We start from the raw sequence: 72,089 nt of genomic DNA, 5'->3' as shown, positions 1-72,089 counted from the left end.
ACACTCCGCCCGTGACGGTCACGTGACCTGGCACTTGTCCAAATTTGGTTAGAGCTATTTCCCTACGAGAAATAGCTTTTCAAAAAATACCCTCTGACGTCACTTTTTTTGATCCGGTGGGGACTAGACGTATCTATTTTCTCGTCACGTGACGTATTTTGGCGAATCGCGACACGGAATGAGCATGTGGCGTGTTATAAATACGTCTAATCCCCATCGAATCGACAAAAGTGACGTCAGAGGGTATTTTTTGAAAAGCTATTTCCCTAGGGAAATTGTCCTGACCAAATGTGGAAAAGTGTCTGGTCACGTGGCCGTTGTGTCGTCTGCAGCTTTGCAACAATGGAGGGTGACTGGAACGTGATGTGCGTCCAGGATACGTGACGACACATTCTCTAAAACAGATTTTCCAACATTTTCCAACATTCCAACAGCGTAGGAACTTGAACAGCTCATCGACGGAAAAGATTAAAGTGCAACTAAGGATGTCGCTAGGTATGCTTAGAATATTTTTTGAAAGAAAGTGGTACTACCACGTACAACTGAAACCGCTGTGGAAACATCGCCCAGTAAACTTGTTACAATGGATTGTTGTGGTGCAAAATATCAAAACACATTAAAAACTATATAACAATACAACATGAGCATGTGGTGTGTTATAAAACACCTATAGCCTGGTCTTTATTCGGGCTATAGCACCCGTCTATTACCCCTCGTGGCCGTGTGTTACCAGAAACACATCGCTATACCCCTCGGCCTACGGCCTGGGGGAATACGATGTGTTACTGGTAACACACGGCCCCTCGGGGTAATAGACGGGCGCTATAGCCCTCATGACCAGGCAATAGGTGTTTACTATGGTAGGCCTAACGCGTTGACGGATGACATCGCCGGCCGCATAGTCATCATTTGACTGAAAGTGAACCAGAATTTTATTATCAATTCGAGAACCTTTTGATTTGAAGATGATCAAATTACATGCTTTACAGTAGAAGTCCAGTTTTAATCACGCATAAGAAAATTTATAAACAGCATAACAGCGATTTACATATATCAAAGCGTCGTTTGATGATGAAAATCGTTTTATTTTAAATAGATTTTCATATGATAAAGCATATGGTTATCGTTTGCAAATAAACCAAAAAGATAGGAATTAAGCTATGTAAGAAAGGGATTCAATAAAATATAATCCCGAAAACAAAGGACTATGTACCCTCGAGGCAGGAGGCCATATGCTTCGAGTTCGAATTCGAATTCAGTGTTTATTACTCTCAATTATTCTCAATTATGGTAAGTTCTACACATCAGAAAATTATGCGTGTACAATAAAGTGAGAGGCAAGAGTAGATGGGAGACGGAAAAATAGCAAAAGCTAGTCTGGTCAGTTTCCCCAGCCATTTGAATTGTAAGCTACAAAGAAATAAGATACAAAACATTGAGGGCAATATGTAAAGAAGACAACTGATCTTATCAGTAATAGTTACATGTGTAAATCAGGTAGAGATATATAATATATGTAAATACTATTGAAATATATGCATATCTGAAGAACTGCTGCATACAATCTAATCGTACATTAGCAAGTTGGTGAGGGGGTGCCGAAAGGATTTTCTGGTGGGTTTAGCTTTGATTTGCTGTGGTAAGGTATTCCAGTAAGTAGAACCAGTGTACGATATAGTGAATTTACCCACAGATGTATTGACACGTGGTATATTGAATTTGCCTTCATTTTTATGACGTGTACTGTATTGATGCATAGGTAATTGGCAATAATTCGTTACATTATGTGGTAAATTATCATTAGTTAAATCATACATAAAGCAACCTATGTGAAGTTTGTGTAGCTTATAAATGTCAAGAATGTGTAATTCATTGAATAGAGGATTCGTGTGGTCTGCGATATTACTAAAGGTCATTGTTCTAACTGCCATTTTCTGAGACAAAAATATACTTTTGAGGTGTGACTGATAAGTAGATCCCGAAACTTCAAGTCCATATGTAATATGTGGTTGAATAAAAGTTTTATATAGTAAAACGAGAATATTTATCGGTAAAGTTTGTCTGAGTTTGAATAAAATGCCAATTTTTTTTTCGAAGTGGAATTTACAGTTGAAATGTGTGTTGTCCAGTTTAAGTGTTTATCTAGGAAAACACCAACAAAAGATGTACTTTCAACTTCATAGATAACCTTATTATCGATATGGAGTGCACAGATTACAGAAATCTTTCTTTTATGACTTCTGAACAAAATATAATTTGTTTTAAGATTGTTTATGGTAAGTTTATTTGCACCACACCATTCAACTACATTTTTCAATTGCATGTCCACAGCATCAAGATTGATACTGATCTGATTTGCGTAGAATGTGTGGAATAGATTTGTATCGTCGGCGAATAGATAAAATTTAAAAAAAGTAGAGGAAAGAGCTATGTCGTTTATAAATAGCAAAAACAGGATGAGTCCCAGGACAGACCCCTGTGGCACTCCACATGTGATATTAAGATTCGGAGAATTTGTTCTCCACATAGTTCCATGTCACATAGTTCCATTTTTGGGCTTATATATATAATGTTTACTAATCACATACCCAATATGACATTTACCGTAAAGTGCCTGCGTAACTATTTTACCATGCACATTAAACATATAATCAGCGTTGCTGTCTTCCCGACCCTCACACTTTGTACTTGCACCACACTTGCAAAGTAACCAAACAAAATAGCCACTGCTCTTCGCCTTCAATGTTGCCAATACAAACATTCGAAGAGCTTTAAAGAACACGCATATTTTCATTTTCATGCCTAAACACTGTGATATTATGTCAACATGTATGTTATTTCGCTGTGCCAGTATAAGTTCTAGTAAAATTTTGCAAGTGCAGAAAATCAACTATGTGCTTAAAGTGGTAGCGAGCGCGTGGCATGACGATATAACGCTCTGCATCAAATGTTAACATAGCGATCCAACAAACCGGCTACCACTTTCCTCTTCCCATTGATATCTGTACTTGGTTTCACCGCAATGTAAAAGAAAATTGTGCACAATTATGTTAGACTCTATGGCCATTTCGTATAGTTTTAATTCTTCACGTTGCGTATATCATATATTTCCGTCTTAACGTGCGTGTCTATCAGTGTCTATCAGCTTTTATGTCATCCATGCTGCTTTATAGACATGACTGCCTCCATACATGAAGTTCCACACATTCAGGTGAACATCATACTTTAGATTTGAATGATATCAAACTTATATAGGGCCTACACTGACATCGACTGTAGCAACAAAATGCTTCGTTCTTTCCGCAAAGCCAAATAATAAGAAAACACTTACTAAATATAGCCCCGGTGAGGTATAGTATGGTGAACATCCATGACAATGTTACAGTACTTTCGTCGAAAGTTTTTAGAAATTCCACCATATAGAGGCCATTTGCACTCATGCTGCCAGCACAAATGAACTGAATGTAGACACAGCTTGCAAGTACAAACCATCTCCGTCGGCTGATGTTTTGTGCTCCGCTTTTTGTCATGGCTACCAGCGATGTAGATTAGGTTGTTATGCGATGACAACGTGGGTTACGCTTGCAGTGACTGGCAGCAGAAGGTAACTAGTCTGGTAAAACAAAACACTGTAGATAAGACTTGTATCAAGATTAAATACACGTAAAACATAAATTGTGTCAATGCTAGTATGTTTGACAAATGATTCACGAACAGGTACGTACTGAACCCGAAATTTAAAAAGATAGACTCTGAGGCAATTTAAGAATGCACCTCTGACTCTCAAACTTTTACAATTGTTTTCTGGTATACCATTCGTGGGTGCTTTTTTAAAGCTCTCGGCATAACAAAAATTTTCACCGTCTTAGTTTTTCGAAAATCGAAAACTGTATTTTTGTCCGCAGAGTTAAGAAGGGATGGTGGCCATTCTGAATATTAAATATAGGTAAATCGTGGGTAGTTTGTTTCTCTAGTGCCAAAATTTTTACGGTGACACTGAAATTTTATTCTTGGTTTTGAATGAGAATAGTTGAAGACTCTTTGAGGAAAATTCGAGCAAAAATTTTAGGTCTTTCATTTTCGAGGCGCATAGTATCTTAAAGGTAAACAGTCACCTGTAATCTAAATATGCCCGTATATAATCAAAGTGGCGTTCCTTGATATTCGAAATGCGCATGTGATGGCACTGTTTTTAATAGGCGGCCACTCGCTCAAAAAACTGTGATTGGTTAGACTTTCTCTTTCGATGGTAATTGTGGCAAAATTGGAACAGGTGACAGTATACTTTTTAAACAACTCCGAAAAATACTGTAGGCCGATCGTGAACCTGAATTACATTGCCATGTCCCGTCCATCGCATTTTGATTGGTCGAGCTGATCCAGGTGACTGACCATAACTACACCGTAATGCTTTGTTTATATGCCCGTGAATATGAATAATAATATTAACATCTTAACTTTACAGTTAAACCGATAATTGTGATTTGCACAATGATCATAATCAATCACAAAACAAAATGAAGCATTTGTTGGCCAAGTTTAGACACTTTTTTCCAAGAAGATCTCCAGATTTGCAAATTTTTTACAGCGCGCATGACAGTGCTTCGCGTATCGCCCAAGTTCTGGGGCCGCGTTGTCTTTCAAATTTTGACGGTTTTCTTGAGTTCGATGACAAAATAATGAAAATAACAGACTCCGCCCTGATCATTGACGTTTATTTATGGGCTTGGGCGAGAGGAAAGCCAAAATGAAGAGGCTCGGCGCAAGTCTCGCCTGTTAATTTTGGTTTTCCTCTCGCCATTGCCCACAAATAAACGTTAATGGTCAAGGCGTCGCCCGTTATTTGTATATTATTTTTACTTTGATATTTTACAGTGACAAAAGGAAAGCAACTAGTGGTCAATGCGTACAATAACGTCAATCAGGAACGGAAAAAGTATAAAATATTTTATTTGGTCTGACATGGATTTAAAGATTTGATGATGTCATTGCTTTGCACAGGAAACACAATTTTCAAAACAATAGACGGTCGTTGTGGAAATATTTATTTACGTCCAAACACTCCTGAAATAATCGTCGGTTGTTTAAATCTATCTGTACATGAGATTGTAATGCTTGCGTGATTAATTGACACGAAAACATGAAACTAGCAAGTTTGCAAACAAATATTATTTTATGGCCTTTATTGAAGCAATATACTTTGTTGCTTAGTAATTAGTAAGAAGTGTTATTGAATTAGACATGTTCTGTGTGTTTCCTCTAAATAGTGTTGTCATTATTGTGCAAATTGGTGGCTCCCCATAGTTACAACGACCTATGAGGTGGGCATTTCTGGAAACATTTTTCCTAGTAAGCTTATTTAGAAGCGCCTGGGGTGCATAGCAGCCATTTGCTGATAAGTAGCATTCTGTTTTTCATTAAATATCGCGTTTCTGTGATTACACATAGGCTGGGAACATTCAACTATATGGTAATATGTTAAACAACTGCGGTATACAGTGCCTTTAACTTCATGCTTTCACTAAATAAGGGTAGTGTACACCTCGAAAGCGAAAGACTTAAACTTTTGCTCAAATTTTCGTCAATGAATTATTCTCATGCCAAATCAAGTATAAAAACCAGGGGTTACAATGCACAGTTTGTTACTGGAGGAGTAGATTATGTAACGTTTTTCGATATTTTAATTCAAAATGGCCGTCCCTGTCTTAACTGTGAGGAGAAAATTAATTTTTGATTTCCGAACTGACGCGTTGATGATTGTTACCCCTTGAAGAGCTTTAAAATGAGACCTAACAACCGATCGACCAGAAAAGTATTGAAAAAATTGCCAGTCCGCATATCTGTCCCAAGGCTACGCCGGGTATCTTGATGATTATTTGACATATTGGATAAAAAATGGATGACTTCATTTTCTTTGGGAACTACTATTGTTACACCACATTAGGATTAAGGGCGCTATACCAAGGTGCGTTTCTCGACAAAAGCTCTAGTTTCATTATGATGCCACAGCCTACGTCAACAAGATGTTTCCGTCGGCGCCATTTCTTGCAAATACTTTCAAACTGTTTACCACTATAGCCATTGTTTGTTCCTTGAATTAAAATGTATGAATGGACTTTGGTAATTTTTTTTCTCTGTTTCTGATACAAAGAAGTATGTGGAAAGGGAATTACTGGCTTGAAATTGAAAACATTTGGAACCTCTCTTGGTTAAGTACATATTCGTAGTTCGGTCCCCTTGGCACTCTGTAATTTGTCGTGTCTCTTCAACAGTGTCATACCAGACCCGCCCCATCCTGCCATACATTCTGGTCTTTTCTTTACGTTTCTTTTCTTACGGCGTACTTATGAAACAGGTGCTCAAAACCGCTTCGACGTACATCGCGCACTTATAGATACAAAAGTACGAGGCGTGCAGTCACATATCTGTCTTGTGACGGACTTTCGGTATTGGAAATGCTCACTGAACGTTCTACCGTTCTATTGATCAATCAGAAATCTGTCCATCCCCCGAGAACTCCAACTGGACAACTTTTGGCCGTCCGACAGAAAATGCCATCACGCTCGTGAGATCTCTGTTCAAAATCTACCCAAAATTAAACGCTCCAGCCTCTGCTACCTGCATCTCTGTTGCTTAGCGATATCTAACGAGAAATAATTTTTCAAGCACTTTAAAATAGAATATTCATTTTCCATATTATGACAGTCTACTCTGTCGTAAGGTATTTATTTGCCTAAAATTGGTTTAACGTATTTCAACAGTGAGTAGTTATCAAAGCATACCAATTCAAAAGTCACTTACGACAAAGGTTTCAATCTTAAAACCAAGTCAAATTCGACACTTTCATGGTCAACCACCGACATTGGTGGATGATCATACCTAATCAGGTCGTTCAAAAAGGTTCTTGAAGAATATTGTTGAACTTTGAACTGCTGCAGTATAACAAGTTGAAAACAAGACCCTTGAGGTGCATTGTTCAATCCTGTCAATAACCGCTACGCTTTTTACATTCCGTGAGTACCAAGGGGAGAGTGGTTAATTTATAACTTTTTATCAAAGTTTGCCTGTGATTAGGCCAACATTGCGACCGCCATATGCTTTGTAAATATTAACGGCACTATAACATTATCATCGTAATATCATAGGTTATCTCAAAAGCCAACCCATACCTTGCGGTGACAAAGATCTAAATATTTCATGATGTCATTGAATGTTACTGAGAGTAGAAAAATGGAGCAAACCTAAGGTGGTTGTATGAATTAATGAGTTTGTTGGATAAATGCAATTCAATAGTTACCTGCATGGACTTTAGAATCGACGTAGACAGCAAAGGATGACACTGTTGTAGCACTCCCTTTGTACCATAAAATTGATATGCAAGTTAATATTTACCTAATATAACGAAGTAGTTATGATTGAAATATATTAATACCATATTTAGACGCTTGAGCAACAGAACGACAGAACGTTCGGCTTGGACTGTGTTGCACCGGCTTTAATATTGCAAAGACAACGCATAACGACACTAAAGAACAAGAAAATGGTATAAACTGTTAGGCTTTTAACATGCTTACCGAAATTCAGACTGAGCATTTACGTACTCTGGAAACGCCGATGCTCGGGGTTGGTGACGGCCGTCATAATCGTACAGTACAGGCCTGTGACGGTTGAAATGCGGTCCCAAAGGCATTGACCCTCGGTACAATCTTGTTCAACCACTGAGGGCGCAGGGTATAGGTTAGAAGAGCCAGAAATAGTACGCCACGTTTTCTTGTTAATCATGAGTTACGGCTTTTACATGGAATTTCATTTTCAGTGTTTTAGGTACTTTACTTTATCAATAGGTAGGCCTAAACAAACACTCTGAACAAAGGGAAAGAGAAAGGCCAACTGTCAAATGCAACGTTTTTCATTTCGTTTAACAAGAGTACTGACTCAGAGATATTAAAAAATGAGCGCAAAAATCAACATGTCCTATTTTCGCATTTGATCAGTTTAATCAACATATATGGTAACATAGACAGCAGCACAAAAACAAACGATTATGAAACATCATAAATATGCAACGTCGGTACTTCTCTCTTGTTGCTAGTCAGTGTCATATATCTGCTTCTAGATCTACTGTTACAAGAAGAAATGGGTCGAATATCTGTTCTTTTGGACTGCCCTTGTGGCACTTTGATACAAAACAGGGCAAATTATAATACGGGAGTTGTTTAAAGAACTCTTCCACGTGATAGTCGGCGCTTAGTATAGACACAGTCCATCCCCGTATATGGGATACGCAATAAGTGATAATAATAATAATAATAAAGTACATTTGTAGTGCGCCTAATCTCTGAACAGAGCTCTAGGCGCAATAGTGACAATACAATATAACAGAGGAAATGTTGAACCATCGGGACTGGAGACTACGTAAACGAAAAAGGTTAAATTACTGTTTAGTAGTAGATAGAGAAGTACCGACGTTGCATATTTATGATGTTTCATAATCGTTTGTTTTTGTGCTGCTGTCTATGTTACCATATATGTTGATTAATATATATTAATATATGTTGATAGGCGTGGTTTTGATTGCATTTCTGTATGAAATTGGCATTCATCATATAACCGTTTGTTGAAAGATAGAATGTACGGACATGGGCGTAAATATCAAGTAAGATGGCAATAAGTACTGCAATAAATGTTTGTATTATACTTAAGTCACACTGTATGGAAGCTCTCTTTATGTCTTAGAGTATATACTCATGTGGTCATAATGTTTTATTACATTCCAAAGGGGAATTAGTGGCATTGCTTTTAAATGATTTGGTTGATTCGTTTTGTCTGCACAACGATTTCAATGTTTCGGACCACCCAAACATTAATGGCTGAATGAGCACAAAGTAAGATATAGGGTGGTCTTCGGAAACACTTGAACGGAACAGAGACCAACATTTATGAACACTTGGCATTATTTCGATTTGGAAAAGATCTTACTTACCTAAACAATAAGGCAAACAAAATTGGTGTTTAAAAAGTAGGAGAGCGTATTAATTAATCTTTTCTGTATCAACGACAGATATCAATAATAATGTAAAAAATCCGTGTAGCTCTGATCGAAAACAGTCTCGCAAAGGTCATATGAAAGTAGAATGGGACACTTCGACGAATATTCTTTTGCCCCAGAACATAATGTATCAATTTTATACTGGCATGAATACCTGAATGTTGTATATTTTCTAATTCGATCCAATTCGATTTCAACGTCAACGGATGGCAAAGACATAAAATTTAGCCTGAGCAAGGTACAGTGACCATCCCTGTGCCCAACAGCGGTGTCTTGCATTGACAGCAGGTATATATACTTAATATGATTTATAACGAGGTGATCAGCGACCCGGACTTTGTAGCGCTGAATGAACAGTCTCTTACACTCCAACACACCTTGTAATCACTGATCTTCACTGATGTGCCACATAGAGAATGGCAAAATCAACTCAAGGACCAACGCGTAATCAAACGCTAGCTACGACAGCTAAATAGGCCGGGCAGCGACGATAGACTTAAAATCAGGGCGTGAGCTCAACGGCTGCCCAGCAAAGCCAAGACGGGGCTGCGAGAATCTGGATATGCGAGCTCACTGAGCAGAGATACACCTGCTACACGAAGTTTAAAATCAAAGCAAGAGTGGGCCACAAAGCGTAGCCAACGAGGGGCTGTGAAATCGATAGAGTGTCAACAGTTGCTGCAATATGATACATGTGGAGCCGCCTAAACTAGTCCTGAAAGGATCATTTCCACACACAATTTTACATCGTTTTGAAAACGTTAGTTCTGACTCTTATCATCTACCTCATCTTATAGGCCGTGGGCTAGAGGGGGTCTACGTGCACCCCCACAGGATAACAAACCTGTATTTTTCAGAAGCCTTGTAATCCCTAGAATACGAAATGGAATTTTAACAGAAAAATATAGGGACGCAATAGCTGTTATGGTCATGTTTTGAAGGTTACCGCAAAATCACGATTTTCCAACCCAAATGCATTTTCGTCAAATCTGTCTTGTTGTAAGTCAATCAATCAATCAATCAATCAATCAATCAATCAGCAAGAGTTTATATAGCGCCAAAATCCAAAACAGAAGTTTTGCTCTGTGACGCTCAATGGTTAAGCCACACTGTATGCTCTGGTGAACATGTGAGTTTTCAGCTTTCTTTTGAAAGTTTCTAGGTTTGTAGATTCTCTGATGTCAAGTGGTAGTGCATTCCACAGTTAAGGGCCAGCGTGAGAGAAGGCACGGCCACCATAGGTTATGTTTTTGTAGGTTGTGCAAGTTAAAAGTTTCTTGGCAGAGGAGCGCAGTGTGCGTTTGGGAATATAAGGCTGGAGTAGATCACTGATGTATGCAGGCGTTTGGTTGTGGATAGCTTTGAACGTTAACAACAAAATCTTGTAGTCAATCCTGAGACGAACTGGTAACCAATGGAGACGGGCCAGAACAGGAGTGATTGGTGTGGAAGTCATGTGCTGAGCTTATTTTTTAACGTAACCTCATTTGTTTGGTATCATTAGAAAGGGAATTTATTCCTCTTAAGATGACATATTGTACTATGCAATATCTTCTACAGTTTTTGTGAAATATGACAAAAACTTACCCCATACCCAAAAATTTCACATTGCAAATTACAGTAAATCTCAAATTCTACCAACTTTTTAGCTACGCATAATAAAAAATGCAATGCTTTGTATGAAATCTGTTTTATTTTATACAAGGACATGTCAGAAATATGAAATAGACTTTTAACAGAAAAAAATATTGGGACTCTACAGCTGTAACAGTCATATTTTGAAGGGTACCGCAAAATCACACTGTTGCAGATTTGCATGCATTTTTGTTAAACCTGTCTTCCTATAAGTCATCTGCTGAGCTTGTTATTGAATATAACCTCACTTGTTTGGTATCATTAGAAAGATAATGTACTAATCTTTAAACTGACATATTGGAACATGCAATATCTTGCATCGTTTTCATGACACATGACCAAACCTTACCCCATACCCCAAAGTTTACATTGAAAATTGCAGTCATAGCTAAAATCAAATTCTACCAGTTGTTTACCTAGACATATAAAATCTGGCCGTTTTTGCTATTAATTCTGTTTTATGTGGTACAGAGATATGTAAAAAATATGAAATAGACATTCAACAGAAAAAATATTGGGACTCTACAGCTGTAACAGTTATATTTTGAAGGGTACTGAAAAACCACAGTTTTGCAGATTTGCATGCATTTTGTTAAACCTGTCTTCCTATAAGTCATCTGCTGAGCTTGTTTTTGAATATAACCTCACTTGTTTGGTATCATTATAAAGATAATGTACTAATCTTTAAAATGACATATTGTAACATACAATATCTTGTATAGTATACATTAAATATGACCGAAACTTACCCCATACCCCAAAGTTTACATTGGAAATTGCAGTCATAGCTAAAATCAAATTCTACCAATTTTTTTACCTAGACATATAACATCTGGCCGTTTTTGCTATTAAATCTGTTTTAAATAGTACAGGGACATGTCAAAAATATGAAAAAGACTTTTAACAGAAAAAATATTGGGACTATATGGCTGTAACAGTTATTTTTTGCGGGGTACTGCAAAATCACAGCTGTGCAGAGTCATATGCGTTTTTGTTAATTTTGTCCCATTGTAGGCCATCGGCTGAGCTTATTTTATTACATAACCATGTTTATTTGGTACCATTGAGAAGGTAATTTAATAGTTTATAATATGACATATTGTTATATGCCATATCTTATATAGTTTTCATGGAATATGACGAAAACTTACCCCATACCACAAAGTTTATATCGAAAATTCCTTTCGTAGCTATCGTCAAATTCTACCAATTTTCTAGCTAGACATAACAAATAAGGCAATGCTTTATATGAAATCTTTTTAGTTGGTACTGGGGAATGTCAGAAATATGAAAAAGACTTTTAACAGAAAATATATTGGGACTCTACAGCTGTAACAGTCATATTTTGAAGGGTCTCGCAAAATCACATTATTGCCATCTCGCATGTTTTTTTGTTAAATCTGTCTTCTTATAAGTCATCTGCTGAGCTTGATTTTTGACATAACCTGGCTTGTTAGGTATCAATAGAAAGGTTATTTAATAATCTTTAAAATAACATATTGTAATATGCAATATCTTGTTTAGGTTTCATGAAATAGGACCAAAGCTTACCCTATACCCCAAGGTTTACACAGCAAATTACTGCAAATCTGAAACTCTACCATTTTTACAATTTATTAACTTTATATACAAAAGGTAATGCTTGTATGCAATCTATGAAATCTGTATTTTTTTTAAAAAAGTATGTCACAATTATGAAATTAACTTTTAACAGGAATATAATATGATTTTGTGGCCTTTTGGATCATATTTGGAAGGGTACCCAGGTATCACATGGCAAATTTGCCGAAACATGTACATTTGCCATATATGGGTTCCTCCTCCAAAATGATGCACATGGCTACTAAATTGTATCATCTTCCCGTTAAAAATTATTTTATACTTGTGACATACTTTTGTAACAAATAAATCAGATTTCATACAAGAATTGCCTTTTGTATTATGTGTAGCAAAAATGGTAGAATTTAAGATAAGCCGTAATTTGCGATTTGAACTTTTGACCATATTTCAGGAAAACTATGAAGGACATTGCATATTACAATATGTCATCCTACAGAAGAATAAATTGTCCTACTAATGATACCTAACAAGCCAGGTTGTGTTACAAAATAAGCTCAGCAGATGACTTACAAGAAGAAGAATTTAACAAAAAAGGTGCCAGTCTGCGGTACTGCGATTTTGCATTTCCCTTCAAAATATGGCTGTTTCAACTATACAATCCAAATATTTTTCTGTTAAAAGTCTATTTCACATTTCTGACATAACCCAGTACCAAATACAACAGATTTGATCCAAAATAGAGCTCTTCTTATCATGTCTAGCTAAAAATTCGCGGAATTTGATCACGATTTCTATGACAGTTCTTTCTATATAAACCTTGGAGTATGGGGTAAGTTTTGGTCATATTCCATGAAAAGTGTACAATATATTGCCTGTTACAATATGTCATCGAAAAGACTAGTTAATTGTCTTTATAATGATACTACCCAAGCCAGGTTATAATCAATAACAAGCTCAGCAGACGACTTATAAGAAGACACATTTAACAAAAACGCATGCGAATCAGGAATACTGAGATTTTGCTGTACCCTTCAAAATACAGCTGTTACAGCTATGGAATCCCAATATTTTTCTGTTAAAAGTCTTTTTCATATTCTAAACATGTGTCAGTACCAAATAAAACAGATTTCATACAAAACATTGCCCCATTTTTTATGTCTTGGTGAAAAATTGGTAGAATTCGACATTAGCTATGACAGTAATGTTAATGTAAACTTAGGGGTATGGGGTATGTTTTGGTCATATTTCATGAAACCTAAAGAGGATATTGCATAAAGCAATATGTCACTTTAAAGACTAATAAATTATATTTCTAATAATTCCTGACAAGTTAGGTTATATTTAATAACAAGCTCAGCAGATGACTTATAAGAAGATATATTTAACAAAAACGCATGCGAGTCATGAATACTGAGATTTTGCGGTACCCCTCAGAATACGACTATTACAGCTATAGAATCCCAATATTTTTTCCGTTAAAAGTTCATTTCATATTTCTGATATGGCCAAGTACAAAATAAAACAGATTTCATACAAAGAATTGCCCAATTTTTTTATGTCAGCGTTAAAAATTGGTAGAATTTGACACTAGCTATGACAGTAGTTTTCGTTGTAAACTTTGGGGTATGGGGTAACTTTTTGTCATATTTCATGAAAATTATGCAAGATATTGTATGTTACAATATGTCATTTTGAAGACTAGTTAATTATCTTACTAATGATACCTAACAACTTACCTTATATTATATAAAAAGCTCAGCAGATGACTTATAAAAGGATAGATTCAACAAAAATGCATGCAAATCTGCAACACTGTGATTTTACGGTACTCTTCAAAATATGACTGTTACAGCTGTAGAGTCCCAATATTTTTTCTGTTAAAAGTCTATTTCATATTTCTGACATGTCCCTGTACCAAATTAAAGAGATTTAATAGCAAAAACTGCCAGATTTTTGTGTCTAGCTAAAAAATTGGTAGAATTTGATTTCAGCTATGACTGCAATTTTCAATGTAAACTTTGGGGTACGGGGTAAGCTTTGGTCATATATCATGAAAACTAACACTGCATGAAAACCCAATAATACTTTTTTTATTAACATGGATTAATGCCTTTATTTTAGCTAAATAGTGCATATACAGATGAATACAGTCAATAATCCATTGGTTGTATTCAGCAAGCATTTATTCATGTGGATTCACATGAATTCACGTATTATTATTCTATAATACAGTCAACTTATTAGTATGAATTTATCCGTATTATTGCGTTTTGATGCAGTGTAAACAAGATATGGCATGTTACAATATGTCAGTTTAAAGATTAGTACATTATCTTTCTAATGATACCAAACAAGTGAGGTTATATTCAATAACAAGCTCAGCAGATGACTTATAGGAAGACAGGTTTAACAAAAATGCATGTAAATCTGCAACACTGTTATTTTGCGAGACCCTTCAAAATATGACTGTTACAGCTGTAGAGTCCCAATATTTTTTCTGTTAAAAGTCTATTTCATATTTCTGACATGTCCCTGTATCACATAAAACAGATTTCATACATATCATTGGATTTTTTATTATGCCTGGCTAAAAATTTGGTAAAATTTGAGATTTACTGTAACTTGCAATGTGAAATTTTTGGGTATGGGGTAAGTTTTTGTCATATTTCACAAAAACTGTAGAAGATATTGCATAGTATAATATGTCATCTTAAGAGGAATAAATTCCCTTTCTAATGATACCAAACAAATGAGGTTACGTTAAAAAATAAGCTCAGCACATGACTTACAACAAGACAGATTTGACGAAAATGCATTTGGGTTGGAAAATCGTGATTTTGCGGTTACCTTCAAAACATGACCATATTGCATCCCTATATTTTTTTCTGTTAAGATTCCATTTTGTTTTCTTGGGATCCCAAGGCTTCTGAAAAATACAAGTTTGTTATCCTGCGGGGGGGGGGGTGCACGTAGACCCCCTCTAGCCCACGGATTATTTATCTATGCCATCATAATGATTAAACTGATTTAAAACATGTAAGATTGGACAGGTGAGCAATCCCTGTCGACATTATTTCGAAAAAAGGGCTAACGACATAAATATTTGTAGATTCTTAGTCCACATTCACACTGACCAATAAATGATTGCGCTCAGTGATCGACTGTGATCGCTGCCGCCTCCAATTCTTCCTGGCGAATTGAAAGTGAAGACGATATCGACACTTGCATGAAGTTTGCTAGCTAGGCACCTAAGTGTGTTCGATAATTTGTGAAACGTAGAGAAGAGTTTGCGCGACAGCGGCGTATAACAAAACGGCTGCAGAAGAGAATGGGCGTGGATATCAGAAAAAAACTAATATGGTGAATTAAAATATAGCGCGGTAGTGAGGAAATGTACCCATTGAAACGTCAATATAGCTTAGGAATATTCGTTTTTACCGGGGGATGGGGGGGGGGGTGATGGAACTTACAGTACAAAGGAAATGTCAAACGCGACCCCCTAAAAATTATCTTTCTATACCAAATGACCCCCAATTAATCAATAGTAAAATGTGACACCCCCGCCAAAAACATTATTCATTCCATCTTATAGCGATATACAAGCCACAGTCCCCATGGCAATGCCAGCGCTTTAACTGCATCTAAAGCTAAATTACTTGTTGTGATTAAACGTTTTCTTTTCTACTTGTCATGACCTGTTCAGACAGAATAAAACCATCTTCACATTCTGTTTTATATACTTTTAGGTCAATGTGTTGTTTCTTACTATAATTCAATACAAATCTTTTGTAAAATTTGACCCCTCCAAACCATTGATTGTAAAATTCGACACCCCCTCAAAAACTGTTTTTAAAAGTCGAACCCCCCGATTTTCGAATTTCACAGACCCGTTCCCCGTAAAAAACGAATGCTAACCGGTCTATAATAGTCTGTGACCTTCTGTAGCAGACCCCGCGGACAAGCATAAGATTAATATCATTTGGTGACAAAATGACCTTAGGTCTTCCAAGTTCTTTGCGCTGGACAGCATAGGCATTTACTGCCGAGTCCACGCTGAATTAAACCTACTAAGCGTCACCTGAGGAATGTAATGTTGATGTTGAGTCTCATAAACGAGCCAAACGAGATTAACGCGAAGAATCGCGTGATGAGCTGTGGTACGTTACTTTTCTGCCTGCAATAATAATATTATCAGACCAAAGCACACTAATGTTCAGGACTTTTAAATTCTTTGGTTATAGACCGAATCGCAGACGACCCAGAGGTCGTGGCAGGGCGGCTTTGAAATTAGGTGCACCATGCAGTATGGTGTCGTTTGGGTTGAAGAGCCTGAAACAAAATGGTGGACAGATCGAGTATGTCATCTTATGTTCAAAAATCTTTCAAATTTATTGCTACAGTATGAGAAGATTTAAACATAACATACGGGGTGGCTCAGGCAGCGATACAGTCATTTCTTCCCTTTATTGTACCATTCAAGTTTGCCGTCCTTGACACACTTAACTTGATTTGATCAGGATACATATCAGATGACTTTCCGAGTAGGGACAGTTTTACGGTGTTGTTTACTTACTTTTAAGGACTAAATGAATGAAACTAGTCTTTGGTGTCCTTAAGCGTCGAGCGAATATCGATGGGAATGGTCTTTTTCATTGAAATTACAGATTCATAGGTGTTGTAAATCTGACTCAAGTAAGCCTTGTCGTTACGTCAGCAGATTGGTAATTCAACGGAATCGTTACATTAAATCCTGAAATTAAACTTCTTTAAGAGATGCTAAAGAGTTTTCACGACATAAGAAAGCTGAGCCAAAACAGTTTTTTTTTCTCATTTATATAGGTAGCGAAACTATTGGCATCCATCCATCAACATTGCGATACCAAAGCCCATCAAAACATTGCGGTGAAAACTTCATCCACTCTACAAGATTCAAAATGAGCTCTGCACACACCCAACCCTTATGTTCATATCATCGCATTTGACAAAAGGCTACATTAATTCCTGTCGCAAAAGCTGGTGACCTGAAAGGGTCAACAGTTCATTATAGGAAATGTTAAAGAACACAATTGAAGGTTGTGGTGGATTTCATGAACACACTCGGTACGCGAAAAAAAGATGATGTGTGATGTACTTATCACAAACTCTGGCCGGAGACCCTTATGATGGGTCGTACTTGCTAGTTAAATATCAACCCATTATAAGTTTTCGTGACAGAATTATAATACATTTTTTACTTTAATACTGAGCAACCAAATGACTGTGATAGGTCGGACAACGTTTTGCCAAACAGCGTCGGAAAGAAGACTGCAATAAGTATAAACTATCAGATATTAAGGATACTTACGATGTTCAGGCCTTGCATTCAGGTACTTTTACATGCAAGTAAGAGGCTAGGTCGCAACTTATTCAGAGTTCCATTTGGTGCGAAGACAATGGTTATAGCCATAAAATAATGCCAAACGCAACGCATGATTATGTCTAATAAAAGGTTCAAATATCGGTGAACGGATCGTTTGTAAAACTGATTCCCAATCAGATGAGCCACGCGTGTTTGAATGAGGCAATCATTATCACTGCCATCTAGCCTTGCTATGGAGCGCTGTCCCTCTCACTGGATTATATCAGCAAGTTTTCTCTCAGGTTATCAGTTTTATTTGTTTGATTTAAAAATATTCGTGAGTGAGCGACCCTATCTTGGGTTTTTTTAGCGGATATCACAACAACTGAAGCGACTCTGATGTGACTCTACTTGTGAAATTATGTTTATGGTGGAAAGACATCTTCACGCTGAGACAAGATCAAATGAAAACATTTTAGTTTGCAAGCTTCATCATCTGAAATGGCCAAGATCATTACCTACCTCATCAAATGGAACTTCCCCTCCTCAGTATCGGTTTACATATGAGAATGAGGCAGTCGAATGAAACATAAGAACTATTGATGAAAGCTAGAGTAGTGGTTTCAGAGATAACTTTTAAGTTGGAAAATTGGCTCACCAATAATTGTGTTTAAAATTCAGTAACATTCGACTCACAGTGTCGAAATTTTTAGGGACCTTTTGAACGAGAGCTTTCAGACAACATGTTCAGGAAATGAGTAAGAACAATGTGATCACAAAAATAATGAAAATACTCTCTATGTCCAAGCTATCAACATTTTAAAATTTAAATTTAGCCATAAGTTGTTGGTTTTTAAAGATGTAAATGGAAGATCCAAACATTTCTTTTCATGGTTATCTGTATTACCTAATTTTGAAGGTAGTAGAGATTGTCGATTTTGTCATTAACTATCGCGTAGAATGGCGAGGTCAAAAATACAATCCAAAGCTTATTTAAGCTCACACTTTTGGCGTCACGGGATATCTAGATATTTGCCGTAAAATAGTACCGTCTTGGTCAACATTATACGCATCATTACTGAGACATCGTGCAGGGTGATGTGAAACAAGTTGAAATTCTGAAGAAACAAGTCCTAAAGCAAACAGTTCTGAAGCATAGGCCCTTATCAAGGTTATTACTTTTATAATCGTTCACCCGTCTTTAAAAGGAGAAATGGAAAAGTTTGTGGACTGACCGGGAACAAAATGCATCTACGCTATTTGTTTAAACTGTTAAAGGCGCCACTTTTCTTCGTCTCAAAATGAAATTGGGTCACTCTGGTCTCTGCTTGTCTTCGATTCATGATAGCTGTGTCGTAACGTACCTAACACTGATTTGAACTCGTTCACTTTCCCTGCTATAGAAAGACAACATCAACCTTATTATTACATATGTTTTACAGTTTACTTGCATCGAAGCGCGCGCGTACTACCGGTATTTGAACTGCAGTGCAATACCAAAAACAGTATGCCATACCTTTATGTTAATGAGTATTTACCAACTTTGACCCGGAACTATTTTTGTTTGTAAACACAAAAAATGCCGTCTACAAGATTTCATTTCACTTTTGTTCGATGCTCGTTATAGTAAAATGCATGACATTACAGATTAAAAACTACGACAAAGAAAATTGCATGTACTTGTTATAGTGTGAGGATGATTTTTAGTATCCGGAAGAGCAGTTCGTTTGTCAGCGAAGCAAAAACATTGACAACGGGCGACGTCCGTTTCTAGCTCCATGAATGCACGGTGGCCGCCGTATCACGGCGGCCATCATACATCGAAACACAAGTAACTGCGGGCGCAGCGGAGCCAATTAAACAGTTAACATTTTCAGAGTCGTTTTTGCCAGTAGTTTTCTCACCGGACATTCCCTGTTTACAACAATAGAATGTCACTTTTGCATGCAGTTGATTCTGTGCTTGTGTGTCCTACATGCTACTGATAACAGTGAGCGCTTGTGTGCCACGGTAAACACTGAAATTTGATCGTTCGACAAGTTACATTTGCCGTATATCTTACTCTTAAATTTCCCGTAAAACTCTTCAAACTGTTATTTGTATCGATCATTTAGAAGAATTTCGAGCTCAACATGTAAAAAAATCAAAAGCGTTCGCTTCCATGTTCAAAGTTCTCTTAATTTGGCTAAACTTTGGCATGTTGCTACGTATGTGTATACGTGTGAGCGATCGCAAGCAGAGTTCGAAGTTCGAGCCCTTCGACGTTCCTCTTACGTCATCCTTGATAAACAAGTAAACAATAGTTTAGCCAATCAAAATAGAGGGTGTGGCGGCGTTGACCAATGAAAAGTGAAAGCTGATTCAATGCCACATTACAGTGATGTCAATGTTATATAACTCCGCAGTGTCGCCATGAAGCTTTGACAGACAAGTAGTACGCACGACTAATTGTTTATTCTCTCGATAAATGATGCAAATAAAAGACAGAACATATGTAATAATAACAGAACCCCATGGCCGGTGAGTGCACGCGCACTCACCGGCCATGGGGTTCTGTCATAATATCCAATGTGACGTGACGATAATGGTGATATTCTGTAACCATCCAGGAAGAAAATGTGACATACTTCCCAACATAATCGCAGTGGTGACCGAGAGTCGCAAGGTTGCCAATCTGTATGACAGTATTTCGTTACGATATAAATACAAGATTTTACTGTCCTACCTCATGTCAATTATACAATACGTGTCTGAACATTTGCCATGTGCTACTTACCCTAAGGTTTAGACATACATAAGCTTACATACATACATACATAATACATACATACATACATACATACATACATACATTCATACATACATACATACATACATACATACATACATACATACATACATACATGCATGCATGCATGCATGCATACATACATACATACATACATACATACATACATACATACATACATACATACATACATACATACATACATACATGCATACATACATACATACATACATACAAAGTTTCGCTGTTTTGTTTGCATAATATCATAATGATTGCAACTGTTGATGTATATGTAGAAATAGTGACACAGTTTTGCTGTTTTTATTTCGATAGCTCGGGAGCTGCGATAATGTTTCATTAACAATGGGGGCACCTCAAATTATGGTCAACATCAAAAATAAAGATTTCACGGGAAAAGGTTGTTTAACGTTAAATTAATGACAAAAATGTATCTATGCAACTATGGAAGACACTCAAACTGACCTGTTTCTATTTGCCAAAAGTAAAACGTAAAAGACACATGAAAGACCTCTGGCACGATGTTATGTCATAATCCTCTTGTTCTAGGCTAACGAAAAAAATCGTTCTTAAAGTTTACACGTGACAGAATGATTTCGTCATCTTTAAGTACGGAGTGTGTATTAAATATTGCCTCTCCATCTTCTGAATATTTCCTCCCGTTTTGTTAATGAATGTTTTAACGGTGTTATTTTCACGTACAAGACAATTATTTGGGCGCTGACAAAGTTCATAGCATTGCATGGTTAAATAGCCGTCATATTGACTTGGCTTTAATTTCTGTAAAATGAAGTCACTATTAATTATGTTTGGTTGGTCTTGTAAATATGTCTGCCCTATTTAATTCGGATTATCTCATCAACAGTGTATTGTTGCATCGCATTTGGAACATGTGGTTCAATTTAATACATGTATTTGTTAGAATAATTGTGCGCTATAGATTCGCTGAATGGGTTTCAATACATCTCGTAGGGCATCTACAACTCATTCTACACAAATGCGTTCCCTCCACTCTGTGAAGGTGACAATCAATTCACAAACCAAAATAGACTTTCACCGTTGGAAATTGATAAAAATTCCACAATGGACTAGTATATTCTCTTGGAGTGTTCATTCACTATGTTCCCCGTCTCTTCCAGATGTATCCAGCTGCCGTCTTGACCTGTAACGGTTCACACATACAGCCATGGTACCTATCACAGCCGCACTGCCGCAAAACATTACTGCTACAAATAATGGCATCCTGGAATCACCCGTATCGTCATAGAGCTTCCCTGTGAAGATGCAAAACGCATGATATAGTAGAGATTTTGTTCGGATTGTGAGACTATCGTTTCCTCTGTGAAGTTCTCTCTACCACAGTCCCTCCCTGTGGAGGCGCTGTGTCTCTACCAAGACAATCAGATTATTAATGGATTCACGGTTTTGTTAACATGCCATGACATTTTCTACACAGGCAAGACTTGTTGTTGGGATATGGAATGCTAGTATTTTAGGATATGTAATTCTAGTATTGACATGAGAGTAAGTGCATGTTTGCTTAAAGCCCCGATAGTTGCGAATCAGCTGCGTTATTTTCATGATTTTATTTCCAAATCAAAGTTAATTCGTGTAATTGTGCTAACTGAATGACACTGCTTGCTGATTTTGACCAAGCTTACCACAAGTGTAAATAATGAACGAGTCCCGCACTCGTAAAATGGCGCCCTACGGAACAGTACAACAAATACAATACTGCCTGCACAGACGCACCGTGATCAAAAAAGAAACAAGCATGATGCTATTTACTTGAATGCATAATGAACGATGCCTGATCAATCATTATTTACTCTAACGCATGATTAATTTTTGAAAATGGCGGGAAATCTAAAATGGTGTTTAAAACATTTGAAATCACATGTCACGTTCGACACTTATGACTGTTGTTACACACTTTTTCAGTCTTTAAGGGGTCTTATTCAAAGGAAACTTTTAAGGATATTTTGAGATAGGTTTATTACACATTCGCTGCTATTGTGCCTTTTAATTATCAGGAAACAAACATCCAGTTTTACCTGCGAATGTTAGTACCAGTCCTCCAAAGATTGTGTTCATTGAGAATATCAGCCCTATAGCGCCCGGGAGATCTTCCAAGTGTACCATCTCTCTAGTGCAAACAATAAACATGGGTAAGCACACGCCGTGAGACAGACCGATACCAACACAAGCAATCACCATGATGACGTAACTCATGACGAGGTTGTAGATCAGTATACTAATCGCGTTCAACATCAGCATCGATGCCAGCAACGCCATTGGAGAAATCAGTTTCAGGTCAACAAACCAACCATGAGACAGCCGACCAATAACAGAAGACACTCCAAAAGCTGTCATCAGTGCCGCTGCCTGCATTCTCGGAATCCCGATGTTGACTGCCCTCACAATTATCCACATCAAGTACATCACCATTGCAACGCCGAAACCTATCATACACGCAACGAGCAGTGTTATGCGAGGATATTTAGGAAAGATATATAACCCCCACATACGATAAATGACGGAAAATATGTTACTTCTAGTCTTTTTGTTCGACCTTGCTCGACGGTCACCTTGATGTTCAGCATCGATGACATCATCAGTTGACTTTTCAGTTTCTTGTACAGATGTATATCCGTCAGGACCATGGACACGATTTGAATGACTGTTTATGGACTCCTTGGATTCAGATTTATACTCTTGTAGAGCATCTGTGTCAGACTGCATTTCGGGCGGTTCCTTGTCTTGTTTCTTTGCCATCTTGGCAACAGGTTTCATGATCATTGCACATACAAAGTTATTTGCACACAGCCCGCTAAGTATTAAAAACGTCCCATGCCATCCATAAACTTGAATGAGTGTTTCTACAAGAGGCGGGAAGGTCATGGTTCCGAGACCTCCTCCAACCCATGTAATTCCATTTGCTAATGCATAACGATCTGTGAAGTAGTCGGCTATAATAGGCATCGATGATATGTAGACCAAAGAAGTACCACTTCCTTCGAAGAAATTAAACAGAAATGGGTTTGATTGATAGGGATAGGGCTGGATAACAAAATAGCTAACAAATATACTCTCTTGAGGTGGAATGCGCTTCGGGGACTCAAAATTTTCCATTTCTTTTCTGGTCTACCACTTGTTGGGCACATTTTAAATCGTATGGAGAAACAAAAGTTTTCACCGTCTTAGTTTTTCACAGTGATGTCGGCCACTTTGAATTTCGAATATCGATAACTGTTTGGTAATTTGTGTTTGTCTTACAAACGTTTGCACGATTTTTATCTTTGATTTGATAAGAATATGTATGAATGTTTCATTCAGGAAATTTTGAGCAAAAGTTTAAGTCTTTCATTTTCGAGTTGCATACTACCTTAAGTATGTTAAAATCAAAATACCATGTACAAGTCTTGCCCACATAGTTAACAATTTTCTGTTATTGTTAACGCAAAACCTGAAGACTAGAAGTTTTTTCATTTGCGTCTCTCGACGTAGAGCACATTCTGACTGTTTCAGCTGTATGGATAAGTTAAGTACACGAACTTCCAACTTGGTATATTGGTGAGTCTGAGTGTAGAAACGGAATTTATGTCTCACAAATAAGGTACTTATGTCACAAACTAGATTTTACAGCCGATGAAGCTTAACTTCACCGAGAGGTACAACAGATGTACATTTGGGTCAATTATTTGCGCCCTCCATTTCCATGATCGACGAAATGACAATTTGGACAACATAATGTACGATGCGAAGACGAGTACATTATGGAGAGCAACGTTTGCTTGAGTCCCTTAATAGCCGGAAAGGGGTACATTATTTCTATTATTTTATAGGTTCGGAAATGCCAGGCTGCAGATGTAGGGAACATCTTGGGTGACAATACTTGATAATCAGGCACACAATCAGTAATAATCAAAGGCAATGACGTCACAAAATTCACTGGTATTGATAAAGCTATAACATAATCACTTGTTACATGCGCAAGGATTTATTTTTAATTCGAAGACTTATTATAGAATTTTGCTCACAGTTTCCTAAAGTAAACTTTCAAACATTCCATTCCAAATCAACCATGCAAAATGCAAATTTTTGTATTAGAAAAGTTTACCCAATGTCTACCGATATTTAAAATACAAAATGGCCACCATTCCTGTGTTATCACTATGGGGAAAAATTCGCCATTTTCACAAAACTAAGCTGGTGAAAATACGGATAGTTTTCAATCGGATTCGAACCCACAACATACGGCATCAGTCGCCTAGCTGAGAGGCCTGAGACAGAACCAGTCGACTAAATCTCCACTCCCAAAAAGAGTGGTTCAATAGCCGGCTAAGTTGTTACATTTTTCTGACTGAGACCTTTCAACACGTTGTAGAGTTCGTGAAGCACTCACGCACGCATGCTCACTATCATACATCGCACATACACACTTTATCGAAGCAAAGAAACGAATTTCATCGCTTTAACTGGGCGAACGATAACCTCGGGGACAATTCTGTCCACCAGCAGTGTTACCGACCCAGGATAGAAAATACGGATAGTTTTCAATCGGATTCGAACCCACAACATACGGCATCAGTCACCTAGCTGAGAGGCCTGAGACAGAACCAGTCGGCTAAATCTCCACTCCCAAAAAGAGTGGTTCAGTAGCCGGCTAAGTTGTTACATTTTTCTGACTGAGACCTTTCAACACGTTGTAGAGTTCGTGAAGCACTCACGCACGCATGCTCACTATCATACATCGCACATACACACTTTATCGAAGCGAAGAAACGAATTTCATCGCTTTAACTGGGCGAACGATAACCTCGGGGACAATTCTGTCCACCAGCAGTGTTACCGACCCAGGATAGAAAATACGGATAGTTTTCAATCGGATTCGAACCCACAACATACGGCATCAGTCGCCTAGCTGAGAGGCCTGAGACAGAACCAGTCGGCTAAATCTCCACTCCCAAAAAGAGTGGTTCAATAGCCGGCTAAGTTGTTACATTTTTCTGACTGAGACCTTTCAACACGTTGTAGAGTTCGTGAAGCACTCACGCACGCATGAAAATTGTATTCACTCCATAAGCTTTAAAATAAGCCTGCATACGTGGCAGGCCAATAAAACTTTGAGAGCCTGAGTATCTGTCACTGAGGCACATTCTATAGTCCGCAGGCTAGAGGTGGTCTACGTGCACCCCCTTAACAGGATAAAAACCTGTAAACCTTGGGATCCCTAGAATACGAAATGGAATTTCAACAGAAAAAATATAGGGACGCAATAGCTGTTTTGGTCATGTTTTGAAGGGTACCGTAATATCACGAATTTTCGACCCACATGCACTTTCGGCAAATCTATCTTCTTTTAAGTCATCTGCTGAGCTTATTTAAAAGTTAAAATTACTATCACACCTAATGTCAAATTCTACCAATTTTTACATAGACATAAAAAATCGGGCAATGTTTTGTGTAAAATCTGTTTTATTTGGTAATGAGTCATGTCAGAAATATAAAATAGACTTTTGACAGAAAAATTACTGGGATTCTTTAGCTGTAACAGACACATTTCGAAGGGTACTGCAAAGTCTCAGTATTGCGGACTGGCAAACGTTTTTGTAATATCTGTCTTCTTATAAGTCGTCTGCTGAGCTTGTTTTGAATATAACATAGCCTGTTAGGTATCATTCGAAAGGGAATTTACCAATTTATAAATTGACGTATTGAAAGAGGCAATATCATGTACAGTTATCATGAAATGGTACCAAAACTTAACCCATACCCTAAAGTATATATATTATTGAATATTACTATTACAGCTAACGTGTAATTCTACCAAATATTTTACCTAAACATAAAAAATAGGGCACTATTTTGTATGAAATATGTTTTATTTGCTACAGAAACATGTATGAAGTAGACTTTTAACGGAAAAAATATTGGGATTCTATAGCTGCAAGAGTCATAATTCGAAGGGTACCGCAAAGTCACAGTATTGCCGACTCGCAAACTTTTTTTTTAAATCTGTCTTCTTATAAGTCGTCTACTGAGTTTGTTTTCGAATATAATATGGTTTGTTAGGTATCATTATAAAGCTAATATTATAATCTTTAAATTGACATATTGTAACAGGCAATATCTTGTACAGTTTTTATGAAATATGACCAAAAATTACCCAAAACCCAAAAGTATATATCGAAACATACTGTCATAGATAACGTCAAATTCTACCAATTTTTACCTAGACATAAAGAAAGGGCAGTGTTTTGTATGAAATCTGTTTTATTCTTTACAGAAACATATCAGAAATATGAAATAGATTTTTAACAAAAAAAATTGGGATGTTATAGCTGTAACAGTCATATTCGTAAGGGTACTTACTACAAAATCACAGTATTGCTGACTCCCATGCGTTTTGTTAAATATGTCTGATTGTAAGTCATCTGCTGAGCTTGTTTTTGAATACAACAGGGCTTGTTAGGTATTATTAGAAAGGTAATTCACTAGTCTTTGAAATGACATATTGTTACATGCAATATCTTGTATCTTCTTTATGAAATATGACCAAAACCTGACCTATGCCCCAAAATTTATATAGAAAGTACTGTCGTAGCTAATGTGATCAAATTATGCGAATGTTTTAGCTAGATATGATAAAAGGGCAATGTTTTGTATGAAATCTGTTTTATTTGCTACAGAAATATACCAGAAATATAAAATAGACTTTTAACAGAAACAATATAGGGATTGTATAGCTGTAACAGCCATATTTTGAAGGGTAACGCAAAATTATTTTTCTTGAAAGTCATCTGCTGAGCTTTTCTTTTAACATAATCTGGCTTGTTTGGCAAGATTAGAGAGGCAATCGATTAGCCGTTTTTACATGGCAAATTACATTTAATCTCAAATTCTGCCAGTTTTTCACCTAGACATTATACAAATTGCAATGATTTGTTTGAAATCTGTTTCATTTGCTACGAGAACATGTCACAAATATGATATAGACTTTTAACAGAAAAAATATTGGGATGTAATAGCTGTTACAGTCATGTTCTGAAGGGTACTGGAAAGTAACGATCTTGCGGCCCACGAACATTTATGTTAAACCAGTCTTCTTGTCAGTCGTCCACTTTGTCTAACTTATACATAACCTGGCTTGTGGGTTATCATTAGTAGAGCGATTTATTCCTCTTTAAAGTGACTCATTGTAATATGCAATGTCCTTTATAGTTTTCATGAAATAGGATCACACTTTACACCATACCCCAAAAGTTCAAATCGCAAATTACGACTTATCTTAAATTCTATCACTTTTTTGCTACACATAATACAAAAGGCAACGCTTGAATGAAATCTGCTTTATTTGTTACAAAAGTATGCCACAAATATGGAATAAAATTTTAACGGGAAGATAATATGATTTAGTAGCCATTAGGATCATTTTTGGAGGGTAACCCAGATACGGCAAATGCATGTGTTTCAGCAAATTTTCCATGATACCTAGGTACCCTTCCAAATATGCTCAAAACGGTTACGAAATGGTATCATATGCCTGTTAAAAATATCTTTCATAATTGTGACATACTTTTGTAACAAAAAAATCAGATTTCCTACAAGCATTGCCTTTTGTATAAAAAAGTTGATGTAATGAAGCTGTCAACTAGTATTTTATCAAGAACATTCTTTCATCATTTTATAATTCCTTATTTGAATGCGATCTTTCTTTAATATTCTTAAGTTTCAATGTAATCTTTCTGATAGTTTATTCAATGTTTACCATGCTACAAAATGTGTTTGCTAGAGACCCAAGCTGCTACATTCAATACCCAAGCTGTTATAATCCATACCCAAGCTGTGAAGATACTATCAGTCTTAATACACTAGCCAATGACAGTACGTTTAGAAATCATGTGACAAGTCATGTGACAGTAATTAACCAATCAGACGAACATAAGCATGGGTAAACATTAGTGAAGGGTATAAATGACCCAACTTAGGCTTTGGAAGGTAGAATGAGCTAGAGCTGGATCTGAGCCACAGACTGTAATGGACAAGTTCTGCTGTAAAGTTACACCTGTGTCAGTGTCTGTACATGTAGAAGTAAGGGCCGATGCTACCTCTTCATGACATGGTGACCAGCGGTGGGTTCTTCAAGTTATTACAACACCTTACCATTGAGGACCAGTAAGTTGGCAGCAGAGAAGTCAAGAGCACATTGAAGTTGCAGTGGTTAAGACGACTCCCAGAAGTAGCCAGCAGCAGAGAAGTCAAGAACACAGTGACGTTGCAGTGGTGAGAAGACGATTTCCAGAAGTAACCAGCAGCAGAGTCTGAGAACACTGAAGTTAAAGTGGTTAGAACTGAAAGCTGCAGAATTTTATCTATTGCCAGAGTACTGATAAGACGAGATAAAAATGTGCTGCAATTAACTCTGAAATTGCAGACTTGCATAACAGTATGAACAGTTTTACCAGGCTGAACAAAAGCAGCTGATGGTAATTACTAGAAGTGACAAGCCAAGCTGAAGAAGTTCAAGATCTGAGCAACAGAGAAGCCTGTGCTGTCCGGAGATTGCCGTAGAGAATTAAACCACAGAAGTTGAGAAGATTATAGAGCTGCAGAGAAGATTCCACGAAAAAGAGAAGAAGCACCAAAGTGAGTATCACAGTTTGATCATTGATTTAATTGGTGTGTATTAATTAAGATTAGAGTGTTGCATTATGTCTCACAAACCTCTTACTCGCAGTAATGCTGGGGGTCAGTCACAGGTAGAAATAGAAAATACTGACCAAGCACAGTCTAATAAGGTTCACTCAGATATGTCAGTTCAGCTTACCGCTGAGCAGTTATTTCATTTAGAAATCAAGAAATTAGAAATTAGAGAAAAAGACAGAGAAGCAGAAAGAGAAAGAAAAAGGCAAAGATTTGAAGTTCAACTCGAGAAAGAAAAACTGGAGCTTAAGGCTCAACTTGACAAACAAAGGTTAGAATTTGAAAACCGCCTCTCATCCCAGGTAGGTCACAGCAAACAAAATAGTGTCAATTAAATTAAACTTGTTTCTCTACAAGACAACGATGATGTTGATGTTTAATTACGTACGTTTGAAGGCTTGCTACGACCAATAAATGGGATGAGAGTGAATGGGTCATTAGACTGGTTCCAGCATTAACAGGGAAGGCAAGGGAGGCTTATGTTTCCCTCCCAAGAGAGCATTCGACTAATTATAAGAGATTGAAAGAAGCAATTTTTCAGTGGTACAAATTGAATGCTCAAACATACAGAAGCAAGTTCAGAAATTCTTATCGTAGGGATGGGGAAACATATACAGAATGGGCAACAAGAACAACAGATTTATTTGATCACTGGATGGAAGCTAAAAAGGTTGATGGAGAATTTCAGATGTTACTAAAAGCAAGTGATTTTGAAAGAGTAGGCGTACAATTCAATACCAAAAGATATGTCTCTTTGGCTTAGAGAGAAGGAGCCTGAAACCATTGCCAAGATAGGTGATCTTGCTGACCAGTATATAGCTGTAGAGGTCAGTATATAGCTGTAAGAGGTGACCAAAAATCTATGAATATACGGGCATCTATTTTTAAACCACAACAGGAAATCACACAGCAAAAAAGTATTCCATTACATGCTGATAACCACAAATTGTACGCAAATCGGAATTGGCAAATTAGGTTCTTCAATTGTAATAAATTTGGTCACATAGCTGCACACTGTAGCGAACCACGTAATAAGCCAACAGGAATATTTTGGTGTAAGCCACAAAGTCCACCCAGTATTAGAGAAGTCATGTCTCAGAGTCCATATGAGACCTTTGGCAGTTTAAATGGAGAGAGAATTCTGATCCTTCGTGATACCGGATGCTCACACAGTGTGGCAAACAAAAGAATAGTTCCAACAGGTGCATACACTGGTAAAAACATAGAGTTATCCGGTATTGAAGGTCAAAATAGAAGGTTACCAGTAGCAAATGTGTATGTTACATGTGAGTACTTTAAAGGTTGGGTAGATGTTGCTGTGCATCCTACACTGGAGCGTGACTTACTTCTTGGGAATGAAATTGGTGATGTTTGGGAGCGCCACTATTTGACTAAAACCCAGTATTCTTCATCTAAATTCCTTGAAACTCTCTCGAAGGTATTGGTTGTTACACGTAATCAACAACGTGTGCTAGATAGAAAACAGGAACAGGAAGAGAAAGAAAATTTAGAGTAAGGGTACAAAGTAAATCAGTTGAACCAAGTTCGATGGTAGTCAGTAGTTCTCCTTAAATATATGAGGATCAAAGTGAAAAGGTTATACCAAGTGAAAGTTATCAAATGGATGTTGAATCTAGTGCAGAAGTAAAATCTCAAATTCAGTTGAATTTGCCATCAAGTTCTGATAACCCCAAGAGTTTGCAATCTGAGGATCTCACACTTGCAGGTGTGAGAGACCGGGCTCGGGCAGAGAGTTTAGTTGATGGAAAGAGGGTAGCCTTTTTCTTTCGTAATGGTTTGTTGTACCAAAAATGGTCTTCCAAAAACCCCACAAATCCACATAAGTATGAGCAGCTTGTTGTTCCTCAAGCGTGCAGTTCTGAAATTCTCAAGTGAGCCCATGAAGTGCCAATTGCAGGTCATTTAGGGATTTCTAAAACAAAGGATCGAATTCTCCAACATTTCTACTGGCCTGGCATATTCCGAGATGTTGCCAAATACTGTAGATCTTGTTCAGAATGTCAAAAGACGTCCCACAAGTTACAAGCTGAAAGGGCACCCCTTAACCCCCTACCTATCATTTATGTCCCTTTCAAACGAATAGGGAAAGATATCTTTTGCCCTTTACCAAGGTCTAAAGCAGGCAATTGCTTCCTCTTAGTAATTTGTGATTATTCAACTCATTACCCAGAGGCCATACCTATGCGCAATCAGAATAATGAGACAATAGCCAATGCACTTATCTCTTTTTTCTCACATTAGGGCTGCCTGAAGAAATCGTTTCAGACCAGGACTCAAATTTCATGTCACGACTCATGGGGTGTATTTGTGAATCTCTTCAAATCAAATCGAGACCTGTGGTCAAGAAACATGTACGCTCATCTCTAGGCTTGACTAACTACTAAAGGAAATTTATTCCTACCTTTTCAGACCTGGCAAGTCCATTGACGGACTTGACACAAAAAGATCAACCAAATTCAATTGTTTGAAATTCTCAGTGTGAGAAAGCATTCACAGTTATCAAGGAATTACTCATTCAGCAACAAATTTTGGCCAGTCCGAACTTCAATGCCAAATTCCTGGTTCAGACTGACGCAAGTGAATTTGGGATCGGCTGTGTACTCAGCCAAAGCAGTGATTCAGGAGAATATCCTATCATGTATACCAGTAGGAAACTTCTTCCCAGAGAAAGAGCCTACCCCACTATTGAGAAAGAATGTTTGGCTATAGTGTGGGCAATAAATAAACTCCATGTGTACCTGTATGGCCGAGAATTTGTTGTACAAACTGATCATCAGCCACTGCAATGGTTAGAAAGAATGAAAAACACGAGCAGTCGGCTGATGCGATGGTCCCTTCTACTACAACCCTATACATTTAGCATACAGCATAGAAGTGGAAATTGTAATCAAAATGCAGATGCACTATTCCGTATGTATGACACAGTCAATTAATTACACCAGTCCTTTTGCTAGCTGTTACTGTGATATAGCATTTTTGTTTTAATACAATTGATTAAGTAATTGACACAGATTTTGCTTTCTTTTAGTGGTGATTTGTACTTTTTAATATGGTTTGGTCGACATATACATAACTTTAACACATCAATTGTCAATGACATCATATCGTGATACTCATATGGCTGATATGGACATCAATATGTGTTTGTGATATCATCAAGAATGTAAAAGGCGACATAAAAATGAACATTCCTCAGTGAACATTGTTACGCAGCACGAGTTGTAATATTTCTCTTAACTACCATGGACTTCCAGCACTCTACGTTGTCTTTTACAAATGACAGTTTTCTCATAAACATTTTCATATCACTTAAACGGTACTAAACATTTAGAAATCATGTGACAAGTCATGTGACAGTAATTAACCAATCAGACGAACATTAGCATGGGTAAGCATTAGTGAAAGGTATAAATGACCCAACTTAGGCTTTGGAAGGTAGAATGAGCTAGAGCTGGACCTGAGCCACAGACTGTAATAAAGAAGTCCTGCTGTAAATTTACACCAGTGTCAGTGTCTGTACATGTAGAAGTAAGGGCCGACGCTACCACTTCATGGCAGTTGATAAATTGCAAAACATCGTAGAGTTTGAGATTTGAGATTTCATGAAAATTATACAAGATATTGCATATTACAATATGTCATTTCCAAGACTAGTAAATAACCTTTCTAAAGATACCTAACAAGCCAGGTTATGTTAAAAACAAGCTCAGCAGATGAAAGAAGATAGATCTAACAAACATGCATGCAGGTCGGCAACACTGTGACTTTGCTGTACCCTTCAAAATATGACTGTTAGTACCCTTCAAAATATGACTGTTAAAGCTATACAATCCCAAAATTTTTCAATTAAAAGTCTATTTCATATTTTTCACATGTTCCTTTAGCAAATAAAATAAGATTTTATACAAAACATTGCCCTTTTCATTATGTCTAGCTAAGAAATTGGTAGATTTTGACGTTAGCTATAACAGTATTTTTATATAAAATATGGGGTATGGGGTACATTTTGGTCATATTCCGCAAAAACTATACAAGTTATTGCATATTCAATATGTAAATTCTAAAACTGATAAATTACCTTTTCAATGATACCACACAACCTAGGTTATGTAATAAAATAAGCTCACCAGATGACTTACAATAAGACAGATGTAACAAAAATTCATATGAGTCTGCATTACTGTGATTATGCGGTACCCCTCAGAATATGACTGTTACCACTATGGATGCCAAAAAAATTAATATTTTTTTCTGTTAAAAGTCTATTTCCTGATTCTAATATGTCCTTGTATCAAATGAAACATATTTCATAAAGCATTGCAATTTTTATTATGTCTAGCTTAAAAATTAATAGAATGTGAGATTAATTGTAATTTGCGATGTTAAACTTTGGGGTATGGAGTAAGTTTTGGTCATATTTTCATGAAAACTGTAGGAGATATTGCATGTTACACTATATCATTATTTCATCTTAAAGAGAATAAATTGCCTTTCTAATGATACCAAACAAGTGAGGTTATGTTCAAAAATAAGCTCAGCAGATGACTTACAAGAAGACGGATTTGACGAAAATGCACGTGGGTCGGAAAATCGTGATTTTGCAGTACCCTTCAAAACATGACCGTAATAGCTATTTCATCACTATATTTTTTCTATTAAAATTCCATTTCGTATTCTAGGGATCTCAAGGCTTCTGAAAAAAAAACAGGTTTACTATCCTGTGGACGGATTCACGTAGATACCCTTTAACCCACAGCCTACTACCTTAAGAGAACATTCTGCGAATGCAATCTTTCTCGCAATGCGGCGTTGCAAGTTATCGCTTCACCCTTTTTATGTGAACTTTCCCGTCCAAGAAGACATATCCCTCCCATACGATACATCTTCGGAGAGCAGAGAAAGTGATGTATACTATTGCAGCAATAATGGCTCGAAGCATTAAGGGGGCCACATGAAAATGGCAAAAAAAATTAATATCAGTATTACCTACCAACAATTCATTTAAGGTGGAACGCACCTCGGGGACAGATATTTGGACGGTCGATTTTCTATAAATCGTTTCTGATCTACCACTTGTGGAGGCTCGTTTTAAATCTCTCGGAGAAAGAAACATTTTCACCTTCTTAGTTTTTCTAAAATCCGAAATTTATTTTTTCCGAAGGAGTTAACACAGGGATAGCAGCCATTTTAAAGTTAAATTATTGTTAAATGTTGGGTAATTTGTATCTGTAAGTCTTGTTTGTAAATTTGCACGGCGACCCCTTATTTTTATCGTGATTTGGTAAGAGAATGGTTGAGATTTTCAGTTAGAAAATTTTGAGCAAACGATGAAGTCTTTCACTTCCGAGGTGCAAACTGCCTTCGTCAAAACCTTAATGCTTCTTTATGAAATCAACCATCTCATTTGAAACTAGTCTATGTAGAATTAGAGATCAAAAGAGGGCCAATAATTAGTATCATTTAAGGTGAATAAATGATTTACAAAGTCTCGGGAACAAATAGAAAATTGCCTAACACTAACATTATCTTGTTTTGCATTATCGTCTCATTCCTACATTACTGATCATCTTTTGGATTCAAGACGAAAAAACATTTGTCCTCGTTTGTTTGGTGGTAAATAGAAAATAATAACCCAGCTCTCATGTAGGAACAAATAAAATGGCGCTAACAATAGGATTATTATTATAAACTAGCTTCTGTCGTTCTTATATTACGGGTTAATCTTTCGGAAGCAAGACGAAAGAGCTTTCGTCCTCGTCCGTCTGTGGACTGTAGCTGATGAAACAAGACAAAGCAAAAGAGAAATAGCTGCTCACACACAGACTACTTCAAATTACTCACCGAATAAAATCGAAAACGTTAGGAAAAGAAGCACAAGGCTGTCAATAAATGGTAAAGCTGCCGATGCGAACATCATAATGATCGCTCCTACTGCAACTACCTTGCGTGTCCCATATATGGATGTAAGATACCCAACCACCGGTGCTGTGTGAGAACAAAACAGGAAGATTTGTAGAATCACTCTATCAAAGCTAAGGTACAATACTTATTTATCGTATACCCATGCCTATATCGGTCCTGATGACGTTTACCATAAAATATCAGACGGTAAACGTCGAGATATGCACGATAAACGTCATCAGTTTTGGAGTGTTTCCGAACTACATTATTTGAGAATAACAGAGTAAACAAAGAAAATGGCCGTCGCTCTTCGCATACGATGAGTTGTTGCCTACACGACATAAAAGAATTGAGAAGGGCTTTAGTTTAAGAAACAAGGACATTTCAGAAAGCTAAATATGGGAATAATATGTTGAATCTTGTAATGTTATCCCGTTATTATTCAATAAGAGTTTTAGAGTTCTTGAATGTTTTAGACTAACTCTAGCAACCATTCTACCCACAGCACGGCACGCTCCTTTCTCCGAATTAGTGAGGGCCGAGGTAGTGGGAGCGTGGCGTGACATGTCACTGTCGTTGCGCGCACGACACCTGTCGACATGACAACTCTCGGTGTAAACAAAACAAAATGGCCGCTTCTCACAACTCTGTACGACAATCAATCGCGATCGACTGACATTAAAAGCAGTGGAAATTTTTTGATCGGTAATCGTCGTAGTAATATATTGCACCATAAAAAGTTCTTCCCGTGAAACTATTTTTGAGTACCCGTATCTTTTCTTACGGTGTTCATCGAGATGTGAAGGATTTTTCGCGCATGATGTTAACTTCAGCGAAAACACAGCTCGTACAATTTTCGAATGAAGCCTGTAAAAACAAAAATTACATATTTATGCTCAAGATGGAATAAAAGTACAGCCTCAAAAAGCTTTTTCCTATTATTTGTAAAATTTTGGCATGGGTATATGATAAATCAGTTATTACCCATTATCGCCAGTTCCTTGCGTCGTATCAACGATCGTGCCATTTGTTGCAGCGTCAGACGTAGACACTCGACTTTGTCTTGTGTCTGACGCAGCAAATGACACTCATGCTGGAACAGGCGATATTGAGCAATAACCTCTAAATTTATTACATGCTTCACATGTCGAAAGTAGCTCGCTCCACTGCATTTGATGGTAGGCCTAACGCGTTGATGACGTTGCGGGCTGCATAGTCAGTATTTGGCTGAAAGTGAACCAGAATTATTATAACTCAAGAACTTTCTGATTTGAAGATGATCAAATTAAATGTTTTACATGAGATATCCAGTTTTAAGTAAATCACGCAAAAATATATTAATGAACCGCATAACAGCGATTTACATATATCAATGCGTCGTTCAATGATGAAAATAGTTTAATTTTTAACAGATTTTCGTATACGAATAAAGTATATGGTTATCATTTGCAAATAAACCGAAAAGATTAGAGTCAAACTATGTAAGACAGGCATGAAATAAAATAAAGGACTATGTACCCTCGAGGCAGGAGACAATTTGCTCTCCTGATGATGGTCACCTACCCTCAGTCACAGAGTCCAATGTTTGGGCTATGATATATATAATGTTTAGTTATCATAAACAAATGTGACATTCACCGTAAAATGCCTGCGTAAATATTTTACCATGCACATTAAACATAATCAGCGTTGCTGTCTTCCCCACCCTCACTTTGTTCCTGCACCACACTTGCACAGTAGCTAAACAAAGTGGCCGCTACTTTTCACCTTCGATGTTGCAATACAGACATTCGAAGGGCTTTAAAGAACGCGCATATTTTTCGTGCCTAAATACTGTGATATTATGTCAACAGGTATGTTATTTTTCATTCCCAGTATCAGTTCTAAATTCTAAAAGCATAATTTTGAAATTGCACAAAACATCAACTATGTGTTAAAGTGGTAGCGAGCACGTGACAGTGATGACGATATAAGGCCGAACAAAAAAAATTGTGCTGTTCCGATAACGCAACAACCTACCCTATTTTTTACCTGCCGACTCTAAACATTTTAGAGCGACATAAACACGGAAGTAACCAGATATGAACTGAATATGCTCACGTGTTTTAGAACAGGTTCATCAATAGTAGTACGCTTCACAGAACAATAAGATGTTAGCACTATATGTAGCAGGTTTTTTCAACTTCGCACAGTACTCTCAGAGTTTAATCCCTTATTACAAAACTTTATTTAATATGCAAATGAGCTGTTAATTAACTTGACACTGCTCAATGCTTTATGGGACAATTAGATATCCATCAGATCAACATTTGTAGCACGTTTTATTTAATTTAATGCTGTAATTTTACAGTAATGTCACTTATTACAAAGTTCATTAAATATGCAAATAAACCCTAAATTAACTTGACACTGTTCAATGATTCATAGCACAATCAAATATTTATCAAATCAATATCTGTAGCACGTTTCACAAAAGTTTGGTGCCGAAATTTTAGAGTTATATATCTAATTACAAAGTTTATTAAATATGCAAATGAACCCTTAATTAACTTTACACTACTAAATGCTTTACAACACAGTTAGATATCTGTCGTATCAGTATGTGCAGCAGTTTTCATCACATTTGATGCAGTTATTTCGGAGTTATATGACTAATTATAAGACTTCATGAAATATGCAAATGAGCTAATTATTAACTTGACACTGCTCAATGCTTCTCAGTACAATTGGATATTTATCAGATCAACATCTGTAGCAAGTTTCATGAAATTTAACTCTGTAATTTTGGAGTAATATCACTAATTACAAAGTTCATTAAATATGCAAATGAACCCTTAATTAACTTCACACAACTAAATGCTCTACACTATAATTAGATATCTGTCGGATCAGTCTCTGCAGCAGATTTCATCACATTTGTTGCAGTTATTTTGGAGTTATATCAGTAATTACAAAACTTCATAAAATATGCAAATTACTAATTTGTTAACTGGACACTGCCAAATGCTTCTCAGTACAATTAGATATTTATCAAATCAATATCTGTACTTAATTTCACTGACTTGGGTGCCGTAATTTCAAAGTTATATACATAATTACAAAGTTCATTAAATATGCAAATAAACCCTTAATTAATTTCACACTACTAAATGCTTTACACTACAGTTAGATATCAGTCGAAATAGTATCTGCAGCTGATTTCATCACATTTGGTGAAGTTATAACAGAGTTATATGACTAATTACAGACCTTCATAAAATATGCAAATGAGCTATTTATTAACTTGACACTTCTGGCAGGGTACGCTTACCCATTCCGGACACCTGGTACCACCACTATTTCGTGGTTCAAGATGGCCCCATTGCCTTTAAATTTGTCATCATTTATATGTTCCTTGGACCTGGTAAATTTCATAGTTTACCTTGAATGATAACGATTATTGGATCTGATTTGATGTCTATTCCTAATGCTTCTAAGTATAATTAGATATATATCAGATCAATATTTGTTGCAAGTATCATCAAGTTTAACGCAGGAAATTCAGAGTTATCTCACTAATAACAAAAGTTCATTAAATATGCAAATGAGAAGATAATTGACATGACACTCACAGTATCATCATAATTTTCTTAGATTGTCATCTGTGACGAGTTTCATGAAATTTTGTGCAGTATTTCTATAAATATGTCTACACTGTAATTACCGTCTCCATAGGGAAACCATTGTAAGGGAAAAAAAACGATATTGCATAACTTCATTAATATGCAAGCCACACTAACCAAAATCTAATCAGTTCTTGCAAGTAGCATATGGTACCTGTGTACCAAATCTGACTTGAATCCGTTCAGGCGTTTTTGAGTTATCGTGTAAACAGACAGACACACACACACACACACACACACGGACAGACAGACAGACATCGCTATGACAATAGCCCACGTGTTTACACACGTGAGCTAAAAAACGAAAGAACCAGATGTGAACTGAATGTGCTGACGTGTTTTACAACAGGTTCGTTAATAGTAGTACGCTTCACAGAACAATCAGATATGTTATATCATTATATGTAGCAGGTTTTAACAACTTTCTAATGATCTGACAGATATCTGGTTGTTCTGTGAAGCGTACCACTGTATATAATGAAGCTTTTGTAAACCACGTGAGCACATTCAGTTCACATCTGGTTCTGGAATGTTATGTCCAGTGTTTGACCGCCCTGAAGCCCTGAAAAATGCATATTTAAAAATAAATATTTTGGAAGAAAAATTCCTGCCGACCTACCTACCCTATTTTTGAAAAACATTTTATCGAAACAGAGCAATTAACTTTTTTGGCCTAAACGCCGAGCGTCACATGTTGGCACTGCGATCAAACAAACAGGACTATCACTTTCCTATTCCAACTGATGTTGCTAATTGGTTTCACCATGACGTAAAACAAATTGTGTCGAATTTATTTAGACTAAATGGCCATGTCGTATAGTTTTTAGTCCCCACGCACACCGTCCGGGGGGACTTATAGATTTGGTCATGTCCGTGCGTGCGTGCGTGCGTCCGTCCGTCCGTCCGTTCACGCAGATATCTCAGAGATGCCATGAGCGATTTCATTCAAACTTTGTACAAGGATTACTTCCTATGTCATGCATATGCACGTCAATTTGTTTTGTGATACAATCCAATATGGCCGCCGTGCGGCTATTTTCTTACAATTTTGTCATGTACAGCATGTTTTAACCGATTTTATTGAAAGTTGGTACAAGGACATTGATCTATGTCAAACATATACACGTAAATTTGTTTCACGACATGATCCAATATGGCTGCATGGCGGCCATTTTGTTACAATTTTTTCATGTCCTTAGCCATAACTCAGGCATGTCTCAACCGATTTTATTCAAACTTGGTACAAGGACATTGATCTATGTCATACATACGCACGTTGATTTGTTTTGTGATATGATCCAATATGGCCAACGTGCGGCCATTTTGTTACGATTTTTTCATGTACGGAGCCATAACTCAGGCATATCTCAACCGATTTTATTCAAAGTTGGTACAAGGACATTGATCTATGTCATGCATATGCACGTTGATTAGTTTTACGATAAGATTGAATATGGCTGCATGGCGGCTATTTTGTTATGATATTTTTCATGTCGAGAGCCATAACTCTGGCAATGTTCAACCGATTTTTTGTCAAAGTTGGTACATGGACATTGGCTTATGTCATACATATGCATGTTGCTTTTTAGACGGTAAGATAAAATATGGCTGCGTGGCGACGATTTTTTCATGTACAGAGCCATATCTCAGACATATTTCAACCAGTATCATTCAAAGTTGGTACAAGGTCATTGACCTATTTCATACATATGCACATCAATTTGTTTCACGGTATGTAGCAGTATCACGTCAATTACTTAAGTTTCGTAATTAGGCTGATATATCAAGAAATACTGCATCAAATTTCATGAAACTTGGTACAGATGTTAAGCTCACATTGCTTTAACAGTGAAAAAGACATTTATTAGTGTCATGTTAATTAATTTGTAATTGCTTATGTAATAAACTTTCCTAATTAGAGTGATATATCCACAAATACTGCGTCAAATTTGATGAAACTTGGTACAGATGTTGATCTCATAGTTTATGAAATATGGTACCGGTGATAATCTGTCAGTGTTAGGATAGTATGCAAAAATGTCTGTAATTAATTACTAAATAAATTGACTCATTCAATGACCTTTTGTAATTAGGAGGGCGGCCTACATTGGTTTCATGTTTTCACTACCATGGAACTCATTCTTGGCGATTGAGCGCCATCTGTAGCCAGTATTTTTATCACAGACCTAATTAATGAAGAGGACTCTATCCTCTCTGAGGACTTGTAATTAAAGTACCCATTAACAAGTGGGATCTGTGTCATCAACGATGACTTGTATTTCAGAAGGTTGCTTACATAGCATATTTCCGTATTAACGTGCGTGTCTATCAGTGTCTATCAGCGTTTGTGTCAGCCATGCTGCTTTTTAGACATGACTGCGTCCATACATGAAGTTTCACACACTCTAGTGAACATCTACCTTAGATTCGAATTCACGTTCGTGGGATGATATGAAACTTATATACACGGGAGATCGACTGTACCAACAAAATGTTTTGTTCTTTCCGGAAGCCAAATAATAAGAAAAAAACTTACTTATTATAGCCCCGGTGAGGTATTGTATGGTGAAAATCCACGACAATGTTGCAGTACTCTCATCAAAAGTTTTTAGAAATTCCACCATAAAGAGACCATTTGCACTCATGATGCCTGCACAAATGAACTGAATGTAGAAACAGCTTGCAAGTACAAACCATCTCCGTCGGCTGATGTCTTGTGCTCTGCTCTTTATCATGGCGACTAGCGATGTATATTACGTTGTTATGCGATGATTACACATGCGATGACTGGCAGCAGAAGGTAAATAGTCTAGTAAACCAAAACACCGATAAGACTTGTATCAAGGTTAAATACACTTAAAACATAAAGTGTGTCAATACTAGTACAACGATTCCCGAATAGGTGCTGAAACCGAAATTTAAAAAGACAAAGGCAACTTAGGGTAGAATGCACCTCGGGGACATGTAGTCTAACTCTCAAACTTTTACAAATCTTTTCCAATACACCACTTGTGACGGCTCATTTTCAAGCTACGCTTTAGAAAAATTTTCTTCGTCTCAGTTTTTCGAACATTATATTTTTCGCTACAGAGTTAACACAGAAATGGTGGCCATTCTGAATATTAAATATAGGTAAATCGTGGGTAATTTGTTTCTTTTGTACCAAACTTTTTACGGTGACCCCGAAATGTTATTCTTGATTTTGAATGAGAATGGTTGAAAGATTCTTTGAGGGAAATTTTAGCAATAATTTTAAGTCTTTCATTTTCGAGGCGCACACTACCTTAAAACGGCTCCGAAAAATACTGTAGGTCGATAGTTAACCTTAATTATATAACCATGCTCTGTCCGTCGCATTTTAAATGGTCGAGCTGAACCACGCGACTGACTACAAATAACACGATTGGAACTAATTTGGGATAATTGGATAGGCGCAATTTATCAAGAATTTTAGAAATTTGTTTAATATTACCCTATATTTCCTTATCATCTTTACAATTTTATTCAAAATTTATGATGCTGTTGAAATGTTATGGGTAGGAATCAGCGCATGATAGTATCTAATGCAATATTGTTCAAAACATAGGAACAATATTTATATTTGAATGAAAATGTGTGAGCTTGTCTATGGTTTCTTCATTACTGAAATATTAGTACTAATCTCAGTTTGTCACTTTTCCTCGACCAAACTGAAGTTTATGATTGATTTACCGTTAAGTTAGTCAGGGTCTTTTAAAATGTGCCCTGACTCAATTTCATGTTTATGAAGCCTGAAATTCACGAAAAAGTCAGGGGCATTTCAAAAGTGCCCTGACTCAAAAGTCGTCAATTAGAGAAATTTTAAGCATTTTGTCTCGTTTCTTCGGTACATTTACACAAAAATCAACATGTTTTCATGAAAATGAATCCGATGAAAGAGGTATGCAATAATCATTGTGTTTTCGTTGTTTTTTTAGATGAGAACAATATTTCAAATTTTACACTATTCTATCATTTTGTAAAATTTCGGCTGTAAAAATTTCGATTTCGTTACATTTTCCTAATAATTACTCTAATCCAATTATCCCAAAATAGTTCCAATCGTGTTAAATACACAGTAATGCTTCGTTTATATGCCCGTGAATATAAATAATAATATTAACATCGTAACTTTACAGTTAAAACGTAAATTGTGATTTGTACAAAGATCATAATCAATCACAAAACAAAATGAAGCATTTGTGGTAAAAGTTAAGACACTTTTTTCCAAGAAGATTCACGATTTGCAAATTTTTACAGCGCGCATGACAGTGCGTCGCGTATTGCCCAAGTTCTAGGCCCCGTTGCCTTTCAAATTTTGACGGTTTTCTTGAGTTCGATGGCGATATAATGAAAATAACAGACTCCGCCCTGATCATTGACTTTTATTTATGGGCTCGATCGAGAGGTAAGCCAAAATTAACAGGCTCGGCAAGTCTCGCCTGTTAATTTTTGGCTTTCTTCTCGCCCTTGCCTATAAATAAACCTTAACGGTCCGACAAAGGCGTCGCTCGTTATTTCTATATTATTTTTACTTTGATATTTTACTGCGACAAAATAAAAGCAGAAATGGTCAATGCGTACAATAACGTAAATCAGGTAACGGGAAATAGTATAGAATATTTTATTTGGCCTGACATGGATTTTATGATTTGATGATCTATCCGATCAATCACAATCTGTCCATCCGCCGAGAACTCAAATTGGACATCTTTTTGCCATCCAACAGAAAATGCTCTCACGCTCGTGAGATCTCTATTCCGACAAAATTAAACCCTCCAGCCTCTGCTACCTGCATCTCTGTTGCCTAGCGATATCTAACGAGAAATAATTTTTCAAACACATTAAAATAGAATATTTATCTTCCGTAATACGATCTCCTACAGTCTACTCTGTCGTAAGGTATTTATTTGCCTAAAATTGGTTTAACGTAATTCACCAGCGAGTAGTTATCAAAGCGAAGACTGGAGAGGAAGGCATACAAATTGAAAACTCACTCACGACAAAGTCAAATTCGACACTTTCAAGGTAAACCACCGACATTGGAAGATGATCATACCGGATCAGGTTGTTCTTGAAAACAGGTACTTGGAGAATATTGGTGAACTTTGAGCTGCTGCAGTATAAGAAGCTGAAAACAAGACCCTTGAGGTGCATTGTTCAATCCTGTCAATAACCGCTACGCTATGTATATTTCGTGAGTACCAAGGGGAGAGTGGTTAATTTATAACTTTTTATCAAAAGGCATGAACTTTGTGCTTAAAGCGCTTGCGATCCGGTCCATATTGCCAGCGCCATATGCTTCGTAATAACATTATCATTGTTATGTCATAGGTTATCTCAAAAGCCAACCCATACCTTGCGGTGACAAAGATCTAAATATTTCATGATGTCATTGAATGTTACTTAGAGTAGAAAAATGGAACAAAGCTAAGGTGGCTGTATGAATTAATGAGTTTGTTGGATAAATGCAATTCAATAGTTACCTGCATGGACTTTAGAATTGACGTAGACAGCAAAGGTTGACATTGTTGTAGGTTCCAAGACAAGAAATTGACCTTTTTAATCTAACAGTTTTCTGATGATTAATAAGCTCAGAACCCCGTTATATTATACATTTTCTGAAAGCCTAGATATAGGGGAACATTTTGATAACCACAGTGTTACCATTGTTTACATAACTATCACGTGACAGGTAGTTTGCATAACCTTTCAAAAATTGGTTTTCCCTATGTTTTGTCTAAATACTTAAAAATATCTGACTCAAACTTTCTGGAATGCAAGCTGTCACAGCCCTCTTCCAAAGTGTGTCTCAGATTTTTTATATCTTGCTTAGTTTTTTTCTCGCACAATTTTAAAGAAATTAACTAGTGTTAAATTCACCGCCCTGGAATTTTTTCTAGCATAAAAATTGTTTAAGAAGGTATAAAACAATTCTGAGACACACTTTGAAAGATCCCTAGGACAGCTTGCACTCACACAAATTTCAGCCACATCAAAGCATTGAAACAAAACATTGGGAAAACGAATTTTTGAAAGGTTATGCAAATTACCTGTCACGTGATAGTTATGTGAACAATGGTGACCCTATGGTAACAAAAATGTTCCCCTATATCTAGACTTTCCTAAAATATATAATTTACAGGGGTTCTGAGCTTATTGACCACTAGAGAATAGTTCGTTTAAAAAGGTCAATTTCTTGTCTTGGAACCTTAAAGCGACATGCAAGTTAATATTTACCTAACATAACGAGGTCGTTATGATTGAAATATATTAATACCATATTTAAACGCTTGAGCAACAGAATGACATAACGTTCGGCTTGGCCTGTGTTGCACCGGCTTTAATATTGCGAAGACAACGCATTACGACACTAAAGAACAAGAAAATGTTATAAACTGTTAGACTTTTAACATACTTACCGAAATTCAGACTGATCATTTACGGAAACGCCGATGCTCGGGGTTGGTGACGGCCGACATAATCGTACATTACAGGCCTGTGGCGGTTGAAATGCGGTCCCAAAGGCATTGACCCTCGGTACAATCTTGTTCAGCCACTGAGGGCGCAGGCCATAGGTAAGAAGAGCTAGAAATAGTACGCCACGTTTTCTTGTTAATTCATGAGTTGCGGCTTTTAATTTCGTTTTCAGTGTTTTAGGTACTTTACTTTATCAATAGGTAGGCCTAAACAAACACTCTGCACAAAGGGAAACAAAAAACAAAGGCCAACTGTCAAATGCGACGTTTTTCCTTTCGTTTAACAAGAGTATTGACTGAGATACATTATAAAATGAGCGCAAAAATCAACATGTCCTGTTTTCGCATTTGATCAGTTTAATCAACATATATGGCAGCATAGACAGCATAGGCACAAAAACAAACGATAAAAAAAATTATGAAACATCATAAATATGCAACGTCGGTACTTCTCAGATATGCTGTCTTGTTGCTAGTCAGTGTCATATCTGCGTCTAGATCTACTGTAACAAGAAGTAAAGGGTTGAATATCCGTTCTTTGGGACTGCCCTGTGGCACTTTGATACAAAACAGGGAAAAGTATAATACGGGGGTTGTAAGAACTCTTCCACATGGTCGTAGCTTAGTATACGCATAGTCCATCTCCGCTTGTGGGCTATGCCATGAGTGATAGGCGTGGTTTTGATTGCATTTCTGTATGAAATTTGCATTCATCATATAACCGTTTGTTGAAAGATAGAATGTACGGACTGCGGCGCAAATATCAAGTAAGATGGCAATAAGTACTGCAATAAATGTTCCAATACTTAAGTTACACTGTATGGAAGCTCTCTTTATGTCTTGGAGTATATACTCATGTGGTCATAATATTTTATTATATTCCAAGGGGGAATTAGTGGCACTGCCTTTGAATGATTTGGTTGATTCGTTTTGTCAGCACAAGAATTCAAATGTTACGGACCGCCCCAACGTTGAAGGCTGAATGCGCACCGCGTCCCATAAAAGTAAGATATTGGGTTGTCTTCAGAAACACTTGAACGGAACAGAGACCAACATTTATGAACACTTGGCATTATTTCGATTTGGAAAAGATCTTATTTACCTAAACAATAAGACAAAAAAATTGTCGTTAAAAAAGTAGGACAGCGTATTAATAAATCTTTTCTGTATAGACAGATTTGGCCACACGTTTTACGTGAACGTGGACGCGTAGAATCCATGTTGCCGTTGGCGTACTCGTTCACGTGCAAAAATCCGTTTGGCCACGCGTTACGTCACCCGTTCGTGGGGCACGCGCAAGAACTGATTCCGGCTGTCTTAGTTTCGGCTAACTTTATTTTAGGCCAAGAACAACGACTAACGCCGAGTCGTATAAGTTAGTTTCTGGTAGGCTGGGGTGGGTTTGGGCGTTTGTTTCAGGCAGTCTTGTCTTCGACCGAATTAGTTCTAAGTCGACCTGACCCATTTTCAACGAGGCATGTGTCAGTTTTTGCCCCCCCCCCAAAAAAAAGCCAAACAAACAAAAACACAGCCGACGAAAAATGGTCTGAAAAAGACTCGCCCATGGATATACACTAACAGTATTGAGGGGGTGGCTCACCTCTTATGAAAGCCAGCTTTATGAACTTCAAACTATGTTTTCGTCGGCAATCTGTGGGCTTCTTTTTTTTTTTTTAATTTTTTTTTTATTTCCATAAGAAACAAAGCAACAAAAGAAAAAACAAGAGAGTGCACACGAATCTAGTGAAGCTTACTTAATTTACAAGAAGTGAGAATCTTTACATATCAATCAATGGGTTTAAGCTATCCCATTTTCTGTAGTGAAAATTGAGTTTGTTTTTCTTTTCAGCAATATAGAGCTCTATCTGCCGGTTTTGTTTTACATGGAACTTCATACCGGCAAAGGAGGGTTGTTTATTCTGAACCTTACATATGTAGAAATATCGTTTAAATAGCAAAATCAAATGATTCAGTGGCTGATTACAATTATCTAAAAAGCCAATAATGATATTTTTCTCGTTACATGGTACGTCTTTCAATACCTCGCAGTGAGTTTGCAGACTTGTCCAAATATCCTGAGCCTTCACACAATAAACGAAAAGATGAGAAATTGTCTCTTCGTGCTCGCCACATAAAGTACAATTTGGGGAATCTGCTATTTTCCACTTGAAGAGTTTGTCATTTGTGACCAAATAGTTGTGGAGGATTTTAAACTGGAAAGCACGCAGATCTGAAGAGAGTGAACATCTAAAGGCCAATGAACAGACCAATTTGCAGTCGTCCTCTGTCAAATTATATTTCGCCATAATTTTGGGTTTGGAAGAAGGTGGCCGAGATATTTTATTGACAAGCCTGCAGTACAATTTTTTAGACGTTAAAGAATCCAGAGACACACTTGTGTTATCTATATATACCTTGTCCCTCTCTAACTTCTCAAAATCCCCAGTATTTAGCATTGAACGCCAAGATAAAGGGATAGCGCTAATAATTCCATAAATCTTGAAGATTTGTAAACTTGTTAAACTTTTGTTTTTCCAGTAATCCCAAGTATGGAAATTTCCTTGGTTATCTAATAAATCTATAACTCTGTGAATTCCTTTTACGTGAACGTGGACGCGTAGAATCCATGTTGCCGTTGGCGTACACGTTCACGTGCAAAAATCCGTTTGGCCACGCGTTACGTCACCCGTTCGTGGGGCACGCGCAAGAACTGATTCCGGCTGTCTTAGTTTCGGCTAACTTTATTTTAGGCCAAGAACAACGACTAACGCCGAGTCGTATAAGTTAGTTTCTGGTAGGCTGGGGTGGGTTTGGGCGTTTGTTTCAGGCAGTCTTGTCTTCGACCGAATTAGTTCTAAGTCGACCTGACCCATTTTCAACGAGGCATGTGTCAGTTTTTGCCCCCCCCCCCAAAAAAAAGCCAAACAAACAAAAACACAGCCGACGAAAAATGGTCTGAAAAAGACTCGCCCATGGATATACACTAACAGTATTGAGGGGGTGGCTCACCTCTTATGAAAGCCAGCTTTATGAACTTCAAACTATGTTTTCGTCGGCAATCTGTGGGCTTCTGTCTGGAGCAAGCTTCTTGCAGCTACATAAAGTGAAGGAGGTATTGGCTGCGCATCTTGAAAATGAAATGTGTCCCTACAATTGTATTGGGATATCGGTGTTTGCCCATTTTCATGACTTAGACAATCTAAAGCGAACGGCCGACAAGATGGCGATCAGACACTTTCCATGTGTTGTGGAAGGTGGAGAACTTATAGATGCACCAATTATGTTAGAGAACCTTGGTTGTCCATTGCCGTTTTTACTGAAAAGTGACTTTGACTTCCTGTTTGACGTTTTTAATCGTTACCATGTTAAACACCTATTGCCTGGTCAAGAGGGCTATACCGTCTATTACCCCGAGGGGCCGTGTTTTACCAGAAACACATCGCTATTCCCCGAGGTCGCAGGCTGAGGGGCATAGCGATGTATTTCTGGTAACAAACGGCCACGAGGGGTAATAAACGGGCGCTATAGCCCGAATAAAGACCAGGTTATAGGTGTTTTATAACACACCACACGCTCATGTTGATTTTAATGTGTTTCTTTTGATATTTTGCACCGCAACAATCCATTGTGATAAGTTTACATGGCGATATTTCACCACAACGGTTACAGTAGTACATGGTACCACTTTCTTCCAGAAATATTGTATGCATACCTAGCAACATCCTTGGTAGCACTTGAATTTTTTTGTCGACGAGCTGTACAAGTTCCTACGCTATTGGAATGGAAAACCGATATTTTAGAGAGAGGCTTATTGCTCATCCCGAGTGCACATCGCGTTCTAGTCACCCGCCATTGTCTCAAAGCTGCAGACGACACTACGATGACGTGACCGGGCACTTTTCCAAATTTGGTTGAAACTATTTCCCTTGGGAAAAAGTTTTTTCAAAAAAATAACCTCTGATGTCACTTTTGTCGATTCAGTTGGGACTCAGTAGACGTATCTATTTTCTCGTCATGTGACGTATTCTGGCGAATCGTGCCACGGAATGAGCATGTGGCGTGTTATAATACTTTTTAGCTGCCGTACACCATGTATTTGATCTGATCATGGTCACTTCTAGTACGTTGTGCCGAGGGTAGGTGACCATTTGCCTGACGTATGGAGGGCAAATAGTCTCATGCCTTAAGGGTGAGTACTTCCTTGTTAGGGCTATGTTTTATGACGAGCCTCTCTTGGTTTACACACATATGACAACCATATGCTTTATATCCATATCAGACGTAAGTCTGTTGAAAAAAATAGAACGATTTTCGTCATCGAAAGGCGCATTAATGTATTCAAATCACTGTTATGCGGTTTATCGATTTTTTTCTCACAATGTTGTAAAAAATACGGTATTCCTATGTGTTACATGCAATTTTATAATTTCAAGATACCAAAGTTGTCAAGTTTAAAACAGTTCCGGTTCTCTTTCAATCAAAGTATGACTATGCGCGCGGCCCACTACGTCATCAAAACGTTACCATTGAATCCTTTGGAGTGCACGGCGTTCAATATATGTGGCATGTAACAAAATACATTGCTAATGATAATAGTTTTAATCCAGTGTTTGTAATCCATTTTCATCTTGAAAGAGTTAGAAGTGAGAGTTGTATTCTATATTCGGTTGAATGCAAGCATTTTATCGATATGTTTTAACTCATACTTGGATGAAAGAAATAAATAAACATTGGAACAAAGTTGTTTCCTCTTCTTTCATCTTAAACTATATGTTCCAGTTACCATAAACGTTTTGTGAAATAAAAACTTTTTGAAATGGTCTATTACTTGTCGTTCAATAATTGAAACATCTGCGATACTAGACTGATAGAATCAAGCGAGTTATCTCAACAACGATCATGACAGGGGGTGAAATCCATTTCAAATTCAGCAAACCAAAAATCACTATAAAGACATATAAAGTGAGTTGGATTGGATGCAGGCCAATTTTAGGACAGTGCATTCATCCGTTATCATACCTTGCTTCTAGAATTCGCCGGTCCTCGGGGCCAGGGGAACTGTAAGTTTTGCGACCATTGGAATTAGATCAGGTCCCTATCCATATTTCTGTGGATTTGGTCACTGCCAAACAAGTTTGTGAAGCTTATAGGAGCAATTACAGGTAGTCGTGGCTATATACTTCATGCAACACCTCTGCGTGTGAAAATATTAATCAATTTTCCCCAATGCCATTTGTTGAAAAGTGTTGTGTATTCTGCTCTTATGACTCACAGGAGCTATTTGTTGACTTAAGCATATTTAGCGTTTTTAATTATGTCGGTCGATGGCGCGAAATAAAGTTGACGATAATGGTGATGATGATATGGACGAGGACGACGACAATTGATGTCAACCAATGAATTTGAATTTAGATCGCATACTGTTTTTACGTTTGACTAATTTTCTCAAAACACACAATATGGCAGACATTGCGACTTGAATTCAGGGACCTATTATATCTAATTCAAACTACTTGAAACTTGCAGTTAGATAAAAACCATTATTTTCATGACAACCGTTTCCTATGTGTTGTCACGTTGTCACTTAAGTTGCTGTTCAATATATTGACTGCATGAGTTTTCGTTACTTGTGCGTAGTTTCTAAATATCTAATACATCCAAGACAGATATTTTGGATGTACCAAGTTTCTTATTTCATTCTGCAAGGCCCCCTCATCTGCAGGCTGATTGACTCTTTTCTGATTTGTGACATACCTATAGCCATTCATGTCCGCTCGCACGGGTCCCGTTACTCCCCACTTCTGGTTTCGGAGAGCATCCAGCTGCCCTGACTAGAGACCTTGGCAAGCGAAGATGACAGTCATTTAAAAGAGCAAGTAGCTGGAACATTTGATGACTTTTCCCTATTTGCCAATTGGCAGTTATTTCTCTACGCCACAAAGCATGTTGAAACACAGCGTCTGTACCTGTAAAATACGGTGTTATCGTTTACATTTTAATTCTAGTCGGGACCAGAATTCCCTTTGCAACAACAATAATCCATTCAAGCACGGCTATGATGGCAAGCTGAATGCTGACAGTGTGTATCTCAACATGCTTCGGAGATTACAAAAATAAAATGCAGTTGACATTAAAAATAAAAATAAAGAAAAAATCCATCAAGGGTTACAGCTACTGGCACTTAAAATAAGTTCGCAGTTCATCACGATCAAAGCTCTACTGATGTGGTAATGTATGATTGCGGTTGATGCAGATAACGAATGTACCTTGCCTGTCAATGAATCAAAAACAACACTGAGTATATACCATCAGTTAATATATAAATAATTACATTAGCATGTAAGATGTTCAAAACAGAATCCGTCAGTGTATACGTAGATGCGCGTCGTGGATGGATAATGGGAAGCTCAAAGTTTTATAAAATTATATTTGTCTACTACTTGTTGGGGGGGGGGGGTTATTTTAAAGCTAAAGGAATAATTAAGGTTTTTACCGGCTTGTTTTTTGTGAAAATCGAAAATTTTATTTTTACCTTGAAACCTTTACCTTCTTGAAACAGTCGTTTTCGATGTGTCCAATATACCGGTATTACTGATAATATTCATATCTCATAGTCAGTAATATATTTTGCTTAGACTGTAAATGCCCCATTAGACAGGCTGTGATTAAGTGCAGTAAATTAATTATTATATTTCGATGATTTTTTTTCATTATTTTTATTTTATAAATCGATTGCAACTTCTTAGTCTTCTCCTCAAAGAATGTTGAGACACCCACTATTTATCTTGTCAACTTATTATTCAAATGTGTAAAATACATTGTTATTGTTTACATTTGAATTGTAGTCCGGACAAGAAGTCGCTTTTCAACAATAACAATAGTATACAAGCATAGGGGCTGAGTTGACAAGCTGGATACTGTGTGTTTCAATTCGGGAGGAGAACAAGGAATTATGGTTCACATTCAAAATAAAAATGGTGGAATTATCATCAAACGTTAGCAACACTGGGGCTTTAATATTAGTCCGATGCTAATGTAAAGTACACGTGGCCGTTATTGCTTTTGACTAAGACAGGAAAAATATCCATACTAATTGTTTCTACGAGAGAGCTGTGCGCATCACAGACGTATGTAAATTTCAAGTTAATTCCTCACAGAGAGAATGAAACAAGCATACGTCTACTACTGCATACCACAAAAGAGGGTACGACAGTCTATAAAGTGTGCCCAGTATACATGATCCACAGGACACCTTTCACACACACCGATTCAGTATCTTACAGTAAAGGTAGCCACGTCTAGTCCGCACTTTTGCTGAATGAGAGCTATTCTTATGTAATAAGCGCCTTTTCATTCCAAAGAGCCGTTCGTATATGTGGATCTTTGGTGCACTCATTGTCATCGTGACCTGTGACGCCCGGGAATCGATTTGTCGAACAAGGTCAAATAAAACTGACTCGCATTGTAAACACACCATGTGACCTAGATCAGTTGTTTCTCCGATGAGATTTGATCTTGTACGGAGTGGAACTGGTGACAAGTGCCGTCAAAATGGAGTCTTCAGGTAACGTATTTTAGGTGTTACAAACTTCCTCTGTCACAGAGGTACTCGCAGCGTTGCTGGGACAGTCGCTTGAAGGTGTTGCCCTGGATCGAAGTGTGAGGCCGAAAGTCCAACCTCAGATGGTTGGATCACTACTACCTCCATGGTTGGATACACGGCAATGGCCGCTGTGGATTACCACAGCGGCCATCGCTTGAGTCCAATTACAAGCGACTGTGGGTAATGGTCTCATGCTAACGGTCACGAATTGGGTAAACACACGCTGCTAAAGTACATGTGAATTCTCGTACATCTATGAATGCTCGTACGAGATAGATTACATGTGAATTCTCGTACATCTATGAATGCTCGTACGAGGTGTGGCAAGGTGCATGCCTCGTACTTTCGTGATTGCTCCTACGAGGTTAGGGTCACGAAAGCTTTAAACACACACACCGCCAAGCTAGATATGAACTCTCGTACCATTATGAATACTCGTACGAGATTTGGCAGGGTGCATGTATAGTGTGCTTTGAAACACCTTCCGCCTGGATAGGAATAAACTCTCATACCCTTGGTTATGCTCACACGCGATTGTCTGCAGAATGCATGTACAAATTGCCTAACGATAAGTACACCCCTAGTGTAGGGGAATACAGTAGCTGATAGTGATGATTCATACGTATTAATGACAGCTCACTCAGTATCTCATAACGATCCACGTACAATTCACATGGCCATAAAGACACAGAGACGTAGTACATGAGAACCAAGTGGACTAATGCCGACCTGATGATGTTCATACACACTCTTTAGTTGGTCGTGGTCGGCATGGTCGTATAGTATAAGGTGTGGTCAAATGCATAAAGTACTGACATAGTGCAAGGCATGTGCTGTGTGGTCGTGGTCAGCATGGTCGTATAGTATAAGGTGTGGTCAAATGCATAAAGTACTGACATAGAGGAATGCATGTGCTGTGTGGTCGTGGTCAGCATGGTCGTATAGTATAAGGTGTGGTCAAATGCATAAAGTACTGACATACAGCAAGGCATGTGCTGTTTGGTCATGGTCAGCATGGTCGTATAGTATAAGGTGTGGTCAAATGCATAACGTACTGACATAGTGCAAGGCATGTGCTGTGTGGTCGTGGTCAGCATGGTCGTATAGTATAAGGTGTGGTCAAACGCATAAAGTACTAACATAGTGCAAGGCATGTGCTGTGTGGTCGTGGTCAGCATGGTCGTATAGTATAAGGTGTGGTCAAATCCATTAGGTGCAGACACACAGCAAGGCATGTGCTGTGTGGTCGTGGTCGCCCAAGTGTATAGATTGACAGATCCCCAAAAGCGATATCGGTAAACATGTTACAAGCTCTCCAGTCATAAAATCCTCGTCGGACAAACAAAAGGCCTCCTCATGAAAACATCGCAACTTCATCAGCGACTCGAAGTTGAACTGAAATACTCGTCATACTCGAAGTTGACAAAAGCGACCTGTCGTTCAAAATGGAAGCACTTCAAACTAGAACACCAACAAAATCATCAAAAAGTCTCGATACTCTATGCATCTGTGGAGGGATTGTTGTGTTGAGTATGAGACCATGCGCTGTCAAGTTTTATCAAAGTGCTTTATGGAAGCGGTTTTGCTTTGAAAAATTACCAGATTTGCATTAAGGTGCGAAATTGTGTTTTATCAATTGAAGAAAGTTTAGCTGAAAGTTTAGAAAGCTAATTTAGAATTTTCTAAATCTAAATTTACTAAAGTAGCTGAGAGTTTAGAAAGCTATATTGCATTTTTCAAAATCTAAATCTAATTTACAAAGTTAGCAGATCTTTCCGACATTTAGCCGATCTAACGGTTCGAAACTTTCTAAATTAGCCCCCACGTAGCTGAAGTTTAGATCGGACCTTCCAAGCAAATATTTTACTGGTGGATATATCCGATATTTAGCCGATATAAATTCGCATTACAATCACACCAAAGACAGACAGAAAAGAAACTTGTCGCTTTGATGTCCAACTCATTAACAATGACCATTTGTCATGAGATTTCCCAGAGTACTAAGGGTAGCATTACAATCACGGACTTACGCGATAGGGCTTCTGTTTCATGTCAATTTTCAAAATATTAAAAATGAACTCTGGCACTACTGACTTAGACTGCATTCATAAAAATGTGCATTTACAAAAAATGGGGGGGGGCGCTGGAGGAATTTGGATTATATTCAATTTTCCTTTCAAATTCCCCCTCAACAACCAGCAAAATCCCTCTGTGAAAGGTCAAAATTTTTCGAGGCCCCCAACCATTTAGCAAAAAATACCGTCAATGAACACGCTCACAATGTTTTGCAGAATGGGTTTTAATATATGTATATGTGTGTATATATATATATATATATATATATATATATATATATATATATATATATATATATATATATATATATATATATATATTAAAACAACTTGTAGATACAAAATCCAGATACTTCTATTTGACAAATTTGATCATATACCTGTAAAAAATAGACTGGATGTATTTTCATCACATTTTCAACAACACACAATATTTGGTTACTTTAGAACAATACAAGCTGCTTACTAATAAAATTTAAATTAACCCGGCCAATGTATTCTGGGAGTATTTTTTTTACTCAAAACCACAAATTGTCACCTCCCCAAATACAAGATGTATATATTTTTACTTTGTTTGTGAATTATAAGGGGTGATTGCAAAAAAAAAATTTTGACCAAAAATGATAAAAATTACCCAAAAATATATTTTACTCCAGTCGTGAGTTAAATAAGTTAGGGACAACGTCAAAAGTTCTAAGTAGGATAAAAAAAACTTAATTCCCTTAGTTTTTCCTCCGGACCCCCTCACCCCCTCTTGAAAAGTAGTATGGACATGCTTCAAAACTCTAGCGCGAAACTGCATTTATTGTGGACTCAAAAGCAAATTAACTCAACAATCAACAAAGTTTGGGAGGACAAAGCATCAGTATCTACCAGCCTACTTCCGAGATCAGGCAACTACTCCGAGCCCACGCAGCTTCGAGGTGGGGCAACTTCAGCGAGCGAGCTCAATAAGATGTTACATTTAATATGGTGGTACAAACGTTTGTTGGTTTCTCACTTTTGACATATCATTTCGTGTATAATTTATGCAACACTAATAAGGACAGTGTCGGGCAGACTTTAGACGTTATCACATAGCGTTTCCGCAGACTCAATTCCCAGTGTAGGCCACACCGCTTCGACCAGTATCCAGTCACTTTTGTAAAAAACACATCACTAACACTTCATCGGCGACTCCGACACCTAAACAATGCAATGTTTTTTGGCACTGGAGGACTTGGTCTCAATGAAAGGAATCCCTATAATCAAGATCATATCATAAACCTACATGTCTAAACATTATGTAACAGTGTAAAATCATGCATGGTGACAGACAGTTGAGCATTGAAATTCATATTCTGTCTGTACGAGAGAATGTTTAACGGAATGTTTTATCTTGTCTGTTTTGGAGCAGAGTATTTTCTACACTTCACCAGAAGCCACAAGTAAGCATGTGTCAAATAGTCAAACTTCAAAATAAAATTGATTGTAAAAAGCTCTGTCCTTTCAACATCATACTTATGGACCTAAAGGTTGAATAATTGGGATTTCTGATTTAATTTCGTGATCATGATATAACTGAAAGTGTCTATTCAAAATCGTTTAATTAAATGAACTTAAGCATAACTGTATTTATAGTCTTATTGCACAGTAAAGTTAATATTGCGAAGTACACAACACTTTATGTCCATTGTAGGCAATATGAGAGATAAACAGACAAATTTTTGAATGGAGAAAATTAAGAATATAGCTTGGTTACGAATACTTCAAATACAATAATTTGAAGGTTTTCTTCAGCATTAAAATCACTTGAAAAGTCTCAAATACACAAAAGACAGCATAATTATTTACCAACCGTATCAAAAGTTGCCCTATCTCAGAGCTAAATGAACCGCATAAAACATCATGGAGAATCGACCAACCTAAGAGCTAAATGGAAGATCGCACAAACCAATATTTAACAACCACATAAAAAGTTTAACCGCTTCAGAGCTAAATGGACGGTTACATAGACCCATATATAACAACCTTATGAAAAGTTGCCCGACGTGGGAGCTACATGGAAGATCACAAAGACCCATATTATCCGCGCAGATTTATTTTTCGTGGAAATTCGCGCTGGAACCCAACTTTAAACCGTGCGGATACATTTGCTTGCACCCTCATACGCCAATATGGTTTTTAGTTCGGCCGAAAACACACAAAAAAAAGTTAGTACGGCCGAAGTGTCAATGCCAAATGAGATCCGACACTCAAAAGATATTCTGTTTTAAATTTAATACATCCAAAACCGAAGTGCAACTATGCTGCTGTCATTCTACACATTGCGCGTGTTTGAATGGGTCACGACACCATGGTTTGTAACTACAAATACGAAAAATAAATGTACAATATCATGTTTTTCGGAGATAACCGTGCAGTTATCGATAAAACAGACAAAAATTTTATAGTGAAATGAGAGAACATGAAAAACAATCGTCGCGAAATAGTCGCCTTTGTGGACAGCGCGAAAATTTATCGTCGCGAAAATTTCCAAGTTCACAGTAATACAACCTTATGGAAAGTTGCCCCACCACAGCTTATACTACACGACCCTGCCGAACACGACCAAACAGCACATACTTTTCTGTAAATCAGCACCTCTTGCATTTGACCACACCTTATACTATACGACCATGCTGACCACGACCACACAGCACATGCCTTGCACTATGTTAGTACTTCATGCATTGGACCACGACCACACAGCACATGCCTTGCTGTATGTCAGTACTTTATGCATTTGACCACACCTTATACTATACGACCATGCTGACCACGACCACACAGAACATGCCTTGCACTATGTCAGTACTTTATGCATTTGACCACACCTTATACTATACGACCATGCTGACCACGACCACACAGCACATGCCTTGCACTATGTCAGTACTTTATGCATTTGACTACACCTTATACTATACGACCATGCTGACCACGACCACACAGCACATGCCTTGCACTATGTTAGTACTTTATGCGTTTGACCACATCTTATACTATACGACCATGCTGACCACGACCACACAGCACATGCCTTGCACTATGTCAGTACTTTATGCATTTGACCACACCTTATACTATACGACCATGCTGACCACGACCACACAGCACATGCCTTGCTGTATGTCAGGACTTTATGCATTTGACCACACCTTATACTATACGACCATGCTGACCACGACCACACAGCACATGCCTTGCACTATGTTAGTACTTTATGCATTTGACCACACCTTACACTATACGACCATGCTGACCACGACCACACAGCACATGCCTTGCACTATGTCAGTACTTTATGCATTTGACCACACCTTATACTTTACGACCATGCTGACCACGACCACACAGCACATGCCTCGCACTATGTTAGTACTTTATGCGTTTGACCACACCTTATACTATACGACCATGCTGACCACGACCACACAGTACATGCCTTGCACTATATTGTCAGTACTATATGCATTTGACCACACCTTATACTATACGACCATGCTGACCACGACCACACAGCACATGCCTTGCACTATGTTAGTACTTTATGCATTTGACCACACCTTATACTATACGACCATGCTGACCACAACCAGACAGCACATGCCTTGCACTATGTTAGTACTTTATGCAGTTGACCACACCTTATACTATACGACCATGCTGACCACGACCACACAGCACATGCCTTGCACTATGTCAGTACTTTATGCATTTGACCACACCTTATACTATACGACCATGCTGACCACGACCACACAGCACATGCCTCGCACTATGTTAGTACTTTATGCGTTTGACCACACCTTATACTATACGACCATGCTGACCACGACCACACAGCACATGCCTTGCACTATGTTAGTACTTTATGCATTTGACCACACCTTATACTATACGACCATGCTGACCACAACCAGACAGCACATGCCTTGCACTATGTCAGTACTTTATGCATTTGACCACACCTTATACTATACGACCATGCTGACCACGACCACACAGTACATGCCTTGCACTATATTGTCAGTACTATATGCATTTGACCACACCTTATACTATACGACCATGCTGACCACGACCATACAGCACATGCCTTGCACTATGTTAGTACTTTATGCATTTGACCACACCTTATACTATACGACCATGCTGACCACAACCAGACAGCACATGCCTTGCACTATGTCAGTACCTTATGCATTTGACCACACCTTATACTATACGACCATGCTGACCACGACCACACAGCACATGCTTCGCACTATGTTAGTACTTTATGCATTTGACCACATCTTATACGATACGACCATGCTGACCACGACCACACAGCACATGCCTTGCTCTATATCAGCACTTCTTGAATTTGACCACACCTTATACTATACGACCATGCTGACCACAACCAGACAGCACATGCCTTGCACTATGTCAGTACTTTATGCATTTGACCACACCTTATACTATACGACCATGCTGACCACGACCACACAGCACATGCCTTGCTGTATGTCAGTACTTCTTGCATTTGACCACACCTTATAATATACGACCATGCTGACCACGACCACACAGCACATGCCTTGCTGTATGTCAGTAATTTATGCATTTGACCACACCTTATACTACACGACCATGCTGACCACGACCACACAGCACATGCCTTGCACTATGTTAGTACTTTATGCATTTGACCACACCTTATACTATACGACCATGCTGACCACGACCACACAGCACATGCCTTGCACTATGTCAGTACTTTATGCATTTGACCACACCTTATACTATACGACCATGCTGACCACGACCACACAGCACATGCCTTGCTCTATGTTAGTACTTTATGCGTTTGACCACACCTTATACTATACGACCATGCTGACCACGACCACACAGCACATGCCTTGCACTATGTTAGTACTTTATGCATTTGACCACACCTTATACTATACGACCATGCTGACCACGACCAGACAGCACATGCCTTGCACTATGTTAGTACTTTATGCATTTGACCACACCTTATACTATACGACCATGCTGACCACGACCACACAGCACATGCCCCGCACTATGTCAGTACTTTAAGCATTTGACCACACCTTATACTATACGACCATGCTGACCACGACCACACTGCACATGCTTTGCACTATGTTAGTACTTTATGCATGTGACCACACCTTATACTATACGACCATGCTGACCACGACCACACAGCACATGCCTTGCTCTATATCAGCACTTCTTGAATTTGACCACACCTTATACTATACGACCATGCTGACCACAACCAGACAGCACATGCCTTGCACTATGTTAGTACTTTATGCATTTGACCACACCTTATACTATACGACCATGCTGACCACGACCACACAGCACATGCCTTGCTGTATGTCAGTACTTTATGCATTTGACCACACCTTATACTATACGACCATGCTGACCACGGCCACACAGCACATGCCTTGCTGTATGTCAGTACTTTATGCATTTGACCACACCTTATACTACACGACCATGCTGACCACGACCACACAGCACATGCCTTGCACTATGTTAGTACTTTATGCATTTGACCACACCTTATACTATACGACAATGCTGACCACGACCACACAGCACATGCCTTGCTCTATGTTAGTACTTTATGCGTTTGACCACACCTTATACTATACGACCATGCTGACCACGACCACACAGTACATGCCTTGCACTATATTGTCAGTACTTTATGCAGTTGACCACACCTTATACTATACGACCATGCTGACCACGACCACACAGCACATGCCTTGCACTATGTTAGTACTTTATGCATTTGACCACACCTTATACTATACGACCATGCTGACCACAACCAGACAGCACATGCCTTGCACTATGTCAGTACTTTATGCATTTGACCACACCTTATACTATACGACCATGCTGACCACGACCACACAGCACATGCCCCGCACTATGTCAGTACTTTAAGCATTTGACCACACCTTATACTATACGACCATGCTGACCACGACCACACTGCACATGCTTTGCACTATGTTAGTACTTTATGCATGTGACCACACCTTATACTAGACGACCATGCTGACCACGACCACACAGCACATGCCTTGCTGTATGTCTGCACCTAATGGATTTGACCACACTTTATACTAGACGACCATGCTGACCACGACCAGACAGCACATGCCTTGCACTATGTTAGTACTTTATGCGTTTGACCGCACCTTATACTATACGACCATGCTGACCACGACCACACAGTATATGCATTGCACTATGTTAGTACTATATGCATTTGACCACACCTTATACTATACGACCATGCTGACCACGACCAAACAGCACATGCCTTGCTGTATGTCAGTACTTTATGCATTTGACCACACCTTATACTATACGACCATGCTGACCACGACCACACAACACATGCCTTCCTCTATGTCAGTACTTTATGCATTTGACCACACCTTATACTATACGACCATGCTGACCACGACCACACAGCACATGCCTTGCACTATGTCAGTACTTTATGCATTTGACCACACCTTATACTATACGACCATGCCGACCACGACCAACTAAAGAGTGTGTATGAACATCATCAGGTCGGCATTAGTCCACTTGGTTCTCATGTACTACGTCTCTTGTACGTGGATCGTGATGAGATACTGAGTGAGCTGTCATTAATACGTGTGAATCATCACCATCAGCTACTGTATTCCCCTACACTAGGGGTGTACTTATCGTTAGGCAATTTGTACATGCATTCTGCAGACAATCGTGTGAGCATAACCAAGGGTATGAGAGTTTATTCCTATCCAGGCGGAAGGTGTTTCAAAGCACACTGTACATGCACCCTGCCAAATCTCGTACGAGTATTCATAATGGTACGAGAGTTCACATCTAGCTTGGTGGCGTGTGTTTAAAGCTTTCGTGACCCTAACCTCGTAGGAGCAATCACGAAAGTACGAGGCATGCACCTTGCCACACCTCGTACGAGCATTCATAGATGTACGAGAATTCACATGTAATCTATCTCGTACGAGCATTCATAGATGTACGAGAATTCACATGTACTTTAGCAGCGTGTGTTTACCCAATTCGTGACCGTTAGCATGAGACCATTACCACTGTGCCTCTGTAGTACTACTGAGATTTGTCTGACCCAAATACTCAGGCAAAATCTCGGGCTACAGTACTGCAACTACGAGCATCTGGGCTCTGCCACTGCGTGTCTAAAACGAAAGGATTTTGAATTGTTAAGGCAAAGCGAAGATCGCGCAAGTCTATTGCAAAAGGCAAGTTATTTTGGGCCTGCGCACGTGAACTTGTACTTGTCGACATCTTGTGACCGCGGCCCATGTTGTTTTCTTCATCCTCATCTCCAGCTTTAGGGATCAGCTAGCCTAGCCTCTAAACGGAGTGTTTTGGCGTCCGAGTTCTTTTTGCCTTCGCCACACTCTCGAAGGCATAAAGAAATTCGAGGCTAAAACACTCCGTTAAGAGTCTAGGCTAGAGCTTAGCCGATAATAATTCTGAGTATGACGCTATTCAGAGTCAGATTCACAGGCGTCTGATCCGACTATTCCCGACTGTCTCCGATGGACTGATAGGTGTAAAAACGAGTGTTATCACTTTCAACATTTATCAAACAACTGTGGCTTTAGAATTTTTAATATGTGGCAACTTCTCACATCAATATCCGTTTGTCACGATGTGGTTATAACACAATATTCTCAGCCATATCATTGAAGCTGCAATGCCGCACGTTTGTTGTTATTCCTCGAAATCAAGATTACGTCGACTATTCAGGCCGTAAGTTATATTTATTCAAGTTCATAGTTTCTAATTTTTTCTATATAATTAGGAATTTCATATCCCCTTGCATGGTGGCGATTTTTATACATTTCAGACCATAGATGCCTTTTTTACATGTAATGTTCTCGTTTGGATTAAGAAGAGACAAAAATAAATACTGCCACGGATCATTGACTGAAAATTACAATCACTACCAAAATTGAGTCTTTACGAGATATTCTTCTGATGAAATATTGCAAACTATCTTTACAATTCAACATAAAATTATGAAAGACTAGGCTTTTTAAGTTTTTGGCGAATTTTATCATTTATCCGTCATCGGGTACATTCACATATGCATTTTTGGATACGACGCTGAAGCTGACGCAGACTTGAGTACGATGCTGTTATGTGTGCTCCCAGCGGAGGCCGTATAGCGCCTGGGAACGCACAGTATCGAAGGCAGGGCGAGAGCTGACGTTGAGGAGCGTCATTATCAGTGTCAGCTACAAAGGTCATTCGAGGCAGAGGAGGATAACGTCTATGATATGTGGCGCAAGCTGATTTATGGCAAAGGCTGCCGGATGAATAGTTGATAAAGATGTGTACAATTCAGCCCGTTATCTGCACTACCACTTCTTTGTCGGATCTGATATTGCACACCTGCTTCTCTGTTGGGTTACAGTGCAACGGACTGCTGTACACATTAGATTAAAATTTAATACACGAAATCCCGACTCTTGATGAAAACTAAATTTATTCAGCTGCGTGCACTTCCCTATACAAATAAAATCCTATTGAACACAAACGCGCGCCATATCCTCCCTATCTTGATTATACACCCCCCACACACATATATATACATACATATATATATATATATATATATATATATATATATATATATATATATATATATATATATATATATATATATATATATATATATATATATATATGAAGGGTAACTGTCAAGTCAAAGGCGTGGTGTACAAGGCCAACGTATCAACGGAGGGCAACGGAGAGAGGGTTTACATCGGCCTCACTGATAACACCTTCAAGACGCGCTACACTAATCACATGAAGTCGTTCCGCAACGAGAGATACAATAACGACACCGAGTTATCAAAATATGTATGGAACTTAAGAAATAAGGGGCAAGACTTTGACATTTCATGGTCAATCATTGATAAAGCATTGAGCTACTCTAACATGAACAAGCGATGTAATCTTTGTATATCAGAAAAGCTGCATATTATCAATGCTGACAAATCTACACAGTTAAACAAACGCTCTGAGTTGGTTTCAAAATGTCGCCACCAAAACAAATATTATTTATCGAATTTTAACACTACCTACAAATAGAATTGTTCGTCCCGATCATATATGTAAGAGTGTCGAGCTAGTAATCCTTTCACTCTATCTGAGGATTGCAAGATGCATGAAACTTAAGTAATAGATTTCATTACTTTGTACTTGAAGTAATCTGTTTATTTATTTATAACGCTCTGCTTTTTGCATTGAGCACTGTAATTTCCCTCGAGGACATCTGTATACTTCAATATGTATGTATATATATATATATATATATATATATATATATATATATATATATATATATATATATATATATATATATATATATATATATATATTACGGATGTCCTTGCGGGAATTCATTAAAGTCAGAGAGGTACAGACATGTGCTAAAGCTGAAAAACTATCATCTAGATTTTACTTCCAGATTACAGAACTGTGTTATCTGCGTTACTTTGTTAACTCTGTGGAAGAAACAATTTCATTTCAATGTTCATGGAAACAAAACTTTAAGACCATCATGTACTCCTAGGATCTATGGATTCCAAATGAGCACACGCAAGTTGCAGACCAGCGAATAAAATGTATTGTGAGATAAACTGAGGGCCATAGCTGTGCCGGTGTACGTATTGCAGTGTACTGGATGATTTGATACCACGTGCGAGAGCATATCATCCCACTTTGGACGCAAGTCACTCGTTGTGGTTACCATGAAATTGATGATATTATACTTCACACAGAAAGTTTTCTTTTTTTTTTTTTTTTTTTTTTTTTTTTTTTTTCTTTTTTTTTTTTTTTGCAGCAGAGTTCAAGAAGTTGCTATCAGCTTGTCAAGAGGCTAAGGACAGAGCTTACTGTCCGTACAGTAATTTCAGAGTCGGGTGCGCCCTCATCACTGAAAGAGGTGAAATGTTTACAGGTATGGGTGAATATCATTCTGTACTATCATGATTAATGGGATTTGTACCGATAAAATACCAATATTCAATTTAACATGGGCATTCTGATTACTAGCAGTTTGCAATCAAATGGGAATATATATTAACATCTCTGATATCTATCTTTCATTGTCCGGGTTGCAATCTTTGATCGTTTCTTTACCAAGACTTTAACGATTTTTGGACCAATTACAGCTCGGTGCTTGAGACAGGGAGCGCGCCACACTCTACCACAACTTATTCAGAGGCCATATCCGCATCGTATGAAGTTTAAAAAAAATCTATGCTAATGATAGGAAATACTAAACGCGAATAAATGACACAATTGATTCTGTTAAGGTGAATAATAAACTGATGGGCTACCAAAAAAACTGAATCTTGGCCTGCAGCCAAGTCAAATTGTAGTTTGATCATTTGAGTTTCTGAGAGATTGTAAGAAGACATTTCGGGGTGTATTAATGAGGGAAAATAGCGACTTTATAACAGGAGACATGGTCTGGTCTTTCATGGAATTGGCAGCAACACGATTGGGTTCTGCCCTTGCAATCCACTGTCAGTGTTCGAATTATGAAACGGCGTTTATTAAATTCTCTGTATGTGTAGGATGTAACGTGGAGAACGCCAGCTACGGATTGACCATATGTGCAGAAAGAACGGTCATAACTAAAGCTGTCTCGGAGGGTCATCGCAAGTTCAAAGCCATCGCCGTCGGAACGTGAGTATTCCGTTAAACTTTATTGCTAAAGCACATCGTTACAATACAACCGACTACCGACACGTGTTGTATGTCGACGTATTTAAAATAGTATATACTCGTACTCGCCTGATGCGGCGGATATGAATAAAGGCAGGAAGCGAAAAAAAAGACAAAACAATTTACTTATTGTTTTTTTCGCATGCAAAGGAGAGTTTGTGTTTGAATTGAGTGAATAATTGAACTTTGCAGACACAATGAATATTACATTTTTGGAAATTTACCTAAAAAACTTGCAACTTACTACTGCGTTCTTCGAAGCGATTACCGCAACGGTAAGTTTGGATGTGATCCGAGAGTGGAACACTTAAAGGGATACAGTCATCGGAACTGCGCTCAAAGGTCGTATGGACCCAAACGACCAATGTAAACACTGTATCCAAGGTACGATGTTGATTGATGAAAGTTAAAACATGTCTGTCATATTAGTATAATTTAAATGTTGTAGCTATGATGATGAGGTACATCTAGATATGGTGTACGGAATGCATTGTTTGTAAACAATAAACTCGCACAGGCGCAGTTCCGACGACTATTTCCCTTTCAAAATCAAGAATAAAAATCGGAGTTCATCGTGCAAATTTTGGTACTGGAGAAACAAATTACCCAAGACTTACCGATATTTGAAATTCAAAATGACCGTCATCCCTGTTCAAACTCTATTGAGAAAATAAAGTTTCAATTTTTGAACAACTGAGACGGCCAATAATTTCTTACACCAAGAGATTTAAAAAGACGCCCCTTCAATGGTAGATCAGAAAATAATTGTAAAAGTTAAGAGTCCGAACATCTGTGCCCGGGGCGCATTTTACCTTATTCAACATGGCGAAGGCCTTATTTCCCCTATATTTTCGGCTATAGCAGTATCGATATATTTTTCTCAGTTTTTGCGAGTCTTGTTTCTTTTCATCATTTCAGTGATATACCTGACAGTTTTGCTGGACCCTGTGGAGCCTGCAGACAATTTATATTAGAGGTTTGTGTCTCATGTCATTTTAGCACACGATACGACAGCTTTCTGGTTGAAAGGAAACAAATGCACTCAGGTGGAACTCCCTTGTTGCATTTTTGTACAGATTGAAAGTGAGGAAAATATAGTTTCTCGTTTCAGAGACTCAAATTATACAATAAAATAATGTGATCACATCACTTGAATACTTTTTAATGAAGACTTTCTTTTGTTATTCCAGTTTGGCGAGTGTGAAATCTTTTTCGTAAAACCAGACCTAACTTACATGAAGTTTCCTTTCGAACAACTTCTACCGATGGGTTTCGGACCGAAGACCCTCGACACGAACCAGAACAGTTAAATACTGCCTGTATTTTGCCGTACACATGCTTTGTGCATTTACCCATAGACCGATGCTACATTATTGGTAGTTGTTATCTGAGATTGTACATACACATTAGGGACTGGACATAAATTACAGGGGGGGGGGGGCCGGTGTTTTTCGAAAAACCGCTGCGTAAAAAATAGTGACCCTTCAAAAGTTCATGCACAAAAATTAGTGACCCTCCCCCTTATCCGTGCATGAAAATAAGTGACCCTCCCCTGTTACTCAATACCCCTAAAAAAAACCACAATGTGTTAAAGACCCCCTTCTGACTTGCTATACTTTTTAAGTTGCCCTCCCAAAAGGAAGGCAAAATGTGGCCGATATAACGCGTTGTCCAAAAAATATCAAATCATATGTGTGTTATTCATGTAAATGTACTTTGCTTGAAGTGGCAGGTAAAAAGTGCATGCCTGTACAAAAATGTAATTTTTAGATTTTATCAATAATGTTCAGTGATTCACTATACATGTAGTCGACTATAAGAAAACTACGAACGTGTATTTTCCAGTATAAAACTAGCTATATCTGTTCATATACAGATGTTTAATAACTGATATAGATATACTTGATTAGTATGGGTTGTTTACAAGTGCACATGTGAACAAGATATTTGATTTTGGAATTTCTGTCAAAATGTTGATCCACTATACATGGGAGTCTATGACAAAACTATACATGGGAGTCTATGACAAAACTGTCAAAAAATTTTCAGAATTAAAAATTTGCACTATTTGTGCATATATGGACCCTGAATAATTGACATAATTGTGCTTGATTAGAAGAGGGTGGTAAAATGTGCATCTGTGTACAATAACTTTGTTTTTGGAATTTCGCATAAAATGTTGATCCACTATACATGGGAGTCTATGACAAAACTATACATGGGAGTCTATGACAAAACTGTCAAAAAATTTTCAGAATTAAAAATTTGCACTATTTGTGCATATATGGACCCTGAATAATTGACATAATTGTGCTTGATTAGAAGAGGGTGGTAAAATGTGCATCTGTGTACAATAACTTTGTTTTTGGAATTTCGCATAAAATGTTGATCCACTATACATGGGAGTCTATGACAAAACTGTAAAAAAAAATTTCAGAATTAAAAATATGCACTATTTGTGTATATATGACCCTGAATAATTGACATAATTGTGCTTGATTAGAAGAGGGTGGTAACACGTGCATCTGTGTACAATAACTTTGTTTTTGGAATTTCGCATGAAATGTGGATCCATTATACATTGTAGTCTATGAAGAAACTATGAATAATTTTTTTAAATACAAAACTTGGCAAATCTGTGTATTTATGTATGCTTGATTATTGATATTTATGTTCTTGATTAGACTAGAGTGGTTACAAGTCCATGTGTGTGCAAGAAATTTAATTTTGGAATTTCACCGAAATGTTGATTCACTATACATGGCAGTCTATGGTGAAACCCTATGAATAATTTTTTTCCAATACAAAAATAGGTAAATCTGTGCATTTATGTACACTCAATTATTGGTACTAATGTTCATGATTAGACTAGAGTGGTTTCAAGTCAATGGTTGTGCAAGAAATTTGATTTTGGCATATCACTTAAATGTCGATTTACTGTACATGGCAGTCTATGATGAAACTATGAATAATTTTTTGCCAATACAAAAATAGGAAAATCTGTGCATTCATGTACACTTGATTATTGGTATTAATGTTCATGATTAGACTAGAGTAGTTTCAAGTCAATGGGTGTGCAAGAAATTTGATTTTGGAATTTCACTGAAATGTCCATTCACTATACATGGCAGTCTATGATGAAACTATGAATAATTTTTTTCCAATACAAAACTTGGTAAACCTATGCATTTATGTACACCTAATTATTAGTATTAATATTCATGATTAGACTAGAATGGTTTCAAGTCCATGGTTGTGCAAGAAATTTGATTTTGGAATTTCACCAAAATATTGATTCACTATACATTGTAGGCTATGAGGAAACTACAAATAACTCATAGGTTATCTGATCCTAAATTGTTATTCAAAAGTTGTTCGACCTGAAGCTTCCAGTTGTTATTGATGACACTATGCACTATTCTGAACAGTTTGTATTCTGTCAATGTCCTCAAAAAATTAAAACATACAGCGACATGAACGTTTGACACCGACCTATACCCAATGTATTGTCAATGGGAGAATGATGTCAAATAAGTAATCTCCCAAATTGTTATTGAAAGAGTCATTATAGGGGACAGTTATGCACAATAGTGTTGAATAAGTAGAAATCATGACAACTTAAATCAATGTGGCTGCTTGGATCATCAATACATTGTTTATTATACTTGAAATTTGCGCCCGAAGGGCGCGCCGAAAATGGTAATGGCAGAAAATGAAAGTGCCAGGAGGTATTTTTTCTATTTTCAGTATTCCATAACGTGCACATGCAATTTCAGCTTTGGTGCATGAAAAAAGGTGACCCTCCCCCATAGGCTTGCACAAAATTTTATGACCCTTCAAAAATGCTTGCGCGAAAAATGGCGACCCACCCCCAAAAAACACCAGCCCACCCCCCTGTAATTTGTGTCCAGTCCCTTAGACCCATAATGCAAGAGGGGTGCTGTCACACAATACGTCACTCACAGTCACAATCGTCGAGTTACAATCGTCCAGTAGCAAATACAGAACAAGCACCTACCTACCTACCTACCTACCTACCTACCTACCTACCCACCTACCAACCTACTAACCTACCTACTACTTTGGTGATATTTTTTCAAGCTGCTATAGGCTCCGATTGGAACTATTATTCATCATACGTAACTTTGAATAGACACTACCACCGCCCTACCATAGTAAGTGCTGAAAATGGTAAAACTTTGTTGATATTCGGCTTAAAGGGGAGGTCATTCATTAAGTTTATCTTAAAGCAAAATAACCAACATAATTGGAATTTCAATAGAAAACAAAGGGGTAAAGCCATGTAAATGCTTAATGTCAACAAGAACAAATGCGAGAATCAAGGACTGGGGACTGCCCCTTTAACGATCAACAGGACGTATTTTGTTCTGCGTTTTCCAACCCATCGCTAAGAAGAGATTCGAGGCCGGCTGGCGATGGCTTGTTGCGTGTGTGTAACGCCCTCCGTTGTAGAGATTTTATCTTGAAGCGTCTCTCACGTTGCCAAGGCGTGTAAAGGTTGGTTCCAAATCGTACAAGAAGGAGATAAGAGATAGTGTTATACTAATTATTTGTACACGTTGAACGAGAACAATAGAGAACGGGATATTCCATGGTGTGATCTTATTTAACCCTAAGAAACCAGCAAAGACTGACGGGGAAATTACCACGTGATAACCATGGTAATTATGTAAGTTTAGAGACGTATTTAACTTGATAGCGAATTTACACTTGAGACATTACAGATCAGAATTGTAAACCAGACGTATTACGCTCGCCATCTTAAATAAAGATCTAAAGTTGTGCTACAATCTACATCTTGGTGAGCTAGCTTCAGTTACTGAAAGCATTACGATCCAGACCGGTACCTCAGCTCGTAATATTATACATGGCACAATTTTCGAATGATTTGCAGTCGAGTTTCTTTTATTTTATGTAGAAAAGCTGAACTTTGAGTTTGTAATTTGATGTATTTTAAGTGATTTTATCAGTATTTCTGTAAATATTTTAGATGCGTTAATGTCAGTCTGTAATTTTCAAGGTACACTAATAATGACATTTCATGCTAACTTGTAAAATAGGTGATTTATGCATATTTTAACCACACTTTTAATTATTTGTAGACGTTGAATGAGAACATTCGAGAACGGGATATTCCATGGTGTGATCTTATGATTTAATCTTAAGAAACAATCAAGGACTGACGGGAAAATTACCACGCGGTAACCATATAGTAATTATGTAAGTCTAAAGACGTAACTAATTTTTTTAGAGAATTTTCACTAGAGACATTACAGATCAGAACTTTAACCGTGGCGTGTCACGCTTGCCATCTTAAATAAAGATTTGAAGTTGTGCTACAATCTACATCTTGATGTGTTAGCTTCAGTTACTGAAAGCATTACGATCCAGACTGGTATCTCAACTCGCAATTCCCCTAAATACGAGCGTGACGTGTATTTAGTCTGCAAGTAACTTTACAGAAAATGAAGACGCACCCTTGCTATTAAAAGGCGTCCAAATGGAGACCAAAATGAAAGTTCACTGACCCGAGAGTCGTGCCACACCTGCTTCAGTTGCAACATCTCTCAAGACAATATGACCGGCAGGTACATGGCTTTCTTCGACCACCATTTCGATGAGTCCAAATGGACCGATGTTCCTCCAAGGATAATTAGCGACCACGATTGAATATCTACCGGTACGTTTTCTGTCCACACGGCCTAATTTTGAAAAGTGTAAACCTTATCAAGATTACTAGTTGTTGCATTTTCCCAAATTACAACAATAATCTAAAGCACTCTGAATAAGACCATAACACAAGAGAACACGATGCACAAACTGGATATACATTTGAATTCTAGTCAGCGACCAGCTTGTCAACAAGAACAATGCAGTTAAGGTAAAAGATGACTTTACAAACCCAATACTGTGTATTTCAACATGCTTCAGAGATTAGAACGAGAAACTGCAGTTGACATTAAAATGTACATATTGTAAAAAATACCATCGAAAGTCACAGCCACTGGCCCTTTACAATAACTTTGCAGTTGATCGTCATAAAATGTAGCATGAGGTAATATATAATTGCGGTTGATGCAGATAACGAATGTATCTTGCCTGTCAATCAGTTAAAAACAACTGTGAATATACCATCCACTAATATAGAAATAACGGGCGAAGCACTGACCATTAACGTTATGGGCGCGGGCGAGAGGAAAGCCAAATTAACGGGTTCGGCAAGCCTCGCCTGTTAATTTGGCTTTCCTCTCGCCGTTGCCCATAAATAAACGTTAATGGTCAGCGCGGAGTCTGTTATTTAAATTATATTATCAACGAACCCCGAAAAACGGTCAAAATTTACTAAAAATTCCCATGCGAACGA

The 72,089-nt window shown here is 37.8% G+C and overlaps 3 protein-coding genes across 8 annotated transcripts in view; 1 reads left to right on the top strand and 2 right to left on the bottom strand.

Annotated features, from left to right (window-relative positions):
• LOC139130923 (monocarboxylate transporter 12-like) overlaps positions 1 to 7,710 on the bottom strand; it is a 14,338-nt gene extending 6,628 nt beyond the window's left edge. The window contains exons 1-3 of one of the 3 annotated variants that reach the window (XM_070696737.1): positions 7,575 to 7,673; positions 7,298 to 7,354; positions 3,332 to 3,613 (exon numbers count right to left, since the gene is read on the bottom strand). In XM_070696737.1, the coding sequence (XP_070552838.1) occupies positions 3,332 to 3,530 (199 nt within the window). In that variant the 5' untranslated portion in view covers positions 3,531 to 3,613; positions 7,298 to 7,354; positions 7,575 to 7,673. Of the gene's footprint in view, positions 1 to 3,331; positions 3,614 to 7,297; positions 7,393 to 7,574 lie in introns of those variants that run through there. The other 2 variants (XM_070696739.1, XM_070696740.1) reach the window with 2 other exon arrangements.
• A 12,946-nt stretch (positions 7,711 to 20,656) lies between these two features.
• Positions 20,657 to 45,209, bottom strand: LOC139130922 (monocarboxylate transporter 12-like). 3 transcript variants are annotated; one of them, XM_070696734.1, is made up of 5 exons: positions 45,119 to 45,209; positions 41,215 to 41,487; positions 34,957 to 35,100; positions 22,443 to 23,402; positions 20,657 to 21,662 (listed from the first exon to the last, which is right to left on the bottom strand). In XM_070696734.1, exons 2-5 carry the CDS (start codon positions 41,411 to 41,413, stop codon positions 21,499 to 21,501), a joined length of 1,467 nt encoding a protein of 488 aa, XP_070552835.1. In that variant the 5' UTR covers positions 41,414 to 41,487; positions 45,119 to 45,209; the 3' UTR covers positions 20,657 to 21,498. The 3 variants fall into 3 exon arrangements, with proteins under 3 accessions (XP_070552835.1, XP_070552837.1, XP_070552836.1); XM_070696736.1 differs by having other exon boundaries at positions 20,669 to 21,662; positions 41,373 to 41,487; XM_070696735.1 differs by lacking the exon at positions 41,215 to 41,487 and having other exon boundaries at positions 20,669 to 21,662.
• A 7,404-nt stretch (positions 45,210 to 52,613) lies between these two features.
• On the top strand, positions 52,614 to 71,069 carry LOC139130919 (cytidine deaminase-like). Of its 2 annotated transcripts, none has more exons than XM_070696731.1 (6): positions 52,614 to 52,739; positions 64,818 to 64,931; positions 65,554 to 65,665; positions 66,623 to 66,680; positions 66,895 to 70,580; positions 70,746 to 71,069. In XM_070696731.1, the coding sequence occupies exons 1-5, from the start codon at positions 52,727 to 52,729 to the stop codon at positions 67,012 to 67,014; spliced, it is 417 nt and encodes a 138-aa protein (XP_070552832.1). In that variant the 5' UTR covers positions 52,614 to 52,726; the 3' UTR covers positions 67,015 to 70,580; positions 70,746 to 71,069. The 2 variants fall into 2 exon arrangements, with proteins under 2 accessions (XP_070552832.1, XP_070552831.1); XM_070696730.1 differs by having other exon boundaries at positions 52,615 to 52,739; positions 64,815 to 64,931.
• The last annotated feature ends 1,020 nt before the right edge of the window (positions 71,070 to 72,089 follow it).

Source organism: Ptychodera flava, chromosome 4 (assembly GCF_041260155.1).
Source record: "Ptychodera flava strain L36383 chromosome 4, AS_Pfla_20210202, whole genome shotgun sequence".
Lineage (NCBI taxonomy): Eukaryota > Metazoa > Hemichordata > Enteropneusta > Ptychoderidae > Ptychodera > Ptychodera flava.
Note: the sequence above shows the minus strand (reverse complement) of the source record. Positions and strands in the feature narration are given on the sequence as shown.

What these genes read in the sequence shown, in the direction of transcription:
- LOC139130922 (XM_070696734.1), bottom strand. Translation starts at nt 41,413, where the DNA reads ATGATAAAGAGCAGAGCACAAGACATCAGCCGACGGAGATGGTTTGTA. An exon ending in CCTCACCGGGGCTATAATAA is followed by an intron (nt 35,101 to 41,214) that starts GTAAGTTTTTTT and finishes GTTCTCACACAG; the next exon opens with CACCGGTGGTTGGGTATCTT. An exon ending in ACTGGTACTAACATTCGCAG is followed by an intron (nt 21,663 to 22,442) that starts GTAAAACTGGAT and finishes GCATCTTCACAG; the next exon opens with GGAAGCTCTATGACGATACG.
- LOC139130919 (XM_070696730.1), top strand. An exon ending in AAAGCCATCGCCGTCGGAAC is followed by an intron (nt 65,666 to 66,622) that starts GTGAGTATTCCG and finishes TCATCATTTCAG; the next exon opens with TGATATACCTGACAGTTTTG. An exon ending in GCAGACAATTTATATTAGAG is followed by an intron (nt 66,681 to 66,894) that starts GTTTGTGTCTCA and finishes TTGTTATTCCAG; the next exon opens with TTTGGCGAGTGTGAAATCTT.